The sequence below is a fragment of the Arvicola amphibius genome, chromosome 2, assembly GCF_903992535.2.
Source record: "Arvicola amphibius chromosome 2, mArvAmp1.2, whole genome shotgun sequence".
NCBI lineage: Eukaryota > Metazoa > Chordata > Mammalia > Rodentia > Cricetidae > Arvicola > Arvicola amphibius.
The window spans coordinates 155,547,793-155,619,881 of NC_052048.2; positions in this window are offsets into that span (position 1 = coordinate 155,547,793).

Genomic DNA, 72,089 nt, shown 5'->3' on the forward strand with positions numbered 1-72,089 from the left:
CAGAAGTCGCCTCGAACACTAAAGGCTCAACATGATCCAAATTACCATCTATTCTGTTGCCACGGCTTACTTCCTCAAAAAGTCAATAACCGATCCATGAATGCTAGTCTGTCTGCAGAATGTCAGCTACAGGGAGGGGCGAGCCTATGATCATCGGCCCCACCATGCTTCAGTCCTCACACTAACAGGAAAGCAGACTGGGCATTTCTGGACTGCTAGGGTTAACAGTGCCCAAATAGATGGCTCAGGGCCTTCCTAACGATGCTTCCCCCTCTACGGGATAATAAAAACCCTTCCTATTTGTTTTATGAAAATGTCTATTGGTTTCATAATTATCTGCAACATGATAAATTATCTTAAACTGATTGCAAAGACACCCAACTGTGTATTTATTTATTCCTGGTCCAATACTAAAGCCAGCATGTAGCTATTTTGATTTTAAAATTATGAAATGTCATTCCCCCCAAAACAGTGAATATCTCCTATAAGAACTATGAGCAACTAAAGTCTGTTTAAATTGTGGTCATTTTTCCCACAGTTCCCTTGAATAAAAGACATCCACAACATTAAGAGAATATTGATTTAGATTTTTTTTTCCTTTCAGAGACATGTAAATTACCCTAACCACACTAAGAGGTGGTTCGAGATTTTTATCACCTACAGGTGATTTCGCTGACCCTGCTCTACTTCCTGACTGTTGTGTTATTAAATAAATAAAATCATAAACTAAACTCACATTCCTCTATATATACTCATAAAAGTACATGTCCCAAAATGCCACTGACAATAACAGAACTTCCATTCAAGTCACGGCGGCCTGGATGAGAAGATCAGAATACACCAAAGCCGAACATGAAGACTACAGGTAATTAGCCTGGAGTGGTACAAGACTTTTCCCGTGTCTTCCCTTGATTTGCCTCAGGTACTAACCACCCAAAAAGGAACAGGCAGCATTTAAGGTTTCTGGCAAACAGCTGGGCAAAGGTTCATTCACTATATAACAAGAATTCAGCTGAGATAACTTCACAAAAAGTAAAAACCCGTTTGAACTGCTGCTGCTGCTGAGTGCCTAGGGCTGTTTGGAATGGAAAGAATTCTACAGCTAATTAGAAATACACAGGATTAGGAAGTGGAGTCTGGCATTGTTTCCCCTCCTGTGCGAAGCTGAAGCTCTTCCCCAAGAGTGGCTGTGTACCAGTTTACAGAAGACTGATCTCCCTGTTGAGTCTGGAAACCTGTTCAGCAGATTCTAGTTGTCCCTGAAATCAGACACAAATAAACAGAAAAAGGCACATTCTGCTCGTCTTTAAACCATGTACATATGCAAATCTTAGTCCTGAATATGCAAGCTTGTTTTAATTAATGCAGGAGACTATAGAAGTATTAATTAATAACTGATTGGCGTTCCTTAATGGTCCCAGAATAAGAATATTGTAATAATTTTGTTTTCAGATTATCTCCCTGCTTTGACTACTCAGTAGGAAAAAAAAAAAAAACTAGCCTGACCGACTTCCTTTCTGATTTTTAAATAAAATGCAGAGGAAGAGGCTATGATTTAAATGTCCCCTAAAAGTCTTGGGTTCAAACTGAAATCTCTGATGTATCAGCATTAAGAGGCAGGGCATTTGGGGACTAAGACTGAGCTCTGGACTGCTCAGCTCATGAGTGACTGTAATCTGCCTGCAAAGAACGAACAAGGCATTGGCATCTTTTTCTCCCTTCTGCCAGGTGATGGTGTGACATTGATCCCAAGCTACCCGCACAGATACAGAGACAGGACCACAACCGGGCCCCAAGCCTGGGCTTTCCTAGGTGCTGGCACTATGAGAAATCCCTTTTCGTCCTAAGTAGAGTACCAAAGAGTACACTAGCCCTCTGCTCACTGGTCGTGGACAACACAATGCGGGACTCCCAGAGCAGCATGACTTTGCAAGAAGTAGGTTCAGAACCTAATGTGTTTCTCTTTGCTCTTGATCTCTGTCTGTTTCACTGTACTTTACTTCTTTCGATCTCTGCACAGTGGGAAAAATCAAGGTGTGTTGTGTATGAAAACCTCCTGTAAGCCCCTGGGGCTTGCCGTAACCTCCCAGAGACCTGTAGATGGAAGGCGTTAAAGAAACACCCACCACAGGCCCCCACCTGGGGCCATGTTGGTGTCCAAGGGCCATGCTTCTGGGGCCATGCTGATCTGAGTGGCCTGTGCTGCCACCCAGAGCCAAAGTGTCCTCTGGGCCCAAGCTGCTGCTGAGAACCATGTCTGGGTGCCTGGTTCTGCTGCAGCAGCTGTCTCTGTTGATGTCCATGGCCCGTGTTACCAGTGGGGGCCACAGGAGCCATGCTCCATGAAATCAAAGGACCATGCTGAGCCAGCTCCACCCTTCGCTGGCCCTGCCCCTTACTGGACAGCAGTGAGCCTGTCCTGATTCTCACAGGAGTGCTACTCCCCACACCCTCCTCCATCCCTCCTGGAAGAGAAGGTCTCGCCCTTTACCACAGATGTGGGAGAACTGGCCCTGTTGGCAAGGGCAGAGAAGAACTGGCTCTTCTGTTGGCCTGAGGCGGGTGGCCCCAGTGGCCCAGGCTGACCAGCTCAGTTGCCACCCAGGTCCACATCCAGGGCCGTGGGTTGGCCCACTCTCACATTTACCCCATCTGTGACCTGATGGAGCCCGTGAAGGGACCAGATATGTGGAACAATTCTGCAAGATCTTCATGGCTCAGGCTGGCTACAGGATACCTGAGAGGAGTTTTGGTGAGGGCTCAGGAGTCCAGACCAATGACTCACTGCCATGAGCATTATTTACAAGCAAGGCTGTTGTACTAAAGGGTGTACTGCGCAACACGCCGAGGCTCCCAACGTCACTAAGATCAATAGGGAGGTGTTGGAGAGACAGGGAAGATGGAGGGATGAATAGGTTTTGTGGTTTGTTTATTTTGGCTTGGTTTGGTTCTAATTTCTTTTTTTTTTATTTTCTTTTTTGGGGGATGGTGCAAGGGTGAAGGGCAGATACAGAATGAATAGTGATGAATGGAATTGGGGTGCATGATGTGAAATGCTCAAAGAATCAATAAAAAATTGTAAAAAAAGAAAAGAAAGAAGGGAAAAAGAAAAGAAACACCCACCAAATGGCAAGATATGGATTTTGGAATACATGAAAACCTTTTTCTTCAAATACTGTGTGGTTTCTCTGGGTCTGTGTATTTGTACAAGGCACATGTTCACACTCTCTACTTGTGTATACATGCACATGTCTGATAATGTCGGATTTTCATAAAACACTCCAGGCTATAGTTCAACTTCCCACTCGGGAAGACAGTGCTTCCACAGGATGACACAATGGATCCTTTGCTTCTTTATCAATATGACAGGAAGAGATTTTGCTTGTATTGGTGTCTTTTCTTTGAAGTGAAGTGAAACCCCACCGCTTTTATTTTGTTGGTAAAAATCCTTAAGAACCCTCCTATCTTTGACCCCATATGGAGTCCTATAATCTAGTCTCACTTGGGGCACCAGAACCTTTTAGGCCATCACTGCTGAAATTGGTACTGGAAAGGAAAATAATATCTCTCAGGAAAGTCAGAGAGACTAACAGGAAATTGTGTGAGGAGAATATTAGAAAGAAGGAGCTGAGAGGAATTTCTGTATCTTGCTTTTACTCTCTCTTTGAATGTTAACTCTTTGGTGTTTACAATATTCTGGCTTGCTTTCCTTTGATGCATAAAAATATAACATATGTAAGTGATATATATATATATATATATATATATATATATGTATAATTGAAATGAATTCACAACACTTGGGGTGATAACACTCCCCTTGAGAGCCATGGACTAGCTAACAAAACCACAGTGCCAGACATGGGACGCCTCCATTTGAGTTGTTGGTCGTGGGGATCCAAGAGATTTCTGAAACAATATAGGCTATTGCTGTTGCCCTTGGCTGTCTCCCAACAACTTGAAGGTAGCATCCCATTGCTGAAGACACCACACACTTCAGACACAGGACTTGGAAGACTCAAGCTGGAAGCCTCCTCCCTGAGGACCAGCGCTGAGTATTGGAAGGTGCTGTGCAAGCCACCAAGGAAGACAAGCAATCAAAAGTCCTACCCAGCTACAAAGCCTAGGCATCATAATGGCTGGCCTGGTAAGATATAGCCAAGGTTTATAATAGTTGGGCTTAGGTCTTAGTGGTAACCAACAGCTGTCTGCTTGGACTTCAGGCCCTCCAACAGGAGGGAAGCCATGCCTGCTACTGTAAACCAAGCCAGCTGCCTAAGGCTCTCAAAGTCATTTAGAGAAGAACCTGCTACTGTCCCTTCTTAAACCAGTACTATTTCTTACTGTGTTCTAAATGCTTAATCCTTATGGCCATAGAGTAGAGTAGCTCTCACCCCTCACCCCAAAAGCCTCATTTTGAAGCAAATGGAGACCATCACAGAGATCCACTACTGGTGGAAGTATAAGAAAAAGTCACTTCTGCTTGTAAACAGAAGGAGCTGCATCTGTAACCGACACACTGAAGAGCCTGCGGGGCTATCTATCCAGAGTCAAAGGTACTGTGGAAGGGTCTGGGAGGACGGCTCAGTGGGTAAAGTACTTACTGTGCAAACATGAGGACCTGAGTTCTTAGCCCCAGCACGCATGTAAAAGCCAACTCTGGGGATGCTTAACAGTAACTCCAGAGCTGAGAGAGTGTAGACAGACAGATCCTGGGGGTTTTCCAGTCAGCTGATCTAGCCCAAATGGTGAACTCTAGGTTCAGCAAGAGACCCCATCTCAAAAATATAAGATTGAGAATGACAGAGGAGACACCCAGTGTTCATGTCTGGTCTATACACAAGCACACGCATTCATCACACACACACGCACATGTGCACACATACAACACAGGTATAACCTTTATCTCTGGATCTAATGCAAGAAATAAAAACCATTTCAGGTATTTCCAGTAGAAATGGGTGTAGTACAAAAATAGATAAATCATTACTGGAGGAAATAAAAAAAAACTTAAAGAGAAACTCTTTTCAAAATGTTAATGCTTTCATCCTTACATAATTAATTATGTCATTTTTAAAATGTAGTTATAGCTGATGCTCCTACAAAAAGTTATCATTGAATAATTAATTGTTCAACTTCTAATGAGGTAACTAGCATTCCTTTTTAGTTCAACTCAACAATTTTGATTATTCTAAGTTTGTTACTTTAAGTTGTTTGACCAAATTTTGATAAAAGCAAAATCTAAAGATAATAGTTTTAAGAAATTGCTTTTGTCAATGCAATTTAAACAGTCAGCCAATTGTCCAGGACCAAATGTATGGGCATTTATGTGGTAGTTTAAAAGTAATTGGCCCCCATAAGCTCACAGTGAGTGGCACTATTAGGAGGTGTGAGTTTGTTGGAGTAGGTATGGCCTTGCTGGAGGAAGTGTGTCATTGTGTGGTACGCTTTGAGGTTTCCTATGCTCAAGATACCATAGCTTAGTGTCTGAGGCCGTTTCCTGTTGCCTTCTGATCAAGATATGGCCAGCACCATGTCTGCTTGCATGTCATGATGATAAAAGACTAAACCTCTGAAACAGTTAGCCACCACCTCAATTACATGTTTTCCTTTGTAAATGTTGCCATGGTCATGGTGTCTCTTCACAGCAATAGAGCCCCTAAGACAGAAATTAGTACCAGGGATGGGGTTTGAATCTATGGGGGATATACTTTTGTCTTAGGATCTCCTTTGCTATGAAGAGACACCGTGACCACAACAACACTTTTAAAGGAAAGCATTTAATTAATGGCTTACATTTGCAGAGGTTTAGTCCATTATCATCATGGTGGGGCATGGCAATGTATAGACAGACATGATGCTGGAGAAGAAGCTGAGAGTTCTACCTCTTGCAGGCAACAGGAAGTGAACTGAGTTACTAAGCATGGCATAAGCATATACAAGACCTCAAAGCCTGCCTCTGTAGTGACACACTTCCTCCAACAAGGCCATACCTACTCCAACAAAGTCACACCTCCTAATAGTGCCATTCCCTATGAGCTTATTTGGACCAATTACATTCAAACTACCACATTTTACTTGAATTTTTCACAAAAGTTTAAAGTTTATGATTATTTAACCTATAGGAAGTATATGAAAGACTTCCTTATACAAGATGTTCCCTGAAAGTACCTCCTTCAACCCAAAGACAATGGCTGGAGAGATGAGTCAGTGGCTGAGAGCACTTGTTTGTTGAGATACCCAATGGGCTGGTATCTCAGCGGCTATTGGCTGAAGGAGTGGAAGGAGCTCCCGTAACACTTGTTCTTGTAAAGGACCTGGGTTTGAGCTCTAGAACCCACACAGTGATTCACAACCATCTCTAACTCCAGTTCTGAGGGATCTAATGCCCTCTTCTGGGTCACTCATACACATAAATGAAATACATTTCTAAAAATTAAAAAAACAAACAAACAAGCATTTCACCTTTCTCCCAGGGATGATTGGCTATGACAGAATACTGAAGTTTAACCTCGTCCCTCAAGAACATGCTCTTTGAAGTCAGTCATGTTCTTCCATTGCTGAGGTAATTTACTTGCATAGGCAATGGACCATTACTTAAATGAAGGAATTAAATAAGTATTCAGTAATTCATTGTTGAATAACACTTAACAAATTTTAGACTGTTTAGATTATTTACTGTAGACATGGTATGACCCAGAAGATTCAGGATTTATTCATTTTAATATAATTAAAACTTGTTATCCTTTGGTAATTGCCTCACTGTTCCTTGCTCCTCTACTAAAAACTGTTAGCCTTCTCTCTGTCTCTGTGAGTTTCACAGTTTTAGAGTTCTCATAGCTGGGCTACAACATCAAAATAAAGGATTAAAATTAGACACAATCATCTCAATCAATTAAGAATAAGTGTTTGACAGAATTCAACTTCCTTTCAAAATAAAATCACTCAACACTTTAGGATTTAGAAGGGAGCTTCTCTGCATAGAACAATTGTCAAATAAGTCAACAAACATATAACCAAACACGACCACACTCACCATCGGATTCTGTGCTGATGCGCTGAAAGCTTCCCCTTTAAGTCTACAACAAGGGAAGGGTGCTTTTCATCACTGCTCAGCAGAGTGCTGGAAGTCCCTGCAATTAATGTAAAATATAATAAATAAAAGGCTTCCAGATTGACGAGGAAAAGCAAAAACACCTCAGTTTTCAAGGGACATAGTCGTATATGTAGAAAATTTAGCAACTTCACAGCAAAACTGTTAAAATTGATCAATCAATTCAGTAAAGTGACAGGATGCAAAGTCAACAGATGAAAAATTAGATGTGTGTTTATATACTAATAAGGAAACTTGCCCCAAGAAAAATTAAGGAAAAGATCTCCTTTGCAGTGGCATCAGAATGTCTGTAGTGCTTGGGGCTAGGTGTGATTAAAGGAAAGCCTTAGCCAAGAGTGCTGCACCGGCTACTACACACCGCGGTGAAGCAACACTGGCTTCTCACAGCAAACGAGAAGTTTAAAGTCACACAAGTGAAAGTCTTGAGAAGCCAGGGCACGGACTCATGTTTTGATAGTGCTGGTCCTTGAAGCAGTGAAGTTCCTGCTCTCCCAGGTGGCTCTGTTGTGTCACACTGTTTAAGTGTGCAGGAAACAGTTCTGCTCAGACCTGATTTCTTGGGCTTAGAGAATGCTTCCACGTGAAAATGTCTCACTTGCATATCTCAGGAAATCTTGAGAAAAAAAAATCTATCAAGAAATCAGCAAAATTGGAAAAGAATGCTGTAATCTTCTTGAAAGCCAGACATCACTATAGACCTGACATACAGCAAGAGCAGGAGCTGGAAGTACGCAGAACCTAGGTCGGGGCTGTCCAACAGCCCTGAGATTCAGGAGAGATTGCTTCTCTTGATTGCTAGCTTACAATAGGAGCGTTCATGGCTCTGGGAGAGGCTAATGGTGAGTCACGTATGTAAATAAATGAATGTATCACCGTATGTTTTTAAATACAGAATACTGAAACAAGTCTTATGAGTGGAGTTACATGAGATAAGTCAGGAGCAATGCAAACATCCTAGTTGGCTTCTCTGTGTCAGCGATACAATTCTGACCCAAACCAGCTAGGAGAAAGGGTTGGCCATCTGACTTCAGTGGCTCTCAACCCCCTGTGGCGGCTGAACGACCCTTTCACAGGCGTTACCTAAGACCATCGGAAAGCACAGATATCTACAATAGGATTCATAACAGTAGCAAGATTACAGTTATGAGGTAGCAACAAAAATAACTTTATGGTTGGAGTTACCCCAACATGAGGAAGTGAATTAAAGGGTCACAGCATTAGGAAGGTTGAGAACCACTGACTTACAACTTGTAATCCAGTAGAGAGGGAAACCAGGGCAGAACTGAAGCAGAGATGGCAGAAACTCTGCTTCCTGGCTTGCTCCTCAGTACTTTCCTGTTTGTTTTATTATAGAACCCAGAACCAGCAGGTCAGGAGTGGTACCTCCCACAATGAGCTGGGCTCTCCCACATGGCCATCAGCCAAGACAGTGCCCCACAGACTTGCCTGTAGGTCAACTTGGCTGAGGTATTTTCTCAATTGAGTGTCCCTCTTCCCAGACTCTAGCTTGTGTCCGGTTGACAAAAACTAACCAGCAAACTGACACTTTAAAAATGTGGTGATTCTTTATGATGGTGAGAGACAGGGCATTGTTTGAGTGGCACCCAATAATGCCTGCTGGCATCTTCAGAACTTATAAATACTGGCCGCAGACAAAAAGTTATTTATAAATACTCTTTAATGTAATGGTTATATTATTTTGTAAGAAAATAAACAGCATTAGAAGTAGTTCAAAGACAAAAAAAGAAACTCATGATTTTGGTAATGTCTGAGAATTCACGGGGATTTTGAGCTTCTCTTCCCATTTACTAGAGATTAAGATCTTGTGGGAATTTGGAAATACCACAGTCAGGTCACGGATTAACATTTTAATCTTGAGAGCTTGTGAAAGGAAAGGAGTATATTTTCTTACACTGCACTGCGATCCTACTTATTTGAAATTATACAATAACAAAATAATTTAATAAAAATGTTATATATACAATAATGGATTTCATGACATTTCATAATAGATAATTGTACCTTATCTTTATTAGATGATGATCTCACTATTGTACATATGGTTAAATTTAGATTCCACATATAGGGGAAACATGTTGTATATTATCTTTCTCACCCCATTACCCTCCCCCACTCCCACCTTCCCCTGTCTTTAGTGTCTTCCTTCCACATATTCCTCTTTCACTTTTATATTCTGTATGCATAAACATTTAAAAATGTCTAAATCCAGATTCCACGTACGTTACAAGACATATCCTTTACCTTTCTGAGTCTGGCTTACTTACCTTAATGTGTTGATCTCTATTTCTACTCATTTCCCTGCAAGGCACAAAACTTCATTCTTCTTATGACTGTGTAAAATTTGATTGTGTGTACATACACTACCTCTTCCTTGTCCACTTACCTATTGACCGAGTGTGGTTGGTCAGAAAAGCTTCCTTCTTATGTTTTATTAGCACAGATAAATTTGCATAGCAATGGGTTTCATCATGACTTTTTCATGCATGTGTTTTGATCATGTTCAGCCCCTTCATCTTTTGAACTCCTCGCACTGTTCCTAGTCCTCTTACTGATCCTTCTGCTTCCATGACCCAGTGAGTTCCATTAGAATTGCTTACAAGACACGAGGAAGGGATATTTACACGAGCATAGACTCCGTGGCTACGGCACCAAAGAAAATGTTTCCGCCTCCCTAACAACCATCAGTTTCCTGTATAAATCCTCAGGGCGACACGAGACTTTGAGACCCCCACCTAAGACAGGATGTTGGCAGGCCCAACGGCATCCAGAGGTGAGGGCTTGTGAATTCACAGCTGCTGTGGAGCCGCCAAGAATGCAGCATTTATCGCATGCCCAGAAGACAGCATTCCGCAATGCTCCACCCTTCCTCCAACTGTTACATTCTTTCCACCTGCTGCTTCTGTCCTGTTCTTCAGATTAAAGAGAGGGTTGCATGGGGATCCTCTGTATACATGCTTCAGGAGGGGAACTGTCATCCATGGTCAATGATTTGAAGACATTATTTTCAAATGCAAAGACTATGAATAATTAGATGAATTCAAAGTCCTACTTTTTTTTTTTTATTGTACCTAAGAGAAATGCAGAAAGCGAAGGGTACCTGGAGTCTTGAGAAAAGACTCACTAAATGGATGAAAGAGTTCTTCAGAATAAAATACCTGACTCTAGAACTATGACTTTTTGCTGTTCTGTATTTCAAACACATACTAACTTATAGACAAAACCTGACTGAAGGTAACTTTGTTCCACACACTTGATTCTGAGAACATCATGTTGTACCCTTTCTGCCTTTCTTAATCTACTCTGCTTTTCTCAACCATTTCTAAACAGATCTTTGGATTCAACCATATAAAAAAATGCTCAAATTCTTATATTACACCCAAAAAGATGTTGACACAGGAAGAGATATTGCTGACCTTTAATATTCTTTTGAAAGCATATATAGATAGATACCTTGCAGTCAGCCTTAGAGTGTGTACAAGCATGAAACACTGTGTGAAGCGAAACTTCCAGAACGTGTGTAAAAATCAGACCTCGTAATGAAAACATGAGCCACTAGCGCATTTTCCACCGTTGTAGTTAGTGTGAAGCTACGTCTGCCTCTACTAATATACAGAACCGTGTGATGCATAGAGGATTCAGAAACAAGCAAAAAATGGTCTCCAAATTCAAGAAAGTCACAGTCCCATGGGATGAGAAAGGTGCCAGTGCTAGATTTCTTTTAAACAGAATGGCTTCTGGGAAACCAGTTCTTCAAAGGGTCCCGGAAGTGGGGAGATATTTGCGATGGAATGCTGGATACGAATGTCAAAGCAGAAAGTGACTAGGATGTGAGAAGACCGAAGGGGCTTTACTCCTAGGAAGAGCAGAAGCAAGACCAAAGAAAAAAAAGGCAGAAATGTGTTGTCAGTAGCAGATGTGACAATATTCTAGTTCCTGGGAAGAGTCTAGAAATGATGGGAGAAAGTGCATTTGGCTTGGATGATAATTAACAGTTACCTGGAGAGTTCAGTTTATACTTGACTGGTTTTCACAGACTCCAAGATCCCTGCATTTACGAGATCCCTTGGTATCTCAAACCAGTTCTTTGTTCAACTCCCATGTTAATTACCTTCATTCTCAAATGGAATTTTCTTTTTTCCTTGCCAAGAAGGGAATGATTTCACTTTTGCCTTTCTTCCCTTTTGATTCTTTCCACTTAAGTTTTTGTAGATACATAGACACACCCTTTAAGCCAAGGTTTCAATGAAAAAAACTAACCTATCCAGTTATAGCCTTGTCCCTGGCGACGCTAATATGGAGACAGTGTCTTCTTATTGCTCAACAGGGTGAGACTTTGAAAAAGGCTTGGGCATGTGCGTGGAGCCAATGTGTCTGGCTTCAGCCACCTCCTTCTCTTGCATTGCCAAAGAAACAGAAGCAAAGGAACCATCTCCTTATTGTTCTCTTGCATAAGCAGGCCTGCAGCACACGGCAGGAAGGTGGAATCTAAGCATTTTATATGACCTGCTAGGAAAGGGTGGGGTTCCTGTCTCGAAATCCCTGCTCTTAAAAACTGGGAGATAGGGCCCTGCCGGCTAACTAATATAAAGGAAAAATTCTGGCCTGCAAGCCTGCTGCTAGTGGGAAAGCATTCTAGAACACTTTCCTGCTCTCACGGACAGTTGGAGGAAATGCAAGCCACCCTTGACAACTTGAAAACCAGCAGCTTCGTGCCACATCTCAAGCCTCAAGAGGCCACGTCATTTCTCAGTTGACCAGACACACACAATTGAGTTCTTTTGAATCTAGCATCATAATCATTGGGACATATTTTGTAGCATAGTTTATGATGACATTTATGAGCTATGTATGCCTCATAGAAATCTTTCAAGGTGAGTAAAGATAATCCAACAGATGGGACAGATGGGTAAACTAAGGTGTAGGGAGCCTCAAAGCTACAACAAGCTAAAGCCCAAGAAATGGAGAAACAAACCAACAAAATTTATTCAACAAACATAAGTCCTAAATGAGGATTAAGTCTTTTGAGTAGGAACAGAAAACTCTAGTTAGGAAAGTTAAGTATGGAGAAGCAATAAAAATAAGAGAGAGTCAGGAGATAGTGGCACACGCCTTTAATCCCAACACTCAAGAGGCAGAGGCAGATGGATCTTTTGAGTTCAAAACCAGCCTGGTCTACAGAGCGAGTTCCAGGATGGCCAGGGCTACACAGAGAAACCCCATCTTATAAAACACATCAGAAGATTCTGGGAGCATCACAAATGTTCCTTGGCCCATTTCACTAGCAAGGAAATTGTTTATAAAAAAATCTGGAAGACAAGAATAATTCCAAAGATATTTGATGGGTATACAAAATATAATTTCAGTGAAAGAAACAGAACAGGCTAAAGTCGGACCTGTCACATTGGAACACCAAATGTGCACCTGATGTCTATAGGTATCGTCCAATTTGTTTAGGACGGTGAAATTTCTGTAAGCGCCTGAGAACCATGGGCCTTTTGTTGCTTTCTCATAACCTCCTTGTTTGTTTGTTTGTTTGTTGAGAAAGGGTTTCTCTGTGTAACAGCCCTGGCTGTCCTGGACCTCACTCTGTAGACCAGGCTGGTCTCAAACTCACAGAGATCCGCCTGCCTCTGCCTCCTGAGTGCTGGGATTAAAGGCGTGTGCCACCACCGCTTGGCTTGTTTTTTATAACTTCTTGAAACAGAAAACCCAGATATACCCAGAGTGATATGATTCTGGGTAAAAATCGATTTTCCATTAAAACTTTTAAACTGCTGTTAAAATTCCTTAGAAAGTGACAATTGTTTTTAAACAAATTTCTTCTGAAGGCCACACAAGCAAATCCAGATGAGAAGGAGATGAGCCCTCCATCGAGGTGATGACTGTATCAGGAGCACATTTCAAGAGCCGGATTCTGCTTTGCAGCTCTGAGCTCACATTGTCCCAGGCATGTGTGGATTCTACTCAAAACCACATTCCTACTTTATAGCCTTTCATTTTTTTTCTGGAAAATTGCCTGGGCTCTCTCTTTGAATCTTCAAGGCAAAGTGCTCGAACTTTCTCCCTTCTCCTCAGTCTCTTGGAGTTTCTTATCTAACCTATTTTAAATGTGGTGAGGTTATCATGAAGGCAGAAAAACCTCATTACAACAGATAATGAGGGTTGTGTTGCGGTAGAAGGGGTAGAAGGCCGAGCACACAAGAAAGCCTAGGTTCAATCTCTAATACCTACTTCAAATATATATTTTATTTTTTATAAATATGAATATATACTTGTATATAAAATAAAAATACATACACGTATTTTATTTATAAGTATAGATTTATGTATCTAATAAGAATATATAAATATTATATATAACACACACATATATTATGTATTCATATATATCTACACATAAATGTGAATAAAGAATAGTGAATGGCATTATGATTCATCCAGTTGCCACAAGGAAACCCAGTTGGTATCCTTAATTTTCCCTTCCTCTCCTTCCTCAAACAGCCACTGGCCTGGTCTAGCGAACCCCTTTCCTTCTACTCTAATGACTGTGGCCTCATCTCAGGCTACCCCAGTCTCAGTCCGTCCTAAGAACCTCCAGGCTGCCTCCCGCACTTGTTTCCAGCCCATGGAGTCTTGTTCTCACTGCTTCAGGAACGTGGGGGATAGCAGGTAACGTTACTGCTTCCAGCACACTTACCCACCCAGTCCCAGTCCTGGTCCTGTCTTCCCTGTCTGGAGCCCTTTCTCTCTGTACCCTGATCTCGCTCTCATATTCCCTAAATCTCTACCGCAAGCACACTGATATTTGCAGCAGCAAATGTGAGTGCTTATTTTTTTGTGATTTAAGTGTGGGTTCTTCCTGAACACGGTCAAGGGATCTCTCCCTTAACCCACAGCCCTCTTCCTCTGTATTGAGAATCCTTTCAAATGTCTCCCAAAGTATCCTTTCTCTAGTATGTTTCGTTGATAGTAATTGTCTATGAGCCCCCTCAGGATAAAGATAGACATCTTGGCTTTAGAACCCTAATAAAAGACATACTATTCAGCAGAGTGCTTAATATTCATGATGGTGAACGTGTGAATGAATAAACTCCTGCTTCCAGTCAGCATTCAAAGACCATTAGTTTGGTCCATTCCTTCAGATCAAGTCCAGACACAAGGGATTTCTAAAATGGACATTTTTCTGAAGGAAATTCTTGAGTCTATGGCCATACCATCTTGAAAAGGCCTGATCTTGCTGGAGCTCAAAAGCAAACTGGAATCAGGCCTGGTAAGCACTGAGTGGAGAAATGCTCTGAGATTTTAGGTCCCTCCTCTATGGCCTGCAGCTGTCTGTTTCCTATTTCTCTGCCTTCCCACACCTGCAAACACAGCGCACATCTCACACGCAATGCCAATGGCTCAGTGAGGTGTCCGGAGCCCACCCACCCTTCCGTGGAGTTTCTAGACATTTGGATCTTGAGTTTATTCAGAGTTCTTGGGAGACTTTATTAAAACGTGTCTGTGCCTCATTCTCTGAGCAAGTCTGTGGTTTGACCCAGTGACAATAATTCTCAAAAACAGTCCTTTGAGCAATGCAGCAGATCTGCCAGGCTGCAAACAACTGCCCCGAGTCAGAGTTGTGAAGAACATCAGGAAGCATCGCAGAGCCCAAGCCCGTTTCCCAGGCTCCCTCAGCAGAAAGCTGCTGCTGCCAGGAGGGAACATGCATGCTCCTTTATACTCGTGTTATTCCAAAATGGTTTAGGGAGCCAATCAATGGGCAACACCACTCTGCTAACAAACAGGAAAATACCTCGCCTAGTCCCACATCCACCGATGACCAGCTGACTCCTCTAGTTTCATTTCCTTTGCCATGGTGACTGTCACCATAGAAAGCAACCGGGTGGAGAGTTCTTTCTAGCTCACCATTTCAGATGACAGTCTATCACAACGTGATGCCACCCCTCTGGGATGGGCCATCCTCTGTCAGTTTCCTTCATCAGGACAACGGTCCCATAAACCGACCTACACTACATAATCTCTCACTGAGACTCTCTGCTCAGGGCATTCCAAGTTCTATCACGGTGATAATCCAACAATCAGTGCAGCCCTCCTGTCTTAGCCAGGGCTTCTACTGCTGCGACTAAGCACAACAACCAAAAAGCAAGTCGGGGAGGAAGGGTCTCCTCCCCTCACACTTCAGCATTGCTGTCCACCACTGAAGGAAGTCAGGACAGGAGCTGATGCGGAGGCCATGGACGACGGATGGCTGCTTATTGGATGGCTTCCCATGGCTTGCTTAGCCCACCTTCTTGTAGAACCCAGGACTAGCAGCCCGCAGATGGTACCACCCATCACTGGTCATTAGATGAGAAAATGCCTTATACTGGATCTCACCAAGGCATTTCCTCAACTGAGGCTCCTCTTTCTGAGTACTCTAGCTTGTGTCCCAGTATACCTTCCTAAAATAAATAATCTGCAGTTTTTAAAGGTATCTGGAAATACCACATCTCCCTGTTCTGACATTCCTCAAGGAGCCACACAAATTTGGGGTTGAAGGTGCTCCCATGGGAACTCAGAAGTTTCTTGTGCTATGCTGTATTTCTGAGACAGCACTGACACTCTCAAGGTGCTAGTTAGACAAGATTGACTGAAGGCACTGGAACCAACGAGTACTAGCATGAGTGTGTGCACGTGTGTGTGTTATAGGTATATGTGTGTGTCCATGTGCACATGTGCATGTGAAGACATCAGTGCCTGGGTATCTTCTGCTATCGTTCTCCACTTTTATTTTTAAAGTTCACCAATTCAGAAAGACTAGTTGAGCAGCCAGTTCCACGGATTCTCCTGTCTCTGCCTCACCAGTCCAGAAACGACAAGTGCTCACTGCTGTGGCCAGCTTTTATGGGAGTGCTGGGATCCTGAACTCAGGACCTCATGCTTATGTGTGTGAAACCTTCTCCCTAGCCCCAGTGGGAGGTTTATAAATGTCAGGTATATGTGATACATAGTTTCCCTTTTACTGTTATTAGTGTTTTGAGAGTTTCATATTTAATCATATTCACCGCTTTCTCCAACTCTTCCAAGATCCATCCTTCCCTACCCATCTAATTTTGTGTTCTTGTCTTTTTAATTCTTCAAGACTAGTTTGTGCTGCTTACATATCCCGGGATGTGTTGTCTTCTATTGTAGTGTGATTGGTAGGAGCTGCAGTCTTAGAGAAAACTCTCTTCTCCGAGAAGCTAACAATTATTAGCTGAGATGGGATTGTATATCCAACTTCCTCCTTTTTAAATGATACAGCACATTATTAACTAGCATTTACATTTTTCAGAAAATAACCAAAGCTGTGTTTCAATTACCTGTAGTCTAGAAATCAACTTTAACTTGCTACATAAATGAGAAATAAAGTTGAATTTCCAACAGATTTTGATTTTTCAATATACTTCTCTTTCAGAGCCTCTGTTCAAGGGTGTGAAGGGCAAGCAAGCACAGCCTGATTCAGTGTGTGCATCTCATCACTTGGTCTATTTTCTCATCAGGAAAGAGAAGTACAAACACCCAATAGAGAAGGCTGCTCTCAGTTTCAGGGACTCTGGAAAGGAAAAGGAGAGAAATCCTAGAGCACTGTGTCTTCTTGGTTCTTCTCTCTCCTATTTGACTCTATAATCTTCACTTGCTCATGTGACTTCCATAGTTCAGTAGGAAAGACTCCATCACGGTCCCTTGAATCCAGAGCAGATGACATCCAGTAGGCCTAGAAACAACCATGAATTCCACCTGATTTCTTTCTCTGAATTCCCAACGCAGTGCAGATTTTTGCATTATTCTTTGTAGAGCACCGCGCCTGTCTGCGCTCTATGTGCTACCATACAGTTCGTAAACCGGGCAAGGGGCTGGTGATTGAGACACACAAAGACTCACAGACAGAGACACAGATCATCCTTGAAACAGGAATGCCCCCTTTATTGGGTACCAGAGGCAGCTTATATAGGGAGTCTTAACTGATAGCCACGCCCCAGCCAAACCCACCAGGAACCATACCCCTGCCATCAGGGTCTCCTGCTTAGAGCAGCTGCAGGCTGCTCAGAGCTGAGGAAAACAAGTAGTTTACAAGAAATTCAGGATCTGGGGGTTCACAGCTCCCAACAATTCTTATTGCCTAGTGGCCAGGAATCCTCATCATCTCCTCAGGGGACACTCATTTCCTCTACAGAAGAGTGTTAATAGAGAAGCACTGTCTCAGAAAGGCTTCCCCTGCAAAGGAAACCCTCCACTGCACTTGGAGCAGGATGGCCTTTCTTCCCATGGTGATGAGACCTACTCCTCGGACACTAACAAAGCTGCAGAAGTGAAAGCAACTCTTCCGGGTGTCTGCTAAACCCTTCCATGCTTAGCAAGAGCTTCTTGAGCTGCCACTGTGAGTCCAGGGAGGAATCCCGAGTAACTGCACAGTCGCCTCCGATCCTTAAGATACAACTACCAGAAGACAGTCTTAGAACAACTGCTCTGCTATTTTCCTATGAGGCCATTTTTCCTTGACATACCAATAGTTGCTAGCTGATGTGGGAGGGTAGGGAAATATCCTCCCCCAACACCATCACACCCTGCTATTAGGCTACAAAACAGAGTTGCCTTGTGACTTAGCTTTTGATTAGCGCCACTATTTTTCCAGCACCATCGCCTAGGACTCTGGCTCTCCTCCAAAAGGGGAGGGGTCAGAAGCAAGGGAAGTGTCGGCCTCCTTTGATGCACTTGTTTTAGAAGCTTCTCCTCAGCGTGAGTTATTTCCTCTTTTAGAAAACTGTCCAAGGGCTCAAGGGCTATCCGTAGCTTCCATCTTCTTAAAACCATGAGACGTACTTTCTATTTTGGCTTTTTTTCTTCCCATGAGGCTTTTATCACCCTGTGGGAACACTGACTCATGCATAAATGTGTGTGTGTGTGTGTGTGTGTGTGTGTGCATGCGCGTATGAGTTGGTGGTGGGTATACAGCAGCTCAGGTCCTTGTCTTGAGGCTTCTTTCATTATGCCACCTATAACCTCACCATGTTATAGCAAAATAAATAAAATAAGTTCATCCACTAATTCAACAAATAATTATTGAGTATCAAATATTGCAAGACATTGTCCTATGTGGTTGGGCTATGTCAGGGAGTGAAAAATCTTTGCTATTGTGGATCTTACTCCTATTGAGACAATAACCAAACAAAAATGTACTGTGAAATTATGTAGTCATGTATGATATATGCTGTAGAAGACATAGAACTGGGCAGGGAGAACAGCAGCAAGAAAGAGTTGGGAGGTTGGAACCAGAGTCAAATAGAGGGATGAAGGTAAGACTCTGGGTAAAACTTAAACAGGTTTTGGACAAGTTATGTGAGTCAGCCTTTGGCTCCTCAGAAGAGACGTAAACTTGCTGTTGAACACTTAAGGAAGCATACCCTAGAAATGGCAGGGGGGTCTGACAAGGTTGACGCCAGGGTGGAAGCCACATTACATGATGTCTAGCAGGCCATGGCATCTGTTGTTTGAAAAGTACATTCTCACCACTCTTAATTGTTTCAATTTTAATGTTAAATTCTATAGTATAAATATTAAATTCATATGTAATCTGAAGCTCTTACAAGCAAGTGTCTCAATAGGAAATAAAAATGAGGTCTAATAGTGTAAATAATACTTTAAAGAGTGGTTGACTTTCACCTCTCTTGCCTTCCACTCTATCCCTTCAGGGTTTGGGATAAGACATAAATAGAATGCCTATGCTTGTCGAATGTCCAGAGATAGTAGAATGCTCACCCTGGTATAATGTCCACAGACACTAGAATGCTCACCCTGGTATAATGTCCACAGATAGCAGGATGCTCACCCTGGTATAATGTCCACAGACACTAGAATGCTCACCCTGGTATAATGTCCACAGATAGCAGGATGCTCACCCTGGTATAATGTCCACAGATAGCAGAATGTTCACCCTAGTATAATGTCCACAGACACTAGAATGCTCACCCTGGTATAATGTCCACAGATAACAGGATGCTCACCCTGGTATAATGTCCACAGATAGCAGGATGCTCACCCTGGTATAATGTCCACAGATAGCAGAATGTTCACCCTAGTATAATGTCCACACATAGTAAAATGTCCACTCCACATGGCCAAGGTTTATACCGCAATTCAAGAGATGGGGCTTCAATTTCGAGACCATGCTGAGATAAAATGTTGTGGAAAAATATTGATCATTTAAGAAATTAAGTTTCAGGCTGGAGAGATAGCTCAGCTATTAAAGGCTAGGCTAACAAACCAAAATAAAAGAAATTAAGTTTTACATTTCTCAGTTTTTATTTTGTTACAAAAGTCTCTAGTCCCAGGTGTGCCTTTAATCCCAGAAGCTGGAAAACAGCCGCAGGCAGATCTCTGTGGGTTGGAGGCCAACCTGGTCTACAGAGAGAGTGCTAGGACAACCAGAGCTACAAGGTGAGACACTGTCCCAACAAAACAAAATAAATAAACAAAAAATGTCTCCAGAAAAGCAGGAAGCCCAAGTTAAGAGAGGCCACTAGCAGCCTTTGATTACTTGATAACTTCAAGAAGTTGAGGAGAGAGGAACACACTGACCCTGCAGTCCATTCATGGACAAGACCTGTTTGCATTTCCCTTCAACTCCTTCCCTATAGTCATTGCCACCTCCAGAAGTACCAATGAGATCCTTTATTCTCTGTCTACTACAAAATCCCCCAGCTGATACCACACCACAACCATTGCACTCCCTTCGGAGAGGAGTAGCCTCCCTAAGCACGGTGGTTAGAGATCGGCAGGATCCAGAGGACCTTGGGTGGTCCAAAGAAGGCCCGTGAAGATTCTGCTTGTTTTCCTAAGTGAAATGGGACGCCATCATAGAGCTGTGGTGTGAGAAAGCACATGATCTGATTTGTTGTTTACCAAGCTGACTGTAATAGAACCAAAGAAAGGAGACCAGCGAGGCAGCTGCTAAAGTATCAGAGGTAAACAAGAAGATTTATCATGATTTTCTTAAAAACTCAAAGATCCTTTCCACCTCGAGACAGTCGCTGTTACTGTAGCCGTCACCTTGAACCCTGTGCTCCTAGACCATCAATTGCCTCACTCCTTCCTGTTTCACCTCTACAGAGGCTTTGCCTGGCCACACAGTCAGAACCAGCTGCCATCTTTCCTGGTGGTCTTGTCCTCTTGATTTTACCCCTCAAGTCACTTATTTTTACCCAGTACTTCACATTTTGCCTATCTTAGTTTATTGTTTCATTTATCTCTCTCATGACCACAGAACTATGGGAGCAAGGATCTTCTATGGCTTCGTTATTGCTGCAGCCATAACAGCTGAGTCTGTACCAGGAACAGAATGAATGTATCAGGGATCCAATGAACATTTATTACCTGGCTGTCTGGATGAATATATCTATTTATCTAGTCATAAGATGGTCTGAAAGAAATTATATAGGGCCAATAGGGAATGAATGAATGAATGAAAAGCACCAAATGCTTCTGGTTAACAAGAATCACCTAGCTTTTCGTGAGTTCACTGGAATCTGCATAGTACTGTGAGTTTTATCCGTTTATCCGAGCAGATGCAAGAAGTAGGTATTATTACCTGTGACCTGATTTTCAGACAACGAAACTGAAACTTGGCTATCTGCTCATTGTAAAGTCCTAGGAATACTGGCAAGTTCAGTGCCTTCCAACTCCTAGAAGCCCTTGAAAAGATGGCTTTAGCCTTGAAAAAGTTGCTGATAGGCTTGTTTAAAAGCCTAGCGGTTGTTACAGTTTTAAAGCCTAAATTGGACCTGGTGTCAGCTGATCTGATGACCTTCCTCCTTTTATTTTTTTATCCAGGTAATCCCATAATCTCCCAGTGATGAGCAAAGCAGGTATACACTATTAAATACTGGGTGCACAAATGTGCTCAGGAGAAACCATAATGGAGAATGCACAGCTCAGGGGCAGGAAAGTCACAGCCCTGGTCACCTTCCCACTCACCTCTCTTCATAGAGCTGTTCCACAGACCTAGCTGTTCGGCTCCTCCTTGACCAATGCTTGGTGCCCCATAGAGCTGGACATTTCAAATTTGGCCCAATTCTGTTCCTAGCCTGGGTGATCCCTGAAGTGTGTTGCTCACACTTTGCTGAATCTCATCCAAAAGTCAAACAGTCTCAGGCTGTGTTAACAACCCCAAATACACGAGTCTCCTCCGAGGAAGGACATTCAAACAACAGGTCAAAGGGACCTGATTGCCAAACAGGAAATTTTAAAAGGCACTGGGAGATGTAAATATTTTCAGGGATATAATCACAGCATGATATGATAATGTTCACCAGAAAGTATTTTATGCTGTTGAGCACAGTGGCGAGAAAGATTACTTTCTTTAAAATACTGAATGTACACAGCTCAGCTACGTTTCCCAGTGGTTCGCAGCTGGAATTTGGTGTTTCTATTTATCCTCTTGAATATTAATTAGAATGTTTATGCTTATGTTTATAACTAATATCTTGATGACATTAGCATGTCTCCTTTGTATGAATTAAAGTCATCACTCGCTTTGTTTCTTCTCTCTATGGCTCATTTTCAAAACTTTTTTATCAGAAAAGAATTAATTCTTATAAATGTCATTCCATTTATTCATCCATTTATTTCCTTATTTGTTCTTCTTTCATTAGAAAGCCCACCACCCCCCAAAAGGCAAACAACAAAAGGTCCTTTCCTAAGACATACGTGACTTGTGAGAAGGCAGTCCAAAATAACTGGTCCACGAGCAGTAATTGTGGTCTGTTCTGAAAACACATCAAAATCTTCCCCAAGAGGTCTCGAGGGGTAATGGGGGTCTGAATCCCGGTCTAATGGGTACAAGGCTTTCTTTTACTTCAGAGCCTGGGGCTGTTTACAAATAAACACAGACTAAAGTGACATTCTGCCCAAGACAGCACTGTAAGGGGAATTCTGAGTCTCTGGTTAATGACCTATCTGAAATAATACACCATTCTTTATTCAGGGGCAGAGCTCCCACTGATGCAGGGCCTTTTTGGGTGGGCCAGTTCTGAGAACTATGATGAAAGCCTTTCACAATGGCTTCTTAAGAATGGGAGCCAGATACCCTAAAACAAAGTCATACTTTCACAGAGCAGCAAGAGAAAGGGCTCCCAGTAGCAAGCACACCCAATGGAAAAGTTGCTTCTGCCTGCATAGCCCCAAGCACAGACCTGGGAACAGTTAGAGGGGGCTCTGGCACATCTCAACTGACACATGAGTGAATGGCAGGAGGCAAGGGAAGGAAGCTGGGGCCCAAGTCAGGTTTCAGAGACCCCAGGCTGCTACTTACACAAGCATGCATGCATATAAAACATGCAAAGAGAGAGAGAGAGAGAGAGAGAGAGAGAGAGAGAGACAGACAAGACAGAGATATGAACTGTCTTAAGAAAAGCTCATTTCACACAATAAGTATTATAAAGCATTTTCTTTTCTAGATTTGAGAAAACCAAAAACTCTTGGGAAGAAACAAACTCAGGAGGTGCTCTTCTGTATAATCAGGGCCGGCCGCAGTCAGCTGCTGTTTCTCCTTGTCCAGTGAGAAGCCCTGAGCCTGTTGGTCAGATTATTGCCACCAGAAAGGTAGCAGTACTTTAAAGTCATCCCTCTCAGAACCGGCATGTTGGCCCATGCCTTTAATCCCATCCCAGCATTTGGGAGGCAGAGGCAGGGAGATTTTTGTGAGTTGAAGGCCAGTGCAGCTTGGTCTACATTGTGAGTTCCATGACAGCCAGAGGGCAATCATGAGATCGTGTCTCAAAACAATAATAACAGCAAACAAACAACAGCAAAAAAAGAAAAAAAAACAAACCCAACCACCCCTCTTCACTCATTCCACCTCGAAACCATACCACCCCTACAGCATCTGTAATTAGGGCGCATCTCAGACAATTCTAGACAAATCAGTTACTGATGGTTGCAGCACCTTCCTTTGGAAATCTCTAATAGCAAGACAATTCTTCCAAATGTCCTGATGGATGGATCTTTCCCATCACCCACAGGAGGAAAATGTCACCTCCTAAATGGAGGCCCTTTCTATCCACATTGTCTCAAGCATTGCTTATCTCCCCTTTTTGTTTCATAAATGTTTAACTTCTCTCACCCTTTTCTGCAAACTATTTTACGTTTCTGGTTGTTCGATGCCCCCTCCCAGAGATAACAGGAGCTCTTGTAAACTTGTATCTTCTTCTTTGCAGTCCTTACCTGGCTCACTGTCTGGCACTTCAGATTTTTTTCCATAAATGTTTTTGATGAACGGAAAGGTTTGGCTGCAGTTCCCCTTCTCCTTGCAGTCCATGGTGACTGGAGCAAGTCCCACAGTGCTGTTATGTGTCGTCGCGTGGCCTCGATGCTCAGTGAGGTCACGTTGTCTCACACGGTTTACATGCTCCTGGTGTTAGATCAGGTTCTGTCCTCATCTGCCCCTCAATTCACCACATAGATCTGGATCCACTCATCTTAGAGCTAATGTAATCGAAACATTAGCTAAGGAGAGAGCAGCCCTTTTCCCCCAGATGGTCCCTTCCCCATAAACCCTCCACAGAGCAGAATGCCTACTGACCAGATGCTGAACTTCCAACATGATGTAAAACATCAGGCCTGCATTTCAGAATGTCAGGAGCAAGCTGTCACCCTCAGGAGGGCAGATTTGCTTGTGGAAGGCTTGAACTCCTTATAAACATTACTCATTTCAGGCACACTGTGAAAAATCTAAACAGTTCCAAATTAAGAACTGATTGTAAATTATTGCAGATTTCCTCCTGTCGCTTCCAGATTATTTGTCTAAACGGATCTGGTAAATACCAGATATTTATTATAATGACTAATGTCCTGCCAAAAGAAGTAGGGGAAGCTTTCCAAATTGTTCTTCAGGGAAATGCAGGTGGCTCTGCCCCAGAGTACAGATCCCACCCCGCCCCACCCACTCTCAAACACCCGGGTAGCCTGCCGTTTCTAAGCTTTGGGGAAAAACTCCTCTAAAATTGGCCCTTTTCCTAGACTGTGTCGTCTGAGACGCCAGAGCCTCGCGCCTCAGTGGTAGTTGTTCTGTGTTGTCAATCTATGGTGGTCAGCAAAATGACCCCCCAAATGTCAGAATCAAGGGAATAATGCAGAAATTGGTCTTTAGAATAGACGCTTAATTCTCCACGATAGGAACTCCCACCACCTGCCAGATGCTCAGGATGGGAAGAAGCAGAAAGTAGATGACAGTGTACAAAATGGGGGGGGAAAGTTGCATTTAGCTGAGCATTGACTTTAGATTTCCAATTCAGCCTTAATGGGCACTCACAGTCCTGCAGAAGCTTGGACTAGAGGGAAAGTGGGGAAGAGGAGAGAAAGGAGTGTTTGCTTTTCACAAAAAGCCTTAATCATGCAAGACGCCTCCAAATATCCACCCCAGAAAGCCAATGTTTTCAAGATTTAAACGACTTTAACTTCCAGTACTCTCTGAAAGAAGCACCCCCTCCCATCCAAAAACGTACCCTCACCATGTCACAGGGTGTGGACTCAGTGTCTCACCTGATGGCGACCCTGTTCAAAACCTAAGCTCCTCTGGATTAGGACATTCCCTCAAAGAACTTAAGTTGGGCTTGACTTTGGAAATATTCATCACGAATCAGATCCATGCAAGATGAAGTTATGTGCTGTCCAAAAAAAAAAAAAAAAAGAACATAAGCCGGGCGGTGGTGGCGCATGCCTTTAATCCCAGCACTCGGGAGGCAGAGGCAGGCGGATCTCTGTGAGTTCGAGACCAGCCTGGTCTACAAGAGCTAGTTCCAGGACAGGCTCCAAAGCCGCAGAGAAACCCTGTCTCGAAAAACCAAAAAAAAAAAAAAAAAAGTTATGTGCTGTCTGGGCTCATAAATAAAAAAATTGTAATAATAAAATACCATACAAAAAAGAGAAAAAATAAAAATACCATACTATCTTTGGGAATACCGTGAATTTAACTATAATTCCATAAAATTAATCTGCTGATGCTCCAAGTTATATTCGGAGACAGGACCTGTGAGATGCAAATAAAGGCAAAGAGACACAAGAGTTCTATATTTCTCTCTCTCTCTGCTTCTCTGTCTGTCTGTCTGTCTGTCTGTCTCTCTCTCTGTTTCTCTCTCTCTCTACACATGTATGTACACACCACACCACACACATACACACGACACACATACTCACACACACACCACACACAAACTCACACACCACACATGCACACACACCACATGCACTGCACACACACATTCACACACCACACATGCACACACACACCACATGCACTGCACACACACATTCACACATAACACATGCACACACACCACACACACACCACACACACACCACAACACACAGACACCACACACACACACCACACATGCACACACACACACCATGACACACACTAGAGGAAAGGCAAGCACTTACCACTGCTTGGTCATTACTAAGTACACATGATGTCATTTAATCTTGACAATAATCCAACGAAGGTGGCGCTATTATTATCCCCATTTATTTTGAAATTTACCCAAAATTATGCACAATGCCACATCTCTCTGACTTCAGCTAGATATTAGAATAGATAAATGACAATAGGTTTAAAATAGGCGCAATTTTTTATTGCGGCTAGCATGTACCATTTATTCTTCCCATTTAGACTCCTGGCTTTCTGTCAGAAGTGCCAACTAAACTTAACTTGAGTTCACCATTCCAATCCAAATTCACCCGTGTAAGGCAATCAAAAGGCTCATGCTGAATCAATACACACCAGGGAACGGTGGCATGATCACCTTTCTCAAACCGCTTTGCTTTCACGGGACGGCGTCATCTGCTTTTTAGTATAAAGTTGTAGGTGGATTTCAATCTTTTTATTAAACGATGCTGTCAAGCGCTGTGCTTGAAGCTGCACATCTTGGCTCCTCCGATGGGAAATGTGCTCTGGATTCTAAGAAGCCTGTTCCTCCTTCGGCACATAGAATTTGATGGGAGGAATGAGGCAATCAAAAATACAGCTTGATGGGCCTGTTTTTATTTATTGTAGCATTTATTTGCCAAGAATACCGGCAAATATTTTTTTTTAATGTGTGGAAGACATATGGAAAATGGGAACTTTGAGAATGTACTCCACGGCAGGACACTGAAAGCGTGACAAGCACAGACCTAGAGTCTCACAAATACTCCCATTCATAGCCCTGTCACTTCCTATACTGTACAGTAGAGGAATGCTCCTGAGCCTGTCTGACTTTTGTCAGTCATAAAACAGCGATAATGTCCATTGCCCTCCAAAAGCGACAGTGGTGGTTAAATGAAAGGGTTCATTGTTTGTTTGGTTAGTTGGTTGGTTGGTTAGTTTTGTATGTTGCTGAGAATTTAAAACTGAACATTTTCTTTCATCTATTAGTTGGGTGAGCCCTACAGAAATGCATACATATGTGTTGCATGTATATGTATGCATTAAGCTAATAAGATGTGTATGGCAAATACATTTGTACATATCCGTGAGAGAGGGCTGCAGAGATGGTTCAGCTGTTAGAGGAACCATTGAAGAGATGGCTCAGCTCACAACCAAACACATACATGAGAGAGAAGAATGCCTCATGTGATGATGGAGCAAACAGCTGTAGGCTCTGCTGTCTACAGAGGATGGAAACCCAGCAGAGCTCGTGGTGATGCTTAATTCAGTCAAGATCTGAAGGCTTGAAACCCAAGGGACCTGATGACTTATGGCCCATGCATGAGCTGTCCCAGCTCCGGAAGCAAGGCAGAGTGTTGTACAGAGGCTACTTGCTGGTTCCCGGCTGCTCAGCCCCGAAAAAATCACACAGAAACTATATTATTTAAATCACTTCTTGGCCCATTAGCTTTAGCATCTTATTACCTAGCTCTTACATCTTATTTTAACCCATTTCTGTTAATCTGTGCATCACCACAATGTCGTGGCCTATCAGCGAAGTTTTAGCACATCTGTCTCCAGTGGCAGCTCTGTGGCTTCTCTCTGACTTTGCCCTTCTTTCTCCCAGCATTCAGTTTAGCTTTCTATGCCTAACTAAGTTATGCCCTGCTACCTGCTATAGGTCCAAAGCAGTTTTCTTTATTAATCAATGGTAATTACAGCATATAGAGGGGAATCCCACATCAGCAGGAAAAAAAAGGGTAGATTCCTCCTCTCCCACCTCTTGTTCTCTTCCAGCCTTCAGTGTGTTGGGTAGTATCTGCCCACATTAGGGAGGTCAGTCCATCTTCCTGAGATTCAAATGCTGACTTCATCTAGAAAGACCCCTGGATACACCTAACAATAATACGTACTATGATCAGAGCTTGAGAAAATTGATGCCTAAAATCCAGCCTCACTGCTAGCCAGATGCTAGATGCTGAATATCTGTTAATTATGGTCATTTACAGCTGGAACTGGTACCTCTTTCTTTTTATTTTCACAATGCACTTACCTAACCAGTTAGCATTCTACCAAAGTGCCTTTTTGGCTTTTGGTTATAATTCAAACAGAATCTATAGGTACACTCAAGATACCTTCTTGCTCTCAGAAGATATATTAGAACAAAAGGGATAAAACAGAGCTAAAAGTAGGAAATAATCATTTTCAAAATAAAGAATTATCTCCTAGTTTCCAAAAGACTATTCAACCATAAACAGTAAGAAGTAGAGTGTTTGCTTTCTTTTTTCTTATGAGACAGTTGTTTGTTAAGGAGTTCAAGTGATTCACAACAAATAACATAGGATCCACGGCACAATACAGACAGCAATGCAAGCCACTAAGGAGCTGACAATGGTGTCTTAGGACTATCAGTCACCAGGCTGAGCTTGAACCATAGTTACATAGACCAGGCACCAAAATAGCACAGGCTAAAGCTGAGAAAACTCGTATTTAAATAGAGGAAATTGTTCAGGAGCAAACATGTAAACCACAACACTGAGTGTCCTGCTGCTATGCATCACAGCCCGGGCAACTTTGATATCAGATCATCACCTTGGTGACCCCAGGAGCAGAGGACAGACTGGTGGAAACATGAAAGAAGGAATGCACTTCCTACGTTATATGATAATGACAACTGCCAGCTTCTAATGATGCCTCTGTCTGCGTGGTACAGAGTTGTAGCCAAACGGGTTGCTCAGTGGGAACGTAACTTCTGAGCCCTGCTCTGCATATTTCCAGTGCCCTGAACCTAAAGTCTGGTCAGTGTGGTAGGGAACACAGTGATGGTCTCACTCCCGGCCCTTCAATGCCCAATCTCCAGAAACAGTCACAGGAGTGGATGATAAATGCTGAACTGTACAGAACCTCGCAAGTTTATGTCCGTGAGTGTGACCAGAGTCATTCCCATATATCCATTCCCCATTTACTGTAAATAATTTGGGACATTTTACAGGCAAAAATAAATTTCTGCTGTATTAAAGTACCTTGTGTTTTACCATCTGCTTGTGACAACCACCACCATTATGCTAACTAAAACAGCTAATATCATCCTACCTAACATAAGTCTTAAGTGTTCGGTGCATGGTTATCACTAAAGAGAGAAAGGATGACGGCGAAGTTAAATACTCTTCTGTCCTATTTCCTTTTCCCTCTCTTTGATGTTCTGATGTGCACTTGGTACCTTGGGATGATTATAAAAACTGTATGAGTAAATGCCTGTGTTGGTTGATCAATAGCAAACAGTATGGTTTCTTTTTGCTACTAATTAATAACACCTATGATTAATATCACAATTTCAATATCGAAATACAATGAAAATTGGCCTTTTGGGTTGAAAATCATAGCAGTAAGTTAGGCAGGATACTTACAATGAGCTTTTTAATAAACAGATAACCTAAACCTGGTATAGTTAGGGGTGTATACAATTATCTAGAGTCCAGGAATTCCAAGTCATTACAGTGGTAAGCAAAGTAAGAAGAAGCGGCATTATCTAGTGTATTATACAAGTAAAATTAGATTTAAAATCTCTTTAAGAGTTGTTTTAATAGCTAAGAATCAGGAAATATTCAGAACTATTCTTTTTAATGGAAGTGTAAACCTTTGAGTTTAATGTTAACTGGACATACAAGCATAAATGCCAACCTGGGTCCAAAGAGCCTAATGGGTAGGACCTTTCTGGGTGCTGGTCCTGAGGGAACACAAAAGTAAATCCTCTGAACTATTTGGAACATTCCTCTAAAAGGAGATATCCCTAGTAGGTTCCTAGCTTTCTTTATTGATTTTAAAAAGCAGTGTAGTTTTTAAAACAATTTTAGCTAAATTGATTTTAATATGTTAATTAATATATTTATATTATATTGCTAAATGTGATTTTACATTATATTTGGTACAAGTTCCACAAAGGGAGAGACACCTGATCTCTGCATGTCTGATGGCTTGAGTTAGCCAATGTTGGAAGATGAATCCTTCTTCTCCTAATAATATTGACATAGGGAATCCCCAGCTCTAGAATTCTGACAACATTTAGCATCGTGTCATTCCAAACATCCTTTGGGTCTCCAGTCTCTTCACATGCTTACAATCTGTAGCCAGGAGCTGGGTATTACCTTAGTCTTTACTCACACAGTGCCTCGGCCTTACAAGAAGACAGAGCCACATAAATGTACGACCATAAGAACAAATGTACACTGTGCTGTATCAGCTGCAGCTGTGTATCATCTAAATGCACGTTGGTCCTGCCACATGTCATGGAGTTACATGCAATAAGAGTTTGGAAGTGACCTGTTTTACAATATGGGAGACAGATACAGTCTTGACTCTAAGCTTCATCTCGTCTCCTTACCTCACCCCTGTTCTGCTTTGCAGAGACGAGCCAGCGCGTCACTACCAGCCTCTTTTGTGATCTAAGGAGTTTAGAGGCTCAAGTTAAGAGACTCTCATCTTGGGAATTGGAGTATGAGTTCAACAAGTGGTTAGCAAGGGAAGGGTGTTAAATTCAATACCCATCATTATCATCATCACCACCATCATAATCATCATCATCGAGAGAGAGAAAGAGGGAGATCTTAATCAAAATATGTCATTGTCGTGAATGAAAGGCTTATTATCTGATTTTTGTTTTGAGCCTGACCATACTCACAGTGTACTAAAAGTCTCCTCTCCCCTTCTGCATTTTTAAAAGACATTTCTGCTCAGGCCAGAAAACATTAGTGGTGACAGTAAGGCAGTAAAGTACATTGCAGCCTGTTGGTCAAATGCTGGGGGAAAAAGTTCCTCTAGAAGTCAGGACTTTCCTTGGATGGCACCTGTGCCCCTGGGAAACTGTCATACTATTATTAAGAGCATGAAAAGAATGTCATCCTACCACACGGGAGTAATTGTTAGCAGGCAGTGATAATGTAATATCCAGCAATTGTGGGTTTTAAGGGCAGGATTCCAGACCATGATATAAGCATGGTTGTCTGCCCAAGGTTAATGGAGTAAGAGCCTTGCTCATTCCAGCCCAGAGCTGAATTAACTTCACAAACTCTGAGGTTAGTGTCTGTCTTTTGTCTGAAGGTAACCAGATATAATCTTCTGAAGAGGAACAGAAAGGATTTAATGGTTCATGGAGTGTTTGTACCTTTTTACAAGACAGAAAACACAGTCCCTTTCCTGACACATCCCTTGAAAGAGGCCTGAGCTGCAAGAGTCTTTGCTTGGTAGCCTTTTATTAATTTTTTAAACAGGGTTTTAGAAATACTTGGCACTGGCTCTGCCATCCACTGAGGTGACATTCTTAGATGTTGCTATAAGAAAATGTGTGCTGCTGACCCATTTGCTTCTGCCAGCTTCCCACCCCCACCGGTGCCTAAAGAGCTCAGGGCCTGCCACGGAGATGGCCTCATACAGAAATGATTTCATCACTGTGGAATATGTGTTAGTAATGAAACTTGGGAATGGTGGACTTGTTTGAGGACACTCCCGTTTTAGCTGCCCATCCCTGAGTCTCTTTCCAAACAATTTCGATCTTAGGATCAATAATTGCTCAACCTACCCAAATTGTGATTAGCAGTACAGTTCTATAAACTTACTTTTTAAATAGTGAGTTATAGATTTATAATAATAAACTTTGTGGCATATAAAATATGTCTTAATAAATGTTAATATTATTTATAATGACAATATTGTTTGAAAGTATAAGTAAATGACAAAGGAGATATTTTCAGTTATACTGACAAGTTGTCTGAATTAATTCTGTGCCTAGCCCAATCAGTCATAAAAAAATAATACAATTAATGAGGACCCTTAATCATCTAATTTGTCATAGGAAATAATAAGTCAATACTTAACTAGTTTAATATAAAATTAGCCATTGTTAAATGACAGCAAATATTTGGTTACACATATCTCCAATAAAACAAAATCTATTTTTTAAAAATTTTAACTGTCTTAGTCCTAGATAGCATGGCAAGGAAGATGAATATTTCTCTCTCTTTGGGAAAGAGCAAAAGTGAGATCATGTTTATAAATGATTATAGAAAGCATGTTGTAACCATCACTTTACATGTAATTGTGTTAGTTTGATAAAATTATATACATAAATATTATAGCCTAAGAAAGCAGTGCTTAAATTGCTAAAGCAGAATTAAAATCTCCATGGTTTATATGGCTAGCTCTTGATGTGGACAAGAGCCTTCAAGTAATCTCCATAACTTCCAAACTTTTCCTAAAAAGAGCAATCTGCGACTTTCTCTAATGAAAATTATGGCTTCTACAAGTTTAAATAATGATCCTAAAATTTTAAACAATGGGATCTTATAGATGTCAGTTATCATTTATTCAAGCACTATTATAGCTGCCCGTTTATCTAAAACTGCAGCAAAATTACTTCCCAGGGAAACTGCTGCTTTTCTGTGGGCTTGAAAATCGAGCGGATGTTGACACTGTTTCACCTGCTACACAAAACCCACCCTATGTCTAGGGATTCAGAGGATCAAATTGTGAAAACCTAGGACCCTCTAACTATCCCTTCATTACAATAAAAATTTGAAAGCAATGCTTGCAAAGGCTTGAAGTTATAAAATTATTTATTTCCCATTTGTTACTGTGCATTTATGTAGAATTATGTATATTGATCTCATAGTTATTCCATGGGGAAATAGAAACTACATTTTATAATTTACAATTAATGTCTGATCATCTCAATAATTCTTTAAGTCAGATGATCTTCTTACCACCTTTGTTTGCTTATTTATGTGGAGATGGGGGCAATCCCATGCCATGCTGGGCATGAGACGGTTAGAGGGCAACTTTGTAGAGCTGGCTTTCTATTTCCACCAAGTGGGTCCCACAGATCAAAATCAGGTTAACAGGCTTGGCCCCAGGTGACTCTACCCGCTGACCCATGTTTCTAGCCCAAACAGGTAATATTATTGGACTTTGTCAGTAGGTTGACAAATTGCGCCGTAATAAGGTTGAATACGGTCACCAAATGTATTAATTTAATAAGTGGCAGAGATAGAATTCAAAAGCAGGGCTCAACTCTAGGGTAAGAGTTACTTGCTAATTAAGAACAGCAGAAAAGCTGGGAATTCAGACTCAGAAAAAGCTTTTAAAAGGACAAAGTCAGGCTGATGCTGTTTGTACTGGCTTTGAAAAATGGATTTACACTTCAGTCTAGATGTCAATGGGATCCCAGAAGATGCTGGCTCATGGACAAGGCTGTTTCCAAGAACTGAGGTGAAGGGACTGCCTGGGGAGCAGATCTCTGCCCAACGGAGAACAGCCTGTCCACCCCAGTATGTGGTGCTGGCTCACATCACTTGGGACCTGTCGCTTATTATAGAGGATTATAAAAGTGCCACAATTGCTTCAGCCGACTGCTTTGATAAGAATATTACAACAGATTGCTTTGATAAGATCGTTACACTCACGAATAGTTAACAAGTTGCCTGACTGATAAACCCAAGTTCAACCATGTCTCAGACTGTTTACAAGGAATACAGACCAAGCTGGTCAGGACATTTGAGTTTGAAACCTCCTAATATTTTCTGGAAACTCTTTCTCGCTGCTGGCAGAAGAAAAACAAGCTATTTGATTATTGCAAAATGTTTGTTTTCTTCTTTTCATCACCAAAGAAAAAACATACACTCCTGAGAACTCCAAAATGATAAGAAAATGCCTTTATAGGTTTTACCATATTATCTCTACTTCAGGTAAAGAGTCCCTGCAGCTACGTGGGATACTTTCTCAGTCAGTGAATCTATGTGCTTGATCCTGACAGACATCTTATTCCCTGTGACAAGCACAATACCTACCAGGCTTCTTACGGCCCAGCGTGGGCTACTTCTTGAGGAGCTTGAGTTGTTGAGTGACTGCCTTACTGTTACCCACAAAGCACATGAGGTAAGAGGAAACGCAGGTGAGGATATGCAAGGCGCAGTGAGCTCCACAAGTCTGCAGCTGAGTAGCTCACCTCACCACAGCCAAATTCTCTAAGGCCTTCTGGCTCCACACATACACTTCGCCAATCTTGTCAGACCAGTGACAGTGGGGGGAAAAAATAAAACTCCGTTAATAGGATTATATGATTTGAGGAGTAGAATGTTGTTACAGATGATTTATTTTGAAAGCTGATTTCGTTGTAGTGAAAACAAGCGCAGGCCATTACACCAGAGGCTGTGGTGCCAAACACAATCATTTCTAGCCTGAAAGATGTGATTGCTTTGCAATGTGGAAATTTCACAAGGTTACAAAGAGGAAAAAAATTAAACCCTTTTCCTATAACACAGTCTCTTTGGGATATGGTTGCAATGCCCTGATGGTGTCCAGACACCCTGGCCACATTGCAATGCTGGAAGGTGGATCCATTCTTCAGTTCTGTTCCCTCAGACCTCTAGAATAGTCTAGTGGAACTTTTTTGTTGTGCTTTCCTTTCTTTTTCCAAATTAGAGCAAATTATTCTAAACACTAAATGTGCAAGGAAAAAAGATATAGGGTAAGACACTCATACAGGTAAAGAAACACCATCTGGGCCCTGGGAAGATGGCTCAACCCGCCAACACACAAGTCATACACAGCAAACCTGGTAACATAAATTCAATCCCTGGAGCCCACGTAAAAGAAGAAAAGGTCAGATGCATCCGTGTGCATCTATAATGTCAGTCTTTCTCTGGCAAGTTAGGAGGCAGGCACAGGACAATCACCCAGAACCTCCCAGGCCGGCTAGCCTATAGTATACAGCACAGCAGCAGAAACAAGGGTAGAAGATGAGAACCAGTGGCCAAAGTTGCCGTCTTACCTCCTCCACATGTACTCCATGGCAGGCAGACAGATGGACAGACAATATATGAATACATATATACATTTTAAGTTTTTTTTAAAAGCAACTTCACCTGGAGGCCTATTTGATCAGTGTCTGTGTGTGTGTGTGTGTGTGTGTATTTGAGCTTTCTCCAGTCTACCAACTCAACAGCCTGATACTTATCTCAATTTGATATGGGTTTCCTTTTCATCAATTTCTTCCTCATCATCTGTACCTTTAAGTGATTCTGAAGGAAATAATTTTTTAAAAATAATTTTTAAAAAATGATCACAGAATATGGCTGAGATAAGAAGTGAGGGTAGTTAGGTTTTGATTCTACCATATTTTATTAGGCCTTATAAGTGCTTGCTAATATGAAATTCACAGTGCAATTCTTCTAAAATGGTCAGTGGGGTAAGTAAAACCTCCAACTGAGAAAGATCAAAAACTCAAAGCACTTTGAAGAGAATTGACTATTTATCCAAGATTCATTTCTCCATTCTTCATCAAGGCTTTTTTAGTTGGGGGTGGGGGAGGGAGAAAAAAACCTCCAGCAATGACAATAAAGCAGAATGTTTGTGAGCCTTGGGTGGAAATGACATATGCACTATGACACTTTTTGTCCTTGAGGTGACTGTGTGCTTTGCTGTTGTTTTGTTTTATTCCTGTGCATTTTGAATACATATCCTCCTGGCTTCTGTGATTGTCAGAGGGAAGCAGACAAACAGCTCTGTGATTGCAGGGCTCTTGTAGAAGCTTGCCAGACAAAATTGTTGCATAAACTGGGCTCAGCACAAAAAGACAGAGCAACAAAGTCCAGGTCGAATTAAAGGGACTAGAAAAGTGGAAGGGACACATGTGTGCCTTTTGGTGAGGTGAAATGGAGGGTGACTTGGGAGTCAGCAAAAGAAGTAATGTGAGGTAAGGGAACTCAAATTTCACTGTAAACAAATTCGTGTTTTCTCCTGATGCTCATACATCCACCATTAGTTTACTACTCAAACTAATCCCAATTCCTGAATGGGTTAATTCTATATGGTGGGCACAGGTTTTCAATTCTATATGGTGGGCATAGGTTTTCAATTCTATATGATGGGCATAGGTTTTCAATTCTATATGGTGGGCATAGGTTTTCAATTCTATATGGTGGGCATAGGTTTTTCTGCATTTTCCTGCTTTGATCTTCCCTTTCCTTTTCATTATCACTTCAGTTCTACTTTGGGAAGGGAGTTGTTTTCTTGTTTTTGAGACAGGGCTTTCTATTTATCTCTGGCTGTCCTGAAACTCGCTCTGTAGATCAGGCTGGCCTTAAACTCAGATCCACCTGCCTCTGCCTCTCAAGTGTTGGGATTAAGGTGTGTGTCACCACCGCCCAACTGATCACTTCAGTTGTTATGTTTAAATAGTGATATGGATTATTTTATTCCTTAGCATTAATTCATAGAAGAAAGATTATTGAGCATGACTAAACAAAATGTGGTAGCGTTTTGGATCAATGACATTACTGCTTGATAGACAGATAAATAAATATATGATAGATCAATGATATATAGATGATAGATAGATAGATAGATAGATAGATAGATAGATAGATAGATAGATAGATAGATAGATAGAAATATAGATACATAGATAGTTTTCTGCTGGAGTCTCCAGCTTGGCCCCATTTCTCTCCCTCCAAACCCTGCCCTCAGTAAAACCATGCAAAATTCCAGTTCAGCATTCCTGACAGCTGCAGTGACTCCTTCGCTGAAGCTACTAGCTGCCCAAGACCCCCACCTAAAAGCATACCCTACTTGGGCACAAACTCAGCTTGTGATTGACACATCATCACCCCTCAACTACAGGGTACATAAATGCCCCACTTTAGATCAGCCATGTGATTTTTTTTTCTTGCCCCTTCTCCCACCTCAATCTCTGGGAGCTGGAGGAGTCACCCGGGAGCTAATTTGCCCAGAATAAACATGTCTTTTATTTTTTAATTTGCTTGATCTGGGTTACTGCATCAGCAGAGAAACCTATTATTAGGGTACAGAAAACCTATTAGATAGATAGATAGATAGATAGATAGATAGATAGATAGATAGATACTGTGAAACTAATTATAAAAATGGGATTTTATACTAATATGTACAGACCCATGCACTTTCTCAGATGTATTTTCACATTTAATCCTCTCAGCTTTATCAACACAGTAGAGTAGTAACCCCACTTGACAAGGTAGGAAGCTGTGTGGATAAGCACTTGGTCCAGAATTACAAGTCTAAGCAAGAAATCATAATCCAAAATAATTGCCTTTTCTAACTTTTAAGCCTGTTGCTCTTCCATCTGCGATACACACCCTACTTAGCACTGGCCCCTAAGCGAACTGTGCCATCTTCGAGTACTTTTGTATATGAATGTATCACACAGTATTTGAATCATTGGGTCATTCTTCTCCATGTTCATCAACTTCAACTTCTTAACACAAGAAATTGCCACTTTTTCATTCTATTTAAAATAAAAAGACATCTTATTTACCTTCCATTGTATTATTTTATTGCCTTCGGTATATGATTGTTTTGCCTGCATGTTTATCTGTGTACTGCATTCGGTGCACTCTGCAGAGGCCAGAAGAGGGCACTGGAACCCTTGGCACTGGATTACAGATGTGAGCTGTCTTGTGAGTGCTGGGACTCTAACATGGGTCCTCTGGAATAGCAGCCAGTACCCCTCACCACTAAGTCGTCGCTCTAGCACTAAACCAAAGTTTAGTCCCGGAACTCATGTTTGAAAACGTAAAGTTGGATGTGTTAGTGTGCAGCTGCCATCTCAGTGCTTCTACAGCAAGCTGGGATAAAGAGAGAGGTGACTCACACAGAAGCTTCAGGGCCAGCTAGCCCAAGGTGTGCAGCGCAGCAGCAGAAACCAAAGACTCTGCCTTAACAAGGTAGAAATCCTGAACGTTGTGCTCTTACCACATGTGGGACCCTTGCAGTGTCAACTGCGTGCTTTCCCACCCCCCACACAAATAAAATACATACACATTATAAACTGTCTCCGAAGTGAACAAAGTAAAGATTCTAAGATGACAACAGTCAACATTTTGACATCTTCCTTTCTGTCTTCCCTCTGTCTGTATTCTCAGTCCTCAGGAGAACACCTGGCATATGGTGGGTGTCCAGTAGAGATGCTTCTCATTTGACTATGGCATTCATAACTAATAGGAAATCAATCACTTACTTTGGAAACAGTGTCTTGGATTTCTTTATCCTAAACTGTAGTGCTAGAGGAAGCTCTCAAACATTCACCCACACTTTACTGTTTTACAGAACTCATCAGGCTTTGAACAATGACCTCTCTTACTCATGCTTTATTGAAGGTGGACCTTGTATCCCTCAATAAAAAAATCCCACAATGAGTGAATCTTGCTGGGTATTTATTTATGGTTCCTTCAATTGTTTAAAAGAGATATTCCTTCTTGAATTTCAGTGACCACCACAAAACTACACATCATTACACAGGAGTAGAAAATTACACAAAACCACACTCTATGCTCAGTGGGCAAGTGTGCACACACTGCATCAGAGAAGCCCAAGTGCCCTAAAGACCTCGGTGACATGTGATCCAGGAGTTAAGGTCTAAAGGAAATGCAAACAGCCAGAAGTAGATTCTGTGCAGGGTTTCTCTTTGTCTGCATAAGAGAAGGTTCTTCTTCTTGACTCCACCATATCTCTCTTAGTAACGATAGCCTCACCAAGTGCTTCGAAGAAGTTAGGCAGTACAGGCCAAAGCTGGGGTTTGGAAGAGAGGCGAAGCAAAATGACTCTGTGGTTTACTGTGAGGTCCTGGGACGGGCTTTGCAGGCTGCCGTCTTTCCTCCACCAACCCTTGCAGCCTACAATTCCCTCAGGAGTCGCCTTTTTTTTTCCCTTTTTTTTTTTCATGGAGGCTTGGCAGGCTGAGTAAGAAAGACTAATTGGAGAAAAAGTCCTCTCAGTTCAGGTCGTCTTTGGCATGACCTGTGGTGACAGCCCCAAGAGCAGACTGTGAGCTAGAATCCTTCTTTCATTGAGCCTGTCTTACTGAGAGGAAAAACGGCTCTGTGAGATGGCTTTATGGCGAATGCTGGCAACGGCTTTGCCTGCATACTGAAAGAGAGACATTTCTGACCGCAGCTCATGAACCACACTTATTTACTCTGGCACATGCCCACTATTTGTTCATAGGCTTTCTGTCTCTACTAAATGTGTTCCAATTTTGGAGGCTAAATCATTGCCAGTAGTTTCCAAGACATTCCGCTAGGCTAAGCAAAATTGCCCTAAGTGGTAGTCAGAAACGACTGGCATGGTATTGTAAATACAGACTATTTGCTGAAAATGAACCATATAGGATATCTTATCTGTGCTGCTGAGACCCATGGGCTGTGTCCTTCAGAAAAGCATGCAAGGTGCTAGCGGGAAGAATACAAGGATTTTATCTGCACCAGAGCTCGGAGATTGCACCCATGTGAAAAGTGAGATACAACCTCAAATAGTTCTGGGTCCATGCGCTAACTGTATTCAAGAGGTGTGCAATAGACCATAGCCCAATCAGTATCATCTTTTGCCTATGCCAGTTTTAAGATGAATGTAAGACTGAAAACAATGGACCAAAGGAGAAGAAAACGGTGGTCTTCATGGGCTCCTCCCTAACCGTTTCTGCATGTGTTTATCTTTTGCCACTGTGAACCAGCACTGTGAGCCTAACTATGCAGGGATGGCTGTGCCAAATGATGCTGACACAAGAGCTGGGATCACTGGGAAACTCTCTTTTTATATTCAAACTTCTCTGTACTCCTGAATTGCCCTGCTCCGTATTTCACCCAAAGCATACTAAAAAGTGGATCTATTGGGCTGGAGAGATGGCTCAGTGGTTAAGAGCATTGCCTGCTCTACCAAAGGTCCTGAGTTCAATTCCCAGCAACCACATGGTGGCTCACAACCATCTGTAATGAGGCCTGATACCCTCTTCTGGCCTGCAGGCAAACAGGCAGACAGAATAAATACTTTATACATAATAAATAAATAATAAATAAATATTTTTTAAAGAGTGGATCTATTATGTGGCATTGCTTGCCTATATGTGTCTTCTTTGCAATTTTCCTACTAGATTTGTTTCTAACCAGAGGAGAGATTTTAATTAAGTGTGTGCATGAAAAATAAATAAGCGGGTGCTCCATAAGGCTGGCGACATTCGTATCAACTCACCAATATGTCATGGTTCTGTTTGGAAAGAGTCTATTCCAAAAACAAATAAGTGATCAGAAACACCGATTTTCTTTGAAGGGCTAAGAAAATTCCTGCCAGTACCTAAATATTTTATGGTGCCTCTTGAGGGGCACTGAAACTAGCGTCTTTATCCTGAGGTGAAGCAAAATTAAACTGAAACAAGCCACAATTAAAACTCTCTGTGGTGAGCTAGATGGGGGACAGAGGGGCCTACACATCTCTATTCATGTGTATTGTGTTACCATCTCAGATAGTTTAGCTTTGGGTAGAGGACAACGTGACGGAGGACTAGGTAGGAACAAGGCTACCACATCAAACTGATAGTGGGTAGAGAAAACATTTGACACCTCCCGCCTTCGTTACCCCTTGTCTGTTTTTAATTTTGCTAAATCATTCCCGTCTGGAGATTGTATATTTTAAGTTGACTCTCCAAGCAATATAGAGGTGCAGTGTCAGGGAGCCTGAGCCCAGAGCCAGGCAAAGACACCCAGAAGCCAGACAGGCTCGAAACCACACACACAAACACACAAAGACAGAGAAGGAGCAGGGTCCGTGACAACTAAAATGACATTAGTTTTTAGATCACCTGAGAAGATGGCCCAGAGACACAGTTTCTCTCTTGGTGGAATTAAAAGCATTTTTGAAGCAGTATGTTTAAAATGTTTTAGGGGTGCTATCTCAGGACTATATAAAGAACCTCTATTAAATTTTACTGGAATAGAGATTCAACAGCAAAAGAACGACAAAGTGGGCCTGTTTGTGCATCAAAAAACAAAGCTGATAGAAAAGTAGAAAAAATATTAAACAAAACCCCTCAAATATGTGCTGCACACACAAGCACACATAGAAATATCCTGAAGCCATAGGACACATCAGCTGTGGACATACACGGAAACTGAATACTGCAACGGCATGTCCTGAATCTAGTCACTGGGTTCTGGAGTCGGGTAGTTACATGAAACTCGTGTGTTCTAGGCACTGACTTTTACTATGCATCTCCAATGCATACACACCTGTGTAATAATGGTATGACACATGATGACAGTTTCTAGCCAACGAATAATTATGAGGCTTAACCAAGACCAAAGCCAGGGTGGTTAAGCACAGGATTTGGGACAGAGTCAGTGATCAAAAGCTGTTATCTGATGTTTTTACCCACAGACCTAATACAGTGTATGCGGGCTTTTCTGAAGTGACATATATTTTAGTTATAACCAGTAGCTTCCTTTCCTTGGGGACTAGTCTTGACCATAATCTTCAATTGCTGTCATGTTATCATTGACTGCTTTCTCATGCATTTTCTCCTGCACAGGTTAGGAGAGAGCTCTGGGAATTTGGCATGACCACAGCATTGCACATCACTGTGCTGTCTCTTGGCACCGTTGACAGTGCAGTTCCCAAGCAATGGAAGAACAAGCTTGGTGCGGGTCTCTACACAGATCTTCACCACGCTGCAAGTCCATGTTCTAGTCGGCATTGCCATCTAGGGCAGTGATCAGAATGACTTGTTTAGTCCTTCAATAATCAAGGAGCTGTGGTTTCTTTTTTGGTGACGTCATTGGTTTCCTAGAACAATCCCCGTGTCTATATTCAATGTCATTCTTAAAAGTGAAGATTTGCTATGACTGTAATTAGTTTGGATTATAGAATTTTAAAAATTTATTTGTATGTGCTTTGCATTTGTGTGTGGAGGCCTGAGGTTGAGACCAGACATCTTCCTCGGCCATTGACCATCTTATTTCTCAAGACAGGGTCTCCCATTGAGCCTGGGACTCACCAACTGAACTCCTCTGGCGGGCTAGCAAGGTCCCGGGGCTTAGCTGTCTCACCTCCTTCCCAGTACTGGGCTTAGAGATGGCTACTGCAGTCAGTTTTTGTTTGTTCGTTCTGTTTTTTGAGACCAGGTTTCTTTCTGTAGCCCTGGCTGTCTTAGAACTTGCTCTGTAGACCAGGCTGGCCTCGAACTCAGATCCAGCTGCCTCTGCCTCTGCCTCCTCTGCCTCCCTAGCACTGGTACTAAAGGTGTGCCCCCCCCCACCCAGCTCACAGTCAGTTTTTGACATGGATGTTAGGGACCCAAACTCCTGCTTTTGCTGAAAGTGCTTTGCCAGTGTGGCATCGCCTCTGGCTTCTTACCATATTAGTTAATAGTCAGAGGAGAACTGACAATCTTACTTTGGGGGAACAGTTACAAGGAGACCAGAGATCCCTAGGTGTGTGTATCTGTGTGCATCCTTAGGCCAGCGCTGGGAAAGTCTATATTCTGTGCACGTTTACACATGTAGAAGACACGTGTTTACATACAGAAACCACATATTAGTGAGACCCACCAACAGTGCTTGTGGTTCTCACTGGGAATCAGTATAAGTCCCAGGGGAATTTTTCTGTGTTTAAAGTTAAACTGGAACCCTGCCTCGACAATATCTCAGTGAATATGTTCTATCTATGCTATGACAGTATTTGGAAAATCTTGAGTTAAGAGAGCAAAATGTAACACTGTCCAATCAGAACTGGTTTGAGTATTTCGACAGAATGTTCCTTGTCTTAAATCTTTATGTAATCAGAAACAGTGCATTCTCAATACTGTTTCCAAAGTGACGGTGAGGAAGGGATTTGATCTGCAGTCCTTGGGCATGATCAGTCGATCATGGGATTACATTGTATAAGCAGGGCTCAGCTGCAGGCATTTCCCTATTTTTTTTATCTTTTTGATCTTAGAGGAATCAACCTGTGGGCAAGTCGTGGGGTGAGACCGGGAGTGCCTGAGTAAGGGTGTGTGCATGTGGAAGGGATGCCCAGCACCCTCTCTCGGTGCCAGCCTCCAGGAGGAGAATGGCATGAACAGTCAGTCCTTAGCCTTCCTGTTGATGGAGACGTGAGGCACACTGAGTGCTGTTTGCTCACAGGCGACACCTCCTCCCTCCACTGTGATGAGACCTGCTGTACCGGATACTGTGCTCTCCCAGCCCCCAGGTAATCTGTGGGCAGGAATTTAAGGATGCTTAACACTGTGTCCTTGTTCGGTACCCGGAACATGCATGACAAATGCCTTACCAATGACTTACTATTGCCCTTCTTCATTTTTTTTTTTAAATTTTGAGACAGTCTTTGGAAGTGGGCCAGACTGGACTTGAATAAGCAGCTGGCACTACAGCTAAATGAAAATTCACATTTTTGAGCTAAAACTCTCTTGCTCTTGAGTTATCCATGAAGAGTACCCCATCTTGGCCCCTTCTTTAGGAAACACAGTACATTAAGCTGTTCATAGATTTCCTCTATCATCCTGACTAGATTATCAGATAAATTTCTGTTTCTTTGGAAAACAGAAGCAAGCATCAGTGGGAAAGGGGGGAGGGAATACAGTAGAAAGTTCAGTTTATAAGAGAAGTGGCAGGAAAATGGTAGGAAGTGTAGTCTCTAAGATAAATAGACAAACTCCAAAACATATTCATCCTGGTAAGACAACACCATACAGGGGCTCTGAGTGGCCAGATGATGAAGTTATGCACCTAGGTGGGGGTGGGGAGTGTGTAAAGGAGGATGAGCCTCCGCAAAACAAGGGCTGTTCCTGGCCCTTCCTGAATGAGCCTTGCTGGCAGAGGTAGAACACCTTCCAACAAAATACAGAACATGCACCTCACCCCCACCCCAACGGCCCCTTTTCCCTACTCAGTCCTTGTCTTGTTTTAAAGACTTGTAGTTTCTACGGCAGCCTCTAAGCTTTTCTGTGAACCGTTCACAAAACAAAAATAACAAGGAACCTAAAATCCTTTAGCCAAATGATCATGTATGTACCAGATTTCCCAATTCCGACACCCAATCCTTGGATTTGGCACATCAATAAAACCTTGTCATCGTGTTGGCTGGAAGACAGTGAGTAAATCTCCTGAGAATTGCAAAGATGAGCACAGGCTATTCAAACTCATATTGTCAAGGAAGATATAGTATATTCTATTTAGTTCACACCCATTATTAAAAATAGATAATAATTTTTGGAATCTTTTATTTTTAATTTCTTTTTAGACTTAGTTGGATGTTTACTTTCCTTATACAGGGCTTTGTTTCTTAAGACCCCTGTGAGTGTTTTTAGTGTACAATACAACATATGAGATACTAACATGGTCCCAGTAGAACTGGTTCCCCAGAAGGTGACACTCCAGTCCCTCAAACCACCTGATGCCACTGCTTCCAAGTCAAGGAACGTCCCTATTCACTCAGGGGCTGCAACACTCTGGGGACACTTACCCAGGCCAATTTTCATAAACAGGCCCTAAGAACTCAGCAAAGAATCTTCAGGAGTGTGGAGAGGGTGTCTGTAGGGTTTGTTATTGATTTTCTCACAACAGGGGCAGGCAAGGTAGGGAGGAGACAGTAAAACTGACACCTAAAACAGAGAGAGAGAGAGAGAGAATTATGAAAAGTTTCCTTGGGCTGTCCAGCCCAGATCCTTGAGTTAATATGAGATTAAGGACTCCAACTTTTCTGCCCTTTCTTCACTTTGACAAGGGCATGGAATTTGTAGGGATCAGTAACAAAGTCATATTATTAATATTTTAGGGTTCACCAGTTTTGTTTTGTTTTTTGATGATAAAGTTAACTCAGCACAAAATAACAGTTTTAAGTAGTTTTGTTTGGGGTAAATAAAAAGGAGAGAAAGAGAAAAAAACACATTTTAGACTTTTTGTCTCAGTCAGTTTAATTTTTTCAAACAAGCTACAAACAAAATGATAAAGTCATTACACATCTATTATCCTAAATATAATGCTTTAAAAAATTACTTATTCTCACAGAAAACTGTTTTTGCTAAGACAGAAAACAGCAGAAATTTCCATGGTTTGCCAATGAATTACAAAACAACAAAACGATTAACAGTAAAAACAATCAACATACCCCAGGGGGTTGGTCTTGTATTTTCACACTTGCTTTGTCTTCATGATTCCACATTTTGAAAAACTTTTTTTACATTAATTTTTCTGTTACCTTTAGTACTGTAAGGACAAAACTTTGCTGAAGGAAACTTACGACTGAGTTGCCAAGAGGTTATAATGTCCAGTGTTCATGCTGCTCCCTCATCAGCGAGGACCTGCAGCATTCGCAGCCTGGCTGACTCAAGAACATATTTTCTTGTGAATCAAGGAGATTAACAAGTTTAACACAGATCACCCTTGAGAGGGCCACCCAGATTCTCTTTCCAGTTACCTATACTCCAGGAGCAAATCCAGAGATATTAAGAACCTTAGCCCAGAATACATGGGACTCACTGAAGCCATGTTGTACTACATGGGAGTTTTCCATTCTTTGAGCTAAAAATTGGAAGAGGAGAAAAAGGAAAAAGAAATCTCAGAAGGAAGAAAAGAAATCTCAGAGTTGAGGGAAATCACAAAGAAAAAGTAAGCAAGAAATCTTAGTCCTTTTCTACAAGATAAAGTTTCTATGAAGAAACGTCTGTTTCAGATGCCTGTGGATTAGAGAGACAATAATTCCCCTGTACACGGCTAGTGTCTCTGAAGAATTTTGATCTTGACCCAGCAAAAGCCATCTCTGCATTTGGTGTTTGGAGTCTCAAGAGGAAAGGTAAAACAAGCAACCATTACTGACGGGGCCAGTAATGACTTTAATGGGAGAGAGTGATTTCATGTGAAGGTCTTTGTGACAAGTGAGGAGAAACAATCAGAAAGGAAAGTGTTTTCACAGCTTGGGACAAGGTGACGCCAATAAATAGGAATGGCACCTTGATCATTCATCAGAGACCCTAGTACTCAAACTCACCGTATAATTTGTCATCCAAGGCAAGATTCTGTAGAGAGGGAAAGGGGCTGCAATTAACAATTACGCTAGAACAACAGGTAGGAACAGTTCAGACAAATGACAAATGTTCACCCTAGTGATACAGGAGATGAGATTGTGGGAGAATGCTGGCAGAGAGTTATCTAGGAAATGTTTACCATGTGTGCAGGGCTTTTATGAGGAGCTAAATACACACTCGTTTTAACTGCATAGTCAGTGATGTCCCAGACATATCTTCCTTTAACTGGTTATTAGGTCAGTAAATGTTGCCTTTAAAGAAACTTCCTGAATTTTCATTTATTATGTGTGTGTGTTTTTGTGTGCGGGTGGGAGTTAGAAATTTGAGCGCACACATGCTATGGTGTATGTGCAGAGATGAGAGAAAAACTGTCAAGAGAGCTTTCTCCTTTTGCCATGTGAGCTTTGAGGATTGAACTCAGGATTTCAGGCTCAGCAGCAAGCACCTTTGTCTCTTAACCTACTGAGCCATCTCAACAACCAAGATCTCCACCCAGCCAGATCCCGCATGTCCTTCTCCAGAATCTAGCCTGGTGAGTCTGTCTGATCTTCCCTTCCATGTGTCCTCCCCAACTCCCAGATCTACCTCCACATTCTAGTGTTGAGCCAGGACACACATCCTGCACATCAGTCAGGTCCTCTGTCTTCACGTGACTTCATTCCACCCACCCTCCAGGCCCCACATGCCTACAGCTCTCTTCTGCCCCAACCGGCTTTTTCTGTATGAGACACTGAACTAACAAAAGAAATCCACATGCCCAGATCTTATCCCCAAATCACAGACCGTAGGAAAGATCAAGCCAGTGTCTACTCTACAAAAAATCCCAGTCCTATAGAAATGTTTGCCAATAATAATTACCTAAATGAATCCCAAGACACAGAATTGAAAAGAATAATCATAAACTTCATCAAAGAACTCAAATAGTTTCAAGAACACACAAAGGAACAGCTCAACGAACTTAAAGAGGAAGAGATAAAGGGCATAAATGCCTATGGGATGCTCAAGAGAACACAGATATTAGGCTAATAGAAATGATAGAGACAACCCAGGACTTGAAAACAGAACTCAGTAAAGAGAAACACTGAAAAGGGACGCAATCTGAAGTCAAGATGAAATTGAAAACCCCAATAACCCTGTTAGAAAACTCAAAAGAAGGCCTTACAAGTAGACTGAATCAAACAGAAGATAGATGATCCTGAGCGGAGGATGGAGAGGATCTAGACAAAATAAGAAAGGAATATCATTTTTTTAAAAATTTTCTTTTTCTTTTTCTTTTTTTGTTGTTGTTATTATTGTTTTTTGTTTGTTTTTTGTCTTTGAAGACAGGGTTTCTCCATGTAACAGTTCTAGCCATCCTGGAACTCAAAAAAAAAAAAATCTTAAAGCATAAGAATGAAACAACCCAGAAATGTGGGACACCATGAAAAGACTAAAACTATCTAATAATGGGCACAGATAAGGGAGAAGAGTTTCAAGTGAATGACGGTCTTTACCGAGGCCCTGCTGAGCCATCTCACTGGGCCAGCCTTGTCTTTTCAACTGCAAGTTATCTCACTTAGATGTCAGGCATCCTGGAGGGGCACCAGCTCTTGCTCAGTTTTTAATATTGGAGACCAGTTTTCCAAGGATTATCATTTATGGTGGTGGTGCACACCTTTAATCCCAGCACTCTGGGAAGCAGAGGCATGTGGATCTCTGTGTGTTCAAGGCCAGCCTGGTCTACAAGAGCTAGTTTCCAGGACAGGCTTCAAAGCTACAGAAAAACCCTGTCTTGAAAAAAACAAAACAAAACAAATAAACAACAGAAAAAGAATGTCTATTTAATAAATTGTACTTGACTTTCATGGGCCATGGAAGCTTTACAATCTCAATCTTTCAGTACTTATATTGATTTAAAGGTGATGTTCATTCCAGATCCACTTGGGGGGATAAGAGACTGTTAGTGTGGACAATAGCACACAGTAGAAACACAAAATGTTTGGTGACTAAATAAATAGCAAGAACTCAACAAAATAAGTGGCTAAAAAGAAATATGAGTGTACATTTAAAAAACTCATAGATTTATTTGTATTTAACTCTTCCTATAATAGATAAGGCACAGGAAAGCCTGAAAATTGCCAGTTCTAGAAGTCACAGAAAGCAAACTGGCATACAAAATCTACAGAAGAGTGTGTGTACCTCTCTAAAGGACAGTGTGCTTCAAAGACAGAAGTCTACAGAAGTCTTTACATCTCTGTAGGACAGTGTGTTTCAAAGATGGAAGTCTACAATAGATTGCACTTCTGTAGGACAGTGTGCTTCTAAGATGAAAGTCTTCATCTTCTTTTTCTTTTAAACATAAGATTTTGGTTAAACCCATTTAATTAAAATATCCTGTCCCTTTCTTGTGTAATACATCATCTTGGCAAAGGAACTTAAATCTGGTCTAGAAGAAAACCCATCAACAAAATAAGAATGGGAGCTGGGTCAGGAGGCAGCTCCATGGCACAGAGGGTATCTAGTACGAGTGAGTTCCTAGGTTTTTAAGAGGCAGTTGAAAGATACTGAAAATCTGTGTAAAAAATCATAAAAGATTGAAGAAACTAGAGTTTAGAAAACCATTAGAAAATCAAAAGAACAGTTAGAGAAAATAATTTGGTAAACAGTAGATGACGAGTAAATGGAGTTACCTATACTATTTTTGCAAATATTTGTGAGTCTACAATAGTTTCTAAAGAAAAAGGTGAACCAGATTTTTTTAAAATTAAAGACAGGAGATTTTAATGGAGAAATAGACTGTCTAAAGAAGAATTTCATGTAATGAGAATATGCTAAAAAGGAACTCTGGCCATCTCTTTTGAAAACTCAGAAAATTCTTTTAAAGTACTCTGTGATAATCTTTTTCTTCTGAATGTTAAAGAGATATGTTAAGTGAGACAGAATAGCCCTTTGTCTATTTTTGGAGAGATAAATCATTAGCAAATATTAGTCCTCTTCACAGGCAACGTATCAGGAGCTGCCAAAAATAAGTCAGGGTAAAGGGGCCGAGGGAGAGAGCCTAGTGCTCCAACACTATGCACAAAGGAGATTGTCTGATAAGGTGACAGAAAAGGAGCCAGCCAAGAAGAGTCTTCCCCGCAGATACTATAAGGAAAGCATTCTGAGGCAGGAGCATGTTCCAAAGCAGCCAGGTCGCTGTGAAATAAAAACAGCGATGGTGGAAAAGATGGAGTGAGTTCCAAGATAAAATTTGAGTTAAGAGGCATTGCAAGGCTTAAAGTTTATAGCAAGGACTTTAGATTTTATGCAGAGTGTGACAGAAGCCATTTGAGAATGTAGTGCAAAGCAATGATATTCTGTAATTTATGTATTTAAACATAGGCAGGTTTTTAAGGAGCAAAGTTAGACTGAGTGTCACACCAACTCAGCTGGCTGATGCTGACGCTGGACTAGGGAGTCAGTAAGAGAGCTAAGGAAAGGAATCAGGTTCAGGACATAGTTAGAAAGGAGAACTCCAGTAGAGTTGTCATTTACTGGCATGAAAATGTCAGAAGAGATGGGTGTGTCTATCTGTTCTGGACTTGATGCTTTTGAGATTGCTGTTACAAAGTTAAACAGTGGTGTCAAAAAGACAATGAATCTGTAAGTCTAGGTACAAGTTGGAGTTTGATCAGATTATAGCATGGAGATGCTATTCATAGTTAAGAGCCATATAATACCGCTAAGAAATGAGTTTAAAGAAAGAAGACAGATGTCTCCAAGAACTAAGAAGCTATGAGCAACCCAACACTCCAAGATGAAGAGAGCAAAGAAGGAACCACTGTGATGCGGGGGAGACCCACGAGACAAGGAGAAGAGAGGAGTGAAAGGAGAAATGAAAGTCAAGGAGGCGTTTGACCAATGAATCTGAGAAGACGAGAAGCACTGATTTGAAGAATCGTGACTTTGAAAAAGAGAAATTAGGGGGAACATTTGGTCACATCTGAGATTCTGAGAGGAGGGAGATTAAGAATGAGTGACGGCACGGTGGCTTTACAGAAGCAAGGGAGAAGTTTTTCAGAATTGTCAGAAAGAAGTATGGGAAATAGTGCAGTATTTAGAAGTGTTTGTTTTTTGAGACTGAAGACATACTGTATTTAACGTGATAACACAAATGATCCAGAAAATATGAGTACTTTTTTAAAGAGATGGGGAGTTTCACTTGATCCAAAGTGAAGACTCTAAAGTGGGCACAAGGAGATTTGAGCTACAACACTCTGTATTAATTGCAGAGGAAATGGTGTGGCTGGGGTCACGGCTCAGTTGGGAGAGTGCTCAACTAGGGAGTATGAAGCCCTGATCCCATCACACCTAAAGTCCCAGCATTTGGGACATGGAAGCAGGAGGATGGGGAATTCAAGGTCAGCCTCAGCCCCATAGCATGCTCAAGGCCAACCTGTCTCCAAAAAGTCAGTTAAGTTTACCTAAAGAGAAGGTGGTTGTCAGACAACCCACAGCAGTGTTAGTATGATTTCTTAGTGACAATCTTATTAAAGTCCTGTTGATGCTGGGAAATAGAGGACAAGGTGAGCAAAGGAACGGGAGATTCAGGAAGCCTCAAAGAGGAGATTGAGAGAGATCAGAGCTGAATCTGTGAAATACAAAAGGAATAGCTGAACCAAAAAAATGGTCTGAGAAGTTTTGTTTAATGTCCAGTTTGATTAATGTTTAATGAATTATTTCTAATATATAGATGTGTGGTGTGCTTGGTATGAAAACAGACAACAGAAGTGCATAGGATAAAAAAATAAAAGTTTATATGAGCACACATTTTCTTTCTCCCAAGTGCCCCACTATTAACACTTTGGTACACACTCATATATGTATGTGTATGCCATACATATATATATATATATATATACACATATATATATACTTATGATTGCTTTACAAAAGTCAGATCATATACTATTTATACTATTCTGCAATTTGCTCTTTATACATAACAATATGTCTTTTGTACTTTTTCATCTCAGTAAAAATAGCTCTGCCTTTTGCCTTATAAAAATAAGAATAGATAATATATGAACATGATACACTATATAATAGGACAACAGGATAGTCTTCCAATCTCCCAGCCAGTTTTCTCCCCAGAGAAAACCACTATTACCACTTTCTTAAATGTCTTTCCACAGTCACAGAATGCATAGAAACATACTGAACATGCAAGCGTTGGTGCATATACAAACAGTAGCACACCACACACATTGTTCTATGCTTTGTTTATTAGAAGTTATATAAAAGTTATACATCTTGTAAGTGATTACATATAGAGAACTACCTCATTCCCTTAGGTGACTACATGGAGTTTGTTTCTATCTTTATTTCTTCAAATTCCATACTTTGGCATTTCTATTTTTTCACACTTAGCTAAACACAACCACATTAAATAAAAATTAGCATGTACTCAGCAATGACAAAAAAAAGGAGAAAATAAATTGAAACTAAAGAAGCCCAAAACAAAACAAAACAAAACAGAAATGGTAGCTGAGAGCTTGTAAAGTTGTGCACTGAGACCAAATTTGAGCTGAGGTAGAGTAAAAGAGTCTTTGCATAGCATTCACGAGGCCTAGGTTCAGCAAACCAATATATTAAATAATAAAGTATGAAGCTAGAGCTTTGTCTAGGAGCGGTTGAAGTCAGTATTCGACAGACAATTTTAAATCCTAAGCTTCAGTGTTTTATCAAGAAAGAACTGGCTGTCTTTGTTACTTTGAAACAAGATGCACAAAGGAGGAACCCCTCCATTTGATGCCCTACACCTCTAAATTAACCTTGATGCAACCCCTTTCTTAAATCAGTCAATAAATATTTAAAACTCAGCTTCTAAGCTTACATGAAGATTAACAGCCACATGTGGGTCACATGACTGAAGGTGGGGGTTACAACGAATGTAGCGGCAGTGAAGGGTTTCTGAATGTGGAGTATCCAATAGTTAATTTAAATTCAAATGCATAATCAGTCCGAGGTGTTTCTGGCCATGCTCACCTGTGCTGCATCCCACGAGTTCATTGCAACTTTTGTTCTAAGGGCACAGAACATGCTCATTTGACACTTCATGTGCTGTATGCAACAGTAGTAAATGCTGACCTCAGAAGACTCTATTCCATGTATGACAATGTTTTTATCATCTGTACAGTGTTTTCTGCCACCTTAGAGACACAGGGGTTTAATTGTGGAGAATAGGGACTTTTAATATTTACTTTTCATTATTTCTAATATGTAGGCATCAAATTAGTATATTTTTAGATTGGCTGGGATTCAAATGTTTGGTTTTTAAATTTGTTATTTTATTTACTGACCTAGTTTAATTTGTTTAAAATATATTGAATAAGTTTTGGCTTGGGATTAAGACAGAATTGCCAGCAATCTCTGAAATGACCCTAAATATACTTCTTTTGACTCTTCTGCCATTTTGCAAATTTTTATATGAAGTAATATTCTCAGCATTGATGGTTATAAAATCAAAATAACAATCAAGTCTGAAAAATGTTGAAAATGTTCCATGTCCTGCCAATATTTCTGTCAAGATGTAATTCTTTCTGCCACAAAGAGCAAACATGTAGTGGGAAGGGCACTTGTTCTTCCCGGCTACCCAGCTAGCTTAGACCCGAAATAACCACACTGTATCAATTAAATCACTGCTTGCCCCATTAGCTCTAGCTTCTTATTGGCTAACTCTTAACCCATTTCTATTAATCTGTATATCCCCATAAGGTCGTGGCCTACCAGCAAAGTTTCAGCACTTCTATCTCTGGTGGCGGCTTCATGGCATCTCTCCAACTCTGCCCTTCTTCCTTCCTGCCTTCAGCCCAACCTTCCTCGCCTACCTAAGTTCTGCCTGTCTATAGGTCCAAAACAGTTTTCTTTAATCATTAGCCAATAAAAGCAGCACATAGACAGAAGGACCTCCCACACTGCAAACATCTACATCTTTTTAGTAGACAGATTTTTTTTATCTTTAATATAGTAAAACTGTCAAATTATGGTGTCACATACCTTTAATCCCAACACTTAGGAGGCAGAGGCAGACCGATTTTTGTGAGTTCGAGGCCAGCCTGATCTACAGTGCAAGTTCCAGGACAGGCTCCAAAGCTACTCTAAAGAAAAACCCTGTCTCAAAAAAACAATGTGTGTGTGTGTGTGTGTGTGTGTGTGTGTGTGTGTGTGTGTGTGTGTGGTTGGTCATATATATGTGAATTATTTGTATATAAAAGAATTATTTTTAAACAGATTTCTTAAGAATTTATCATGAGTAAATGTTTCATTTATAGAACTACCTTACATACCTGGAGTCATATAAAAATTTCTCAAAGAAAAAGGACCATGAAGGAAAACAGTTTAAGAAACCCTGGTCTAGATGGTTATTTTTGGTTAACAAGTATGCCTGACTAAGAAGCAACACTCCTCTATGTGGCAATGGCTATTGCGCTGATATATTTTTAGAGGGGTATATTACACAGATTGTAATCAAATTGTAATTATTGAAATAGTTCATCTGCCATGAAAAAAATCAAAATATATGGTTTCTTTTGTGCAAAATGAATTATTAACTGAATTGACAAGATAGGCTCTTTAGTGTCAGGAATCTTTTTTCAAGGGAGGGGATGCTGCGGCTGTTGTTAGAGACAGTCTCTCTATGTAGCCCAATCAGAGCTCCAGCATGAGATTCTCCTACTAAGCCTCCTAAGTGCCAGAGAGGCACCACGACCAGCTGGCCAGAGGCTTGGGCTTGGAGGGCCTCCAGTTCCGTGACCACTGCATAGATGATTCTCTGCTTCGAGTCAGTTTCTCTCCTTTACCTGCTGGGAATGCAAAGATGAACACGGCAGAGGGGTTCCAAGCGCGATACATTTTATGTACTCATGGTATACGACTGGTCACGTGATACTCAAAGGAAGCAGGGATGTTGGAATCAAAGAGATGTTCACATGAGAATCAGCAGTCTTTACTGATGCCTTCCCTTGCACCTACCTTCCTCACTTCCCAGCTGAGAGCCTCTAAGACTGTCAAAACTCTGTGGCTTGCTCCATAAGCAATGGGAAATAAGCACTGTGGGTTTTGTTTTGTACTTTTGCTTTTTTTGGCTTTTTTTTGAAAATAGGTTTTGTTTTTTCCTCAGATAATCTATCCTGTTTTCAGTTCCCCTTCCTCTGCTCCTCCCATTTCCTCCCCAGCTCTCTTTCTATCCAGATCCTTGTTGTGGGAACTCATTCTGCCAATAGCCCTGGGGCACCCTTAATAAATGTATATATTATAATATATAAATATTTTCTATATCATATTAATTTATATATTAATATATAATAATTTATATGTATAAATAATATATATTGCTGTGGTTTATGTTACAAATCCCCCTTTCTGTCTCTCACCAGAAAACAGCTTCAAAGAGATAGTAATAAATTATAATATAATAAGATTAAACAAAAACTAGCAAATTGGAATTGAATAAAATAAACAGAAGGAAAAGAACCCCAAAAGGCATAAGAAACAGTGACCCTCTTAGGAATCCCCAAAACATAAAATCATAAAACAAAACCAGTAAACTAGAAGCCATAGTATATTCTCAGAGGCTCTAGAGCAGTCCCTGTGTGAGCTACTGCAGTCTCTGAGAGGTCAAATGAGCTTTGCTCATGTTGATTTAGTTGGCCTTGTTTTCCTGGTGTTCCCCATCGCTCTGGCTCTTACATTCTTTCTGCCTCCTCTTCTGTGCTGTTCCCTGAGCCCTGGGGGGGGAGGGATTTGATGGAGACATCCCACTTAGGGCTATTTCAATGTCTCTCACTCTCTACATAATGTCTAGCTATGGGTCTTTCTATTCCCATCTACCGCAGGAAGAAGGCTCTCTGACGATGACCAAGCAGGAGAGTGATCTATGAGTATAGCAGAATGTTATCAGGAGTCATCTTATTGCTATTTTTTAATTTATTAAAAGAGTAATAGTTGGCTTCATCCTAGGTCCCTGAACTATTGAGTTTCAGGTTTTTTGGTCACCCAAGGAGTGTTGAGCCTCGATGTTTCTTAGAGTGGTTCTTAAATCAAATCGGATATTGGTTGGTTACTCCCACAAGCTTTGTGCCACCATTGCCCTAGCATCTCTTGCAGACATAACAGCATCACAGATCAAAGGGTTTATGGCTGGGTTGGTGTTTACATTTCTCTTTGGTAGCATGTAGAGTACCTTCCTGTACCAAAGACGAAAGTACATAGGAGTGAAGGCTCTATGTAAACACCAGCTCAGCTTCTCTATGTTCAATAATGGAAGCACTGTGTTTTAAACTGTGAGAGGCAGGCATGATTTTCCTGTCAGGGAGATCTGTGTTGACTACATATCTTCTTGACTATACAATATCAAAGGAATTGTTTAATCTTTTCCTGGACTTCATCCTCAGTTGAGAAGCACCTGGGTTAAGACAGGCATAGGCTGCTACAGCACTGCTGCTTCCTAAGAACTTCTGCCTTTCTCCAGTTTGCGAATGACTGAACCACCTTCTCTGAACCCAAACTTAAGGCAATAGCGACAATCTGCTGCTTCTCTTATAAAGGGTCTCACAGGATTAAAAATGTAAAGTGTATAAATATAGAATTATAAATCTGGATATAGTTCTAAAACTATTAAGATTATCCCCAATAGCCCTTCATTTTATGAATGAGGAAGCAAGGTTCAGAAGATGGAGGGACTTGTTCAAGGTCACAGAACTGGTGTGAAGGAAAGAATTAGCGAAGTCCCGGTTTCCAGACCCCACACTCTTTCACCTCTTACCACTTCCAAATCTCATGTTGAATAAAAATGAAATTAATCTCCCTTAAGAAACTGGCAGTAACAATGCCATTCTCTACTACCATAATGTGTTCTGTACTCAAAATACATATCACATAACAGCTATCAAATCCTGTGACATAGCCCTCACTTTGCCAATGACAGCACCAGAAGGCATGGAAAATCACCCTGTCACTGCTGAGGTGGATCAAAAAGACACAGCAAAAAGTAGGTGATAGCTGAGGCTCCAGGACCCACCCAGAGTTGTTGGGGCAGACGGGAATAAGGTGCTGAGTTTCATAATACCTTACCAGGCTCTCAGTCAGCTTTCCCAAGCTGGACCTGTGTTTTCTGATCCTATGCCTCCCTGGAGGATGCTAAGATTCCAAACAGGCCTGATGCGGCTTATCTGCCACTTCCACAACCTGCCTTGATTTCTCTACCCTTCTGACGGCTACAGATGAGTATGTCTGCATTGTGCTGATATTACAGACCCCATCCTGGGCAAAGAGGAAGCAGAGGCTGGTTAATTACTAACACCCAAACCCTTAAAGCCAAGTCAACAGATAAGGTACCTCAAAGAAAAAGAAAGAAAGAAAAAAATCTTCTGAGCTCTTTTCTAAGGCAAGTTAAAAAATAAACAACCAGGTGGTGGAGGCGCACGCCTTTAATCCCAGCACTCAGGAGGCAGAGGCAGGCAGATCTCTGTGAGTTCAATACCAGCCTGATCTACAAAGAGAGTTCCAGGACAGTCAGGGAACAGGGAAACCATGTCTCGAAAAAACAAAACAACAAACAATCAAAAACCAACAACTGCAACAGAAAACCAATTGACTGGCTCCAGTCCACTCCACATCAGACTCACCAGTCTCCCTGGTGAAGGGGAAGAGCGTCGACATGGAATATACCCAGTTCATTCTGGACACGGGTCTGTCTCCCAAGAATGGATTCTTGGAGAATTATCCCCAAGCAGACTTCCCAGACTTTGACCTGGGTCTGACTCTGCATCTATCCTAAAGTCACACAGGACTGCACTTCAGCACTGCCCACCATCAGGAAAGCACATTACTTTTTGGACGGCCTCTAGGTCTATGGTGGCCATATAACCCAGCAGTCATGCATTTTCAAACACTGCTAAACGGTGACCTAATTCTAAAGCCCTCTGATGGCAGCTTCGCCTCTGGGAGTCAGCCCTACTCCTGAGTACTCTCTGCTAAGCGAGTGCCACCTTGTCTCTCTCCTCCACATCATCATTATAATTAATAAGCAACAATATCATCCCTCGTGGTTACATGCTTATTAGTTGTTAACTGGCCTTAGCATCATTATCTCATTAAGCCTTCCCCGCTAAATTACTTTTATCAGCTTCCCTCCGAAGGGGGTCTGTGCTGTCTGCTTGCAAGGAATCCTAAGCTCAAACAAGGGAAATCAAAAAGAGAAATCACAGGCATTTAGAGCAACTCCCCACATGAATTTTTTTTCAATTAAAATTGTGTCTATTACTTTGCATTGCTATAAATTCCTCTCATGTGTTTCAAATAATACCATAAGTTTTTTCACTTAGGACAACTATTTTTATGGAGGATGAAATATTGCAGAAAGCACAAATTAGTTACAGTTTAAACTCCCTCCCTCCTTGCTACCTACACTTGTATTTGGATAATTGATCTCTTGTTCTATAGGATGCTAGATTTGGAAATCTTACATTAAGGACCATGAAGAGGCTTGCCCACAGACTCCCCACTACAGTTACTGTAGACTCAATCTTTTCTTAACTTCACTGATAATGCTTACCTTTTCTTCCCACTAGTAGCAATCTTTTTATAAGCCAGCCTTTTACAAAGGGAGACGAAGACTATTCTGCTCATAAATGAATGGAGAACACAGACTAATGCACTCCGCTGGATGTGCTTTCATTCCAAGAGAATGGCAGGGCTCCTTCTATTGTCCTGACTTTACGTGTTAACCATGAACTGTGTGTATCTTCTCCACCTTCCTGTCTAGTGGTGCACCTTCCCTAGAGGTCGCTGGGTTGCCATGTGGAGTTGGAACCTGCCCTTTTACAGTCCCTTAGTCACATTGTGTTTCCCACCCCAATTATCTCCTCCCTCCTCTGCCTTGCTCAGCCCTTAATCATCTCCCATACAATTCGTCCTTCACTCTCACTTCCCCAGGTAATTCCCTTTCTCAATATCTTATTATCCCATACTCCTTATTGCACACATCCTTCAAATCCAATTGTTCATTTGATTTTCTCACAAATTGGGCCATCTTAGTGGGTGTGCAGCCTTCTCGTCTGCTCCATTGTCTTGTTTCTCTGTTTCCGTCCCCTCTTACTAAATTCTTTACTTCCATCAGACCGGGCCAGGAGTTGAAATGGTAGAGCTAAATCTCTTCTCCTTGTTTGTTTACCTACTTGTTGAAATCTAAGTATTATTATTTGGGGAGGTCAAGATTTGTGACTCAAAATCCTTCCCCTTCTCCCTCAGAAGCAATCAAGGTCTCGTTTTAAAAATCTCATCAGAGGCAGAAAAAGGAAAAGGATCATAAGATAGAATAGTGTGAAACAGTATAACACCGAGATAAACTAACCATTGTTTTCTCCTTTGGAGATGAAGTCCAGCATGGTGTGCGAAATGCACTTCTGCTGTAACCCTGTCTTCTTCTGGACTGAAAACAAAAACCTAAACCCAAACCTCTCTGTACTCAGGACTGCTTTTCTTGTCCATTGTTTTCTTGTCCATAGCTTCCCATTTTTGCACATTTTATTTTGTTTTAAAAACACCATGGCTTCCAGGGGCCTTTCCTTCCACTTTATTTTATTTTATTTTATTTTATTTTTTTTAAACCTCAGGGAGTTCCTTTTAAAACTGGAGACATTCATTATTTTCCTCTTGATTATTTTCTTTTCCTCAAGGTCCTAGCTCCCTCATTCTTTTTCAGTGAACATGTCCCTTTCTCAGATTTGTCTGAGAAAAACGTCCAATTTTCCATCTTTGTTCCTTGCCACCATTCTATCCACATTCACGTCCCTTTAGCTGTGATTTCACTCCACCACGCTTTGTGGTTGGGATGGTTGCTGAACTTCCCCCACTGTCGCCCTAGTCAAGAGGGCAACCATGTTGTTCCCACAGTGCCCCCCGAGTGCTAGCAAAGGAAGAGCATCATGGTCATGTCCTTCGTTAGCCGTACACCAAGATGATGGAATTAAACACCAGTGATTGGGTAGGCTCATCACGCTATGCTGATAGGAGGAATTGCAGCAATTTCCCAAATCTATCTCTTTATTGAACTTCTCCAGAGAATAGTGCTCATTTTTCAAGGTTATTGGTTTTTTCTTTCCATCACAGGTATAAAAAGTTCGTGTAGGAGAATAAGTTTAGTGGATTGTAAGCACAGAAAACCGGCATGCATGTTCCACCTACTCCGCTTTTTTCCCTGTAGACCAGCAAAGGTACAGGCTGCTGGTAAGGGGGAAACTAGTATTTTCAGTTAATTGATTGAATGTGTGTTTCTTTGAAAAGACCTGAGCTTCTATAAGTTCATCCTTTTCAAAAATAATCTAAGTTATGTAGTGTTTTTTCTAAAATATGACCCTTTTCTCCCTCGGTTTTCTATTACAGTTCACACACAATTTCTCTTGAGGTTTGATAGAGTCTAATTTTCTTCATTATTCAATTTGGTTCCTGTTAAGTGAGACAGGCATTCACTGACAAGAAGAACATTTAAATTTTGGCAAATAAGTTTATTAGTATTCAGAAAGCTTTGTAACCCTCATATTTAATAAACCTTTTCATTACAGAGTAAGAAATCGTGTAAAAATAGTCAAACAAATTAGCAACAGGGCCACCAAGAGCACGCATTCAACCCTCCTAAAGCTGATGTCCCGGTATATCAATTCCTGTCAATCATTAAAGTAAGAAAGATGAAACTTGCAATTATATACACGGAGCCATAACTCCTCATTCTTTCCATCTTACCTAAAGCAGAAGAGTTTTATTTTTTCTTTTCTCTTGAGGGATAAAGAATATACATATATCTAAGCTGCCTTAGGGTCAATGGCTGGAACTACAGCACACCGGACCATAAATGAGAAGCAGGAAGAGCAATGCACCATCTCTCCTTTCTGTCTTCACAGAGTGAATATTCACCCTGGGAAGCATGAAAATGCTCAGCAGACTGTCCTTCTCATTAGAATGCTTAGAATGACACGAGTTTACTGATTCTGCTTCCACATAAAAGGGGGAATGCCACACTAAAATATCTGAAAATGGGGTTACATGATTGTAATCCCAGCCAGATATTCTGAATATGTATGAAGGCAGAAGAGTCAAAAGTTCAAAACTAGCTTCAGTCACAAGGATTGGGATACCTGTGACTTTGTCTGAAAATGCAAACATTTTTACTCTAAGTTTTTTTCAGACAATATATTTTTATCATGTACTTTCAACTCCACCCAGATCCCCCCACCCCCCTACCCATCCAACTTTCTGCTATTTCTCTTTTAAAAGAAGTGAAAAGCAACAACAAAAACAAAAATCAAAGTATACAAACTAAAGCAAGAAAATAAAAAAGATTAAAAAATTAACAAAACAAAAGGGTAAAATAGACATGGATTAAAAAATGATATTTGAATGTTTGATAATTACTTAAGTTGGTTTTTCATTTGTTTTGTTTATCTTGGCCCCTTATTTCTCCAACTCCTATCAGAAAAGTTTATTTCATAAATTTTATATTGTCTTTTATATAACTGCCAGGTAGAAAATAAAGACAAGAAGAAAAGACAAATATTATCCTTGGTAGTTATAAACACCTACATAAAGAAACACAATAGAGGGGTTGGGGAGATGGCTCAGTGGTTAAGAGCACTGACTGCTCATCCAGAAGACTTGGGTTCAACTCCCAGCACCCACATGGCAGCTCACACTGTCTATAACTCCAGTTCAGGAGGACCCTACACCCTCATACAGATATACACACAAGCAAAACACCAGTGCACAAAAAATAAAAATAATCTGTTTTAAAAAACAATTGTGTTGTAATTTAAAGAATAAAGAAAGCCAATACAGACAGTTAGAACCTGCATTTCATAAGAAAATGTAGACATTACCAGAGGTGGCTATTCCTTGACTTGAACAGAAAAGGAAAATTGAAAGTCAAGAGTCATCCATTTTACCACTTAAGTCATTAAAATGAAATGCTAAGTCATTCCTTATAATAAAAATATTCAAAACAAATAGTATATATCAACAGCTCTGAACATGAAATGTCACTGTTTTATGTATCCACAAAATATGTCCTAGATTTAGAGACAAGTATTCAGTGGACTTGTTGATAATGAAATAGAAATGAGAAATTGCTAAAAAGGATTCCCAATGAGTTCAGAGATCACAGCATTTGTCTGATTAGCATTTTTTCCATTCTTTTTTTGAGAAGTGACAAGCCACGGGGATGATACAGAGAAATACCATGCATAGAAAGTATATCTATTTACTGAGAAGTATTTTGGGTTTAGATTCTCTCTACCTGGTCAAGGATGGGCTGTAGGGAGTAGCATATTCCTTGTTCTACACAGGCTGGAGGGTGGTCTTTCTGCACATATCCTGGAAGTAAAAGATTCCTCTTCCTTATACTTGGAGAAAGTTCTTTTTGTGGTAACCCTGGGTCTGAGTGGCTACTTGGATATGAATCCAGGGTTCAACAAAATTGCTTAGTCAGTATGAGGCACTTGCTTGCAAGTGGTTACCTCAAGGGTGCCACAGCACACTGCAACTGGTTCTCTCTAAAGAAAATTCCAGAAGGTAAAAGGAAAGGGAAGACTCTCTGGAGAAGCGAAGGGAGTCAAGATCAGTGTGAGGTTTATCATGTATCTCCAAACCCAACACAACACATGCCTGACCATAGTATGGAGCATAAGCTCCATAGGGATGGGAACAAAGGACAGGAGCAAAGGCAGCAAGCAACAATGAAGGAAGACATAGAGTTAGCATCTTCTTAACTCCAGAGAAGAACTTGACATGTACTTAAAAACTGATACAACAAAGCCAGGTGGTGGTGGTGCATGCCTTTAATCCCAGCATTCAAGAGTCAAAGGCAGGAGGATTTCTGTAAATTCAAGGTCAGCCTGGTCTACAAGAGCTAGTTTTAGGACAGGTTCCAAAGCTACAGAGAAACCCTGTCTCGAAAACCAAAAATAAAAATTGATAAAACAGATATTTCCTCAAAAAAATAAAAGGTTTATATAACTGCTGGATATATATGATCCAGCAAATGAAGCCAGGGTGTTTTGAAACTGACCACTGTAGCCTGAGGGCCTGATGTTAAGACTTTCTGAGCTAGAAGGGGTTTACAGCCACTCAAGGGACATCTGCAGGGAATGAGAAATGGCTTGCTTATAGTCACATGGCTTTTTAGTATTAGAAGAAGAAGAAGAAGAAGAAGAAGAAGAAGAAGAAGAAGAAGAAGAAGAAGAAGAAGAAGAAGAAGAAGAAGAAGAAGAAGAAGAAGAAGAAGAAGAAGAAGAAGAAGAAGAAGGGAAGAAGGGAAGAGGGAAGGAAAGAGGGAGGGACAGAGGAAGGGGAGGGATGGAGGAAAGGAAAGGAAAGGAAAGGAAAGGAAAGGAAAGGAAAGGAAAGGAAAGGAAAGGAAAGGAAAGAGGGAAGGAAGGAAGGAGGGAGGGAAGAAGGGGAAGGAGGGTGGGAGAAAAGGAAAGAGAGAAGGAAGGAAGGAGGGAGGGAGGAAGGGGAGAGGTAGGGAGGGAGGAAAGAATGAAGAAAGAAAGGAAGGAAGGAATGATGGAAGGAGGGAAGGAAAAAAGAGAGAAGGAAGGAAGGATGGAGGGAAGGAGGGAGGGAGGGAGGGAAGGAGAAAGGGAGGGAGGGAGGGAGGGAAGGAGAGAGGGAGGAAGAAAAGGAAATAAGGTACTAAAACCAAGGTGTCGAAGTTCCCAGCCCAGCATATTTCATACTGTAGTTTCCCCCATAGAATAGAAGCAATAGCTGGTTCTGAATACCATCCCTTTTTGTTTCCTGGGCAAAATAATTTCATATTTCCCGCTCCAGAAGCCCTGAACATCTCAAGCACTTCCTTTGCCATCCCTGGACTTTTGCTAGGGAATAGCAGTCTGCATTCACAGACTGGTTATAAAATGTAGGCTTAGAGGTACTTGGCCAGTGACCATGACTACAACACTAGGAACTCCTCCCCAGCTAGAGGCCTGTGCTCCAGAACATCTCTGTGGCAGCACACATGCGATAACCGCTGCTTTTCAAAGGCACAGGGACACTAAAGTGTAAGCTCCACAGGAAAAGAACCACGTCTACATCTCCTAGTCTCTGAAGAGTCTATGCTGTATTTAGCTGGCTGCTAGGTTGCCATATATGACCAGTAGTACATGTTTCATGATTCCAATCATGTTCCATAATGCTCTCTTCTTCATAATTAGCAATGTCATGTTTCAATTAAATATTTCAAATGAATTAAGTCCCACCCTGTGACTCCGTTGCTCTAATTAACTCAATACAGCATGTCACCACCTGGTCTGCAGACAAAAAGTTCAAGAGGGTTTGAACTATTCTTACCATGGACTTTTATCCTACATGATAGTCAATGTCTTCCAGATCAAAAGTGCAGAGAAAAAATATAGAGACTAATAGGTTGTTGTCTCTTATTAAAGGACAAGCACTGAGCAGGACCACTGGAATACTCAGCCTCCCTGAATCACAGTCCAGCAGGAACACTCAGATTATATAACCCAGTAGGGACAACCCAGGAGCCCTGCCGTAAATTCTTCCAAATTACACCACTCCTCACTCTTAGCCTCTAAAGAACTATCAAACTGTTCTCTCCCTTCCACATAACATGTTTTCTTCTCATTTCTGGATCTGACAGCACACTGTTGACTGATGGCACTCTCAGAGGTCAGTCCTTCAGTCTGTTGTCCACTGCTTCATCTATGATCTGCCCCTAATGAGTGCCTCACTGGGGTGAAGAAAGTGAAGAAGGAAACGCAGAGGGGAAACTGCAGTTGATAAGACTGGACAACCATCCATGGAGTCTTCTTGAAGTCGGTGTTCAGGGACCACTGTTCAAGGGGATCCAGAGCAGTGGCAAAGTAATCTAGGGGAATGCTCTTCCAAAGGAGTCAGCTCCTTCTGGTTCTCAGCAGCTGTAAATTATAAATCAAAGATTACAAAGTTAAGACACAGAACAAATGCAGATCTTGGTAAATACATGGCTTAAACAAAACCTGATGAAGAATTCTTTGCCTTTTAAGTGAAGTCTGTCATTTTTCAGACAATGGAGGAGGCTGCAGGAACACAAAATGTATACCTAAATATCCTTGCTTTCTTCCTCAACTTTGGAGTACCAGAAAAAAAATAAAAAAATACTTACAATAAAATCCAAGTGAATCTGCATGTTTATAATATAAGTTATTATATTAAAGGGACATAAAAGAATGAGGAAAGAGTCCAGGAGTACAAAACAATCGTGAAATGCTGCATGGAGTTCACCCAAACAGAGTACTGATTGGACCAGTGAAGAGCTAGGCCTATGATAATACTTAGGGACAAACTTTGATTGAAGATCCCAAGAAAAGTCAGAAGCACACTCACCCAAGTCTTGTTTAATTCCTGGGCAATTGATAAGATTAGTTCCCAGAGTCATTGACAAAATAGGACAGAGTAATCATCTCTGAAAGGAAAGTCTAGGTGAAGGGTTTCTTCCTTAGAGACCATCCACCATTATCATGAAAGGCATTATACTACAGTGTCATCACCTTGGCATTGAGGAAATGACCAACCCCTTGCTGTGACCTCCTGTTCCCTGGGTCTCAGCAACCCAGAACCCATCTTACATTAAATCCTTTACTCTAGTTTCTCTAGTGTGACAGCAGTTAATGGAAAGTCTTCCAGTCACAAGATCTTTATTTTCCATATTAGAGTGTTATTATATTAACAATTGTTTGCGGATCATGGCAACACACACCTTTAATCTCAGCAACTGGGAGACAGAGGCAGGTAGATTACTGTAAATTCAAGGCCAGCCTGGTTTCTTAGCAAGTTCCAGGTCAACCAGGACCACATAGATTCTGTCTCAAAAAAACAAAACAAAGCCAGGTGGTAGTTGCGGTGGCACAGCATTTAATAATCCCAGGACTCAGAAGGCAGAGCCTGGTAAGTCTCTGTGACTCTGAGGCCAGCCTGGTCTACAGCAGAGTTCCAGGAGAACCAGGGCTACATAGAGAAACCCTATCTCAAAACCTTGCCCCCTCCCACCAAAAAACCAATTGGTGAATGTGGTTGTTTGAATGAAAATGGCCCCCATATGCTCAAATATTTGCATGCTTGCTTTCTAATTGGTGGAATTGTTTTAGGAAGGATTGGGGGTGTGGCCTTGTTGAAGATGTGTCACTGGGGGTGGTCTTTGAAATTTCAAAAGCCTAGCACTCATGCAAGCTCCCTCCCTCCCTGTCTCCTTCCCTGTCTCTCTCCCTCCCTCCAACTTGTAGATAAGATATAAGCTCTCAGCTACTGTTCCAGCACCATGCCTTCCTGCCTGCTGCCTTCACTATGATGATCATGGATTTTACTACCCTCTGAAGCTGTAAACAAGCCCCCAATTAAATGTTTTCTTTTGTAAGTTGTTTTGGGCATGGGGCCCCTTCCCAGCAACAGGATAGTAACCAAGACAGTGACACTAGGTCTCCCATAAGATATTGACAGTTTGCAAACAGAACTTCCACACATGAAAGCCTACATTACCAGAATCTGAGAAAAACAAGAAGGAAGAGACAAAGGAGCAGGGAAAGCAGGGGGTCTCTACATGCTTCTTGTTTAATCTCACCAGACATACAAGGAAACTGAACAGCTGCCAAGACTAGTCTGAGAAAAGGTCCTTCCAGAGCACGCAGAAGAGGTGGCTCCTGAAGAATTGATGCCTAGAGAGAAACTTACACTCCCAGAGCCTCCCCTAGTGAGATAGCTCAACTTAAAAGCAGTGAGCTAGAGGGTTATGGCTTAATCAGCATTACCAGAGACTGACTAAAAGGTGAGGCCGCAGCTAAACCCGAGATCTTCTAAATCCCAGCTCACAGTAAGCCCAAGTTAACTCTCAAGAGCACCACACAGCTTTTATGAGAGAGAGAGAGAGAGAGAGAGAGAGAGAGAGAGAGAGAGAGAGAGAGAGAGAGCATCCTTTTCAGTTCAGAGCAGCACATTGGTGCTATCTGGCTATTAATTTTCCTTTCCTGGACAACAGCCTGGCCTGGTGTATCTGTGACCTGGCATGAGAATCCGCATGCTTATGTGTTCCGGGGAGAGTCTGGCATTCTGTGTTTTGGGGACCATCCCATAGTGAGCTCCAGAAGATCTCTGTGAAGAGGATGTTCTAGGGGATCCTCTGAGCTCAAATACCTCAAGATCGTGTAAACTAGTCTTCCATCCTGTGCTAAGTCCCAGCTTTATGTATGGTCATTTGCAGGGGTGTTCACTGAGATGGACAAAGAAAATCTGCTAAGACTATGGCCGTGTAGCTCAGTAACCCCTGGTCCTCTATAATGCAAAGAGAAGTAAGAGAATGACCAGGAGGCAGAGAGAGGAGAAAGACGATCACACCCAAACACTTGGAAAGGGGTATTTGAGGGCTGAAGAATGACTTAGTTGGTAGAGGGCTTTCTGAGTAAGCATAGGGACCTGAGTTCAGAGCCCCAGATTCATTTCAAAGCCAGGCACCATGGCACATGTATAATCCCAGGGCTGCAGAGGCAGAGGTGGACTTGAGCCAGCCTTGCTGAATCTATGAGATCCGGGGTCAGGGAGATTCTCTCAAAAATAAGAGGAAGAGCAGAAAATAGCCAACACCAACTCCTAGCCTCCAGACTCACCCACCTCCCTGTGCATACATCCACACACATGCATGCATGTACGACAGTCAGGGTGGCGGGGGATAGCACTACAGAGCAATGCTGTTGATTAGTGTCATATAAACATATCCAATACAACAACAATTTCCCAGTCCCTTTGTAAATTTGTAAATCCTAAGCCACCAAGTCTGAGACTGTGATTCCATGAGCCTGAGCCAAACCCTGGAACCTGTGTTTCTCCTGTCCCTTAGATGGAGCTTCTGCAGCCAGTTACAGGTGGCCATTTGGACCTTACTCTTGAACAGTGCAATTTTAAAGCTTTCTAGTCATATCTCAATTATTTAAAAGCCCATAAAGAAGTATGGGTGCCCACATATCACATGCAAATGGGTTATTCAGCCCCCTGGGTCTTTATGACTCTCAGGTGCCATCCTCTTGGCAAGGGGCAGGAAAGTTGAGTGGTAACATCAAGACCACTTATTTATCAGATACTTAGTAAGTGACCAGTACCCATGACACAGAGTACAAATTTGTCCTGTGCCATGGCATGTCAGATGATAGCTGAAGACCAAAGATGTGGGTGGCTGATCTTATTGTGCTGTTGTTACTACTAAGATTTTAAACATCCCCAAGTGGAAGGTTGTCTGGGAAGACACAGCTAGGAAATGAAAGGCCCTCTTCTCCAAATCATACCTCTCATGGATCTGACATTTCCATTAGATCTGGAAACAAACTAGTAACCGCAATACCACTCCCCATGCTGTCCAACCGCACATTCTCTGCACAGATCATCCCATACAGTCTTTACCAAAACCCTGCTGGGTGCTCACTGGCTCCAGTTTACTTAAGTGGAAACTGAGGCAGAGAGTGTTTAAGTAGTTTCTCCAGAACTGCACAACTAATAATGGACGAAACCAGTATTGGAACAGAGATGCTTAACGCCAAACCACTTAGATATCCAAACTGGGATGCCTCCAGAAAAGATAATAATAGAATAACGTCTCCCCCTCCTGCTCAAATGCTTCTTTATGTATAAAATAACACCAGTCATGTCTTATTTATCTATAGCAAAGTAGTATAACCCCACACATTCTCTGTTGGTTTGTTGGTTTGTTTGTTTTATTTCTGTTATGTTTGAGGGAAGAAATATTACTCTGTATTTCACTCTTGCCTGAATTTTCCTCTCTAGCCCGGGCTGATCCCAAATTCACAGTTCTCTGGCCTCTGCTTCCTGAGTGCTTAGATTATAGAAGCCTAGCACTGTGCCGAGCTCAAATCTCTCTTAAAACACGAAGCGTAAAGCGGTGATAAACAGAAAGTGACACTCTGTCACAGTGTTGGTGACGCTAAAGGACACAGAAGCTTTGGAAGGTTGACGAGAGTTCACGCTATCAAAAGCGGCCGCCATGATGGAACTACCACCCCCCACCCCCATGCGCTTTAAAAATGCAGAGACAGCAGCACTACCATAGGTTCTGAGCTGAAGCCAGTAATCAAGATTTTCACAATTTTTTAAATTTGCTCTTTAAAAGATAACAAAAAATTGTGACAATTGAATTTGGCCGGTTGCATTTCCACCCATTCTGTGGAGCTGAGATGTAAGATATAATATATATATATATATATATATATATATATATATATATATATGATATAAGAGAAAAATGAGTCAAGAATGGAGAATGGAAGGGGTGTGGAAGGACTTGAGGGTTCTATCTTCTTCAAGTCAGGGAAAGCTAGAGGCCTGGTTGCTTTGTTTTGTTAAAGAAGGAAAATGGATCAGATTGAGAGGCTTTTCTGGCAAAGCCTTGAAGGCAAACAGCTAGAAAAGAAGGCTTAAAGAGAGATAAGCAGCTAGCTGGAGGCAGCAGCTCTCGTGAGCAGAATGCAATGGTCAACAATAGCAGAGATTTTTTTTTCCCAAATAAATGAAGGATTTATAAATGAAGTCCAGAAGACTGCCACATATTCTCTTTCATGTATCCAGACTATCAGCTGACTTTAGGAAGATTTACTGTGATCTTGAAGAGAGGGCAGTTAACATAAGTGAGAAAGAGGGCGAGAAAAGCAGGGAGGTTGCAGGGCAAAATGTGTGTGGAGCTTGTCTTGGCATATAGAAAGGAAAGAAAATGTTCTTGGCTTGGGAGGAGACAGCTTTCAAACTGCCTAGAAAAGCAAATGGGAATGAGAGGAACTACAAGAACACATAGGAGGAGGTCAGGCATTAAGAAATTAGGGAGAAATGTGGGAAGTCAGCAGGGGAAAAAATAAGCAGGCAGTGAACAGTAACGTAAGCTGAAGTCAGAGTCAACGCAAAGGCGTCTGAAGGCGCCGTGTCAGGAGGACTCCACGGAGATTGCTTTAGCAGAGGCGGAACTCAAGATGGCAGACCACAGTGGGGGTATTTATACAGGGCAGAGCTACAGGAGCCAAAAGAGAGGAAAAGATTTTGGTTTCTGGAGACCAATGGGGAAAGATGAGTCTTAGAGATGTCAGAAAGGAAAATATGACAGGATTTTGGAATATTCTCAAAGTGAAAAAATAAAGCTTATTCTGTAGAAAAGAAATACAAGTCCTCTCTCCGCAAGCGCTTGAGGAGCAGCCCTAAGGAGAGCCAAGGATAACACCAAAACTGCATTCCAAGAGCATGAGGAAGAGGCTGAAGTTACCAGAAAGCCCCAAAGGGAAGGAAGAGAAGATTGCCGGTCGTCACCAGGCCTCCTTCGTATTGGCTATCACATCACCCAAACCGGAATAAGGTTTCAACAGAACTGACTTTTCCAGGGATAATCTTGCCATGGCCTACAGAATTCTGCTGGATTGCAGCAGGCAGGACCTTCACTATCCATATGGTCCAGAGATAAAAAGGACCACCAGCAGAAAGTAACATAACATCCTACCTGGATATTGAAAGGGGAAAGAATTCATGAAGGCGGGAAGAGGCCACAGCACCGGGTGAGCAGGGACTAGCACCGACCTGTCATCGCTGGGCTCCCTGGCATTTTGCCCACTCTTTCCCATGTACATCCGACGATAAAGTCACTTCAGTTGTCCAGAAACAGAAGCTGCAATGCCTATGTAAGTTTAGTGACAGAGTCAGGACTTAGTTGGATCCACAGCTATCTGCACTTGGTTTGTTTGGAGCCTGTCTTACTGTGTTGTCCACTTCTGAGCTTCAGTGATGCTGGATCCCAGTGACCTCAGTCTCCAGAGTCCTGCTCAAGCCAGGCCTGGCTTCTAGCTTATACATCATCCACTAAACAGACTGCTGGACTCCGGTCCTGACTTCCACCTCGATGAGTACAGAAGGCTTGCTAACCCAGACTCTCCAATTTCCCATCAAATACACCATCTGAATGACACCTTGTCCGGTCCTCTTGGTAAATTCTTTTGACCCTAGATAGAGAGCAACTGTTTGGCACACCCTTCAGAAACTCTTCAGGAGCTGGCCCGGCTCACTCACCAAGCCTCCTCTCAAGTTCTCCTTCCTGAAGGTGTCAATTCAGTGGCTCCAGGTACAGTTAAATTCCTGGAATGTGGCGGGTGGTGTAGCCACAGGCCTTTAATCCAAGCATTCTGGAGGGAGGCCGAAGCAAGCGAATTTGATCTCTCTGAACTGGAGGCCAGCTTAGCCTACAGAGTGAGTTCGAGGCCAGTCAGAGTTACTGACTGTTACACTCTGTGGGGAAGTGGGGGGGCTGGCGAGCATCTTGTTTATTCTCCCCCCCCCCCAGACTTTTGCATCTTCTCCCTGACCTCTCACCTTCCTTGTGTGCAACTTAGGCTGCTATTGCTCTCGCCCTCACAAAACAACATTCTTTCCTGCAGTCCTCTCTACCTGTTCTAAGGTCTCCAAACCCCTTCCTGTTCTTACCCTGGTTGTCTTGGAATCCACTGTACCTTACCATGTGCCTTGACAGGTCATAGGTTACTACACACTTGCTTTGAAGTGGGTGAATAAATCCAGTAGAGTGGGGATATAAGTTATCACTAAATCAAATTCTCAGAAACCTGCCCCTGGATATTAAAAAAAAAGTCTCCCTATGAAATCCCATACTAACCTTGGTTTGTGATGCTCCTGCCTCTGCCTTTCAAGTACTGAGTGAAGTGTGGTGTGTCACCACATCCATTTTTCAAAAAAAGTCTATTTTTATTTTATTTTATTTGTACATTGGTATTTTGTCTTCATGTATATTTGTACACCCTGTGAGTGCCTTGGGCCCACGGCAGCTAGACAAGGATATCAAATGTCACCCATGGAAATAGTTTCCAGATAGTAGTGAACTCCCATCTAAGTATAGGACTGAACCCTAGGTCCTCTGGAAGACTAACCAAGGCTCTTTTTCTGTTTTGGTTTGGTTTGGTTTTTTAAGACAGGGTTTTTCTGTGAAACAACTCTGGCTGTCCTGGAACTCACTCTATAGACCAGGCTAGCCTTAAACTCAGAGATTTGTCTGTCTCTGCCTCCCAAATGCTGATATTAAAGGCATGCATCCCCACCACCTGGTCCAACCAAGGCTTTAACACCTAGCCATTGACGTCTGTAATTTACCATCCATTGCCAAAGATTCCTTTTTTAGATATTTCAAACAGCTCACTAACATTTCACAGAACATGTGCCCTATGTGCTTTCTGTGTCTGGATGATGTATTTCACGGAACATGTACCCTATGTGCTTTCTGTGGTCTGGATTATGCATAATTCCAGAAGCAAAACCAGGTTCTTGATTTAGAGTAGAGGAGAAATCTTAATTTTTGTCACATTGACACAATCCATAGTCTCTTTAAATTTTTTCAGGATGACCTAGAGAACTCTTAACAATCTATGAAAGACTTAGAAACTGTTATCTGGTCAATTAATCACTAGACCCTATAAGACCTCAAATGTCTAAAGAGTTGACACTGAATTTTGTTTATCATCATCCCAGAGTCCAGCATAACAGCTGACATACAAGAATGGGCTTAAATTAAATGAATAAGTGAACAAATAAGCAATCAAATCAAGACAAGTCTTGGATTAAACTTTTGAATCTGGCCAGGCATAGTGTCACACACCTTTAATCCTAGCCTGTGGAAAGCAAAGACAGGCAGATCTCTGTGAGTTCAAGGCCAGCCTGGTCTACAGAGCGAGTTCCAGGACAGCCAGTGCTGTTACACTGAGAAAACATGTTTGTTTGTCAGAGTCTCTGCAGGGGTCTCCATTGTTACACAGACAGACAACCCAGTAACACAGTCCCAAGAAATTAGCCCTTTAAAACACACACACACTCACACACACACTCACACGCACACACACATGCACAAGCATGCACGCACACACACTCACACACACACACACACACACACACACACACTCTCACACACACACATCCAAGACTTGGCTTGATTTAATTGTTCATTTGCTCACTTATTCATTTAATTTAAGGCTGTTCTTATATGTTAGTTATTATGCTGGACTCTGGGATGCCAGGTGACTGAGTCTATAAGATATAGAGGCAGGGCAAGAGAGACAGGGCAGAGTTGAGATGGGATGAGACCAGGTTTTTTTCTGTGTCCTAAGGCTCCACAGACCATATTCCCAGTAGACAGTAGACAGACTGATAAAGTATCCACCACACACTTTCAGAATCTATTAATGAAACTCTTTGGTGACATATTATTTTAGATGTGTATCAATAGTAACTATGAATAATGTCTAATTGAAACAAAGGTATTTGTCTAGCTCCTAAACCTTTCAAAACATCAGCATAAATATTTAAACAGCATTGTCACATACACACACACACACACACACACACACACACTTTGAAATTTACCTTCTGCCAACTTGTTAGTTATTTGAATAAACGTGATTTCTGCCGCATGCTTTAGCACCAAATAGTACCTTGCAGTCAGTTTGAAAACCTTTATCGAAGTTGGAGAACAGTATTATTTTGACACTAGACAGTCCTTTGCTTTTGTGTGGGATCACCGTGTTGCCTGAACAGTGTATGATTTTGCTTTTGTG